The sequence below is a fragment of the Manihot esculenta genome, chromosome 8 (assembly GCF_001659605.2).
Source record: "Manihot esculenta cultivar AM560-2 chromosome 8, M.esculenta_v8, whole genome shotgun sequence".
In the NCBI taxonomy this organism is placed as follows: domain Eukaryota; kingdom Viridiplantae; phylum Streptophyta; class Magnoliopsida; order Malpighiales; family Euphorbiaceae; genus Manihot; species Manihot esculenta.
The window spans coordinates 32,253,580-32,324,695 of NC_035168.2; the positions used below are offsets into that span (position 1 = coordinate 32,253,580).

A 71,116-nucleotide genomic window follows, 5' to 3' on the forward strand; every position below is an offset into this window, starting at 1 on the left:
ATCAGAGTAATCCTGCGACTGCACATCTCCGACGGATGTAAACTACATGAAAAAAACGTGACTTAGTATAGGGTAACAATGAAATTTATGGTAATTAAGAAATAATTAACTATTACTTGTTATTAATGAGTGAAATGGTCTGTCGGAATGACTGTGTGGCGCCTACAGCAGTGGTCGATCCTGCTGATGCTGGTGCAGATGCTGGAGCAGATGATGGAGTAGATGCTGATCCAGATCCTGTTCCTCTATTTGATGCAGTATCAGAAGTGGATGCAGGTTGAGGATAATGTAAATGTGATACCGCAGGTCGTGGAGCTGGAGTATGACGGTGCAAACAATGACTGTGATGGTGAGGAGGTGGAAGGGGACGGGGAGGCAATGCATCAGTACATGGTGGAACTGGTGGACCTGGTCGATCCCTATGACATGGTTGTACACCAGATGCAAGTGGTACCCATATCTGAAGCTCTGTATCCTCAAGTCCCGTCGATGCCTGTGGTAACTGCGGCTCATGCTTTTGTCCGTCATCTGCATTCGCCTCCTCTTGGCTTGCACTAGAAGGTAGTCGAACTGGTCCTCTAGGCTGCTTAACCCATCCACGTCCCCTCATCTGTGTACAAATAAAAAATAATCAATGCCAATATTAATATAATGTGTAGATATTAAATTAAAAACATACAAACGTAGTAAGTTACTGAGAAGTGATGGAAATATACTACTATATAAAATATGCATTCTATATAAAATATGCATAATTGTATCATGTGTAGACATTACTGAATTTCAAAGTCAAATGTCAATGTTAATCTGATAACCTCATTAATTTTGGAAACAACTATAAGAGAATTTGAACTTGCCTGATATCAATTGCAGTATCTTCCACTAGAGGGGGAGGTGCCGGGGCAGTAGAACCAGGTTGGTAAGGCTGTTAATGAGAAATTTGAGCAATCAGTACATATATTCAGCCATGTATTGAGCAATCAAAAATTTAAAGTGTGCACCTGCTAGTGCACTTAGCAAGTGCACCAGCAGGTGCAATTTCAAGTGCACTTGTTAGTGCACTTGGCAAGTGCACCAGTAGGTGCAATTTCAAGTGCACTAGCAGGTGCAATTTCAAATGTGCACCTGCTGGTGCACTTGAAATGTGCACCTGCTGGTACACACATTAAAGTGCACCAGCAGGTGCACACATTAAATTGCACCTGCTGGTGCACTTGCTGGTGCACACATTAAATTTCACCTGCTGGTGCACTTGCCAAGTGCACCAGTAGGTGCAATTTCAAGTGCACCTTGGCAAGTGCACATGCAGATGCAATTCCAAGTGCGATTAGTGTAATCATGACAAATGGCTAATGCATATCTTTTAACATTTTGGGTGTCTAAAAAAGCAGAAGAAAGAATTACTATGAGCATATTCTAAAGTTGTAGTTGCCTTAAGGAATCAAATTCGATTCTGCAAAGATTAAGCACTATGAATTTCACTCCAACCACTTAATCAATCAACCATGAAATTAACTAACTATAACGACAGAAATGAACGTCCCAAAATAAAGAATAAAGTGATTCAGTTACTTTTTTTTAATATAATTACAAGCATTTTTTGTATCGGTCAAGGATAAAATATTCTCAATAAATATTTACTCTATTTATAAAAATTGAATATTCGACTTTATTTGAGAAAGAAGACTACTGAACCACTCATCACAAGCTTATTACTTTGCAATTATTTAAGAACATGTCTTGAAAATTAAACCTAGCTGAACTCATCAAGATAATTTTATTTTTTCCTAATTTAACTGTCAAGAGCTTACCACTATGACAAACTAACTTAGTAGATAAACAACTGAAGAAAAAGAACAATCAACCAATGATTAGTTTTGGCTTAATTAGTGTTATTCAAGTCCTCTCCATGGCTGTGAGATTACTAGTTCAAACCCAATTAGAGTCTAATCAACTTCTTTCTTAAAAAGAAAATCGTCATGCATTTGCAGGATCTTTCTGTTGGGAATGAAAATCCCACATTCATATTGCAACATCAAATTGACTAGTTATTTTAGCGTGTAAAACAATTTCAATCATTTATATAAACCCATATAAAGCGAATACACAGATGTATTTTCCTAAGATGAAATCTATGCTTGAAGGTAGTAAACATGCACATGCATGCTTCCTTCTTAGTTGGAGAAACAACACCACACATTCTTTTGCCCTAATTTACATATCCTCCCTGAAATAGAACTATCTGGTTTATTGAGAAAAAAAGAAGAAGAAGAAAAAGAAGAAGAAGAGGAATAGCAGTACCAGGTGAGAGCTGAACAACAGGATTTCTCGTTAAAACCAAATAGCAGTACCCGTGGACACTGTCCGTGGAGAAGGGAAAGACTGGTGAGAGAGACGTACGGGCTCAATTGTGGACAGTGATGCCGAGAAGGGGCGCACTTGTCGGCGGTGGACGGCGGCGGACCGTTGATCAAGGCGGACGAAGGATGCCGGCGGCAATGAATGAAACGGGAGGTTGGACGCAAGCTCAGATTTCAGAGTGAATTTGATTTGGCAAACACACGATTTAGGATTTCACTCGTGGATTGTATATTTGGCTCCACAATTCACTAACGGAATGCTTAGTCCGTTAGTGAAAAAACGAAATAAATAATAAATTCACTATTTTACCCACGGACTTCTAACGGGAAAAGATCTGTTAGTATTTTACTAACGAACCACTGACGGATGGTTTCATCCGTTAGTGGATAATATGATGCAAACACTCCGTCGGTGAATCCATTAGTTTCACTAACGGACTTCAATCCGTTGGTGAAGTCCGTTAGTGATCTCCTCAATTTTTGTAGTGTAATGCATATTCTGTTATAAAATTTTAATTGGACAATCAATCTTCATATTAATTGGGTAGTTATAATGTCTTGGTAGAGACCACTTATAACTTAAATGCTTTAATAAAGATAGGATCTACTGCCAATTAATGTGGGCTTATCAGATAGCATGCAAAGAATGTATTATTCGGTATTATTGATGGACTTGTATATTAATCTAATACTAATAATAAAATTAATATTTATTTTATTTTTATTACTATTATTAGACCATGTAAAACTGAAACACATTTTTTATTTTTTATTTTTTTTTTATTTTTTTTTTTTAATTCAAAAAAAAAAAGTGTAATTTTTTTTTTCTGAGAAAAAAAGAAATAGAGAAATCCTAGCCATTTTTTAGGAGCTAACACTCCATAGGTAAATATTTGCATGGATACCGACAGAGAGTTTTTGCAAAAAGTAACTCTTGAATTGCATTGAATATTTCAAAGAATGATTCTGAAAGGATTAGAATTTGAATATATATTTTTTTGAATTAAATGAATCACTTAATTCTACGAAGGTAATCTAAAGACTAAATTTTTATTCTGCTGTGTATTTTAATTTGTTATTATGTTTGGATTGACTAAAATAAAGGACGAAAATTAATCATTTTATTAAATTAAACCACTGAATATATAAATTGATTAATTGTCAGTTTAATTACCTACCTCTTTGCGTCAAAGTAAACAATTTTAAAGAATTAATGTTTTAGTTCATAAAAGAATTTAAATTTTAGTTATTTCTAGTTAAATAATAAAAAAAATTCAACCCACTACCCAACATATTTTTAATTTAATTCTATTTTTAAATCGTTAAAAACACTTTCTAAATATTAAATTGAGTAATTTTTATTTATGGTTACTAAATTTAAATTATTATTTTATTACCATCACTAAATTTTAATTTATTATAGAAAAATTATCAATATTTAAATATTTATTTGAAATAATTAAACTCAGTCATGACATATCCTAAATAGCTAAAAAAACAAGAAAAGCAAATCCTTTGCCCCGTTAGAGGTTGTCAATTACCTTCTCCTTTTTATTTATTCAATCTTCCTCTGGCCAATTAGAGTCTCCTCCGACCAGACCTTCGACTGCATTTCTGTCAAGGTTTGCCGTGAGTTGGATTTCGCTCCTCACCTTGACGATGACTCTGTTCTAGATTTTACTGCTACAATCCCTAATTTAGCCATTAAGTCCATGATTCTCAGCTAGTGTGATATTGATGGAGCTCAATACCCTTTCCCACCAACATACGGTTCCGTGGAAAAAGCCGTCCGTGTGAAGATGGCTGAATCAAAAACTTTGCATCCTGATATTAGAGTCTCCAAGAGGGAGTTGCTGAAGGATGTGGCGGAGACTCCTCCAGTTTTGTTCTCTCATGTGGTGACCGAATTGACCCACCAATTCAATTATTTCTACTCCAGCTCCTCTGAAGAATCCATTATTGTCAATAACGCGATAGCGCCTCTGTTTTCTGTGCTACTTCTTGTGACTCGTCCAGCAGGTTACATTTAGTCTTCTACCTCGTCTTTTAGAATTACTGAAGTCAAAAGCCAAGCGCAAAAAGCTGATTCCACCGATTCAAGCTCTAATTCCTCGCTCCCTAAAGAGGAAGAGATTGTGGCTAAGCTTAAAAGTCCTGAAGTAAACGAATAAGAAGAAGCGATTATTACACTTAGGAAGCTCACTAGAGTCCGAGTGGAAATGAGAATCCCTCTTTCTACTTCCTGATTATTCACAGCTCTCCTTTCCTTCATTGGTGAATCTTTCGCTAGAGAAAGTGAACAAAGTTAAAATTGCAAGGTCGGTATTTCTTTCTATGTTGATTGATATTTTAACAGTAGGTACTAGTGAACCGCAAGACCATGCAGCCAGTAAGCTTTTCAGTTTAGCTTTAGATGATGAGAATAAGATGGCAATCGGGGTTTTGGGCGCATTACAGCCATTGATGCATGCTTTGAGGTCCGAGAGTTAGAGAACTCGTGACGACTCAACTATGGTTTTATATCATCTGAGTTTAGTACAGAGCAACCAGATCAAGATGGTGAAACTAAGCGTTGTGCCTACACTACTTCGCATAGTTAATTAGTGGGTGAATTTGGTGAAACTAGTCTTTTTGCCTACTCTACTTCACATAGTTAAGTGGGTGAATTGGTGAGTCGGCTGCTGCTAATTTTGTGTAATTTAGCGGCTTACGATGAAGGGAGATCGGCAATATTGGACGGAAATGCAATGGCAATATTGGTGGGGATATTAAGCTAGAGAAGAGAGTGGGTAGACACACATCTCTCATCTCTGACGTGACGTGGTAAAGGAATTTTTCTTTTTTAATCATGTAGGATATGTCATGCTTGCGTTTCATCAGAGAACCGTCGAAAATTCATTCGAGTAATTATTTTAAATAAATATTTAAATTTTGATAAATTTTTTAAAATAAATTACTATTTCATCTGAAATTTAAAATTTTTTAAAATAAATTACTATTTGATCTGAAAAGCGCCGAAAACTCACTATTTTAAATAAATATTTAAACATTGATAATTTTTTAAAATAAATTAAAGTTATGATAATAAAACAGTGATTTAAATTTAATAACCATGAGTGAGAACTGCATTAAACACAAACCGATAAATTATTGTAAAAAAAAAAAATTTAATCACTGTTTTTATATAAATTATTTTGTATTCGAAATTTATTGATTCGATTAATCTGAATTCGAGCTGGACAGATCCATTAAAAAAGTAAAATATTTTTTTTTAATTTTAAAAGCGTTCATATTTAAAATTTAAACTCTAAATTTCTAATTAAAAAATATATGCATGCGTCCATTTCACCATTTAAAGTAAAAAATTCATCACTTTGCAGCAAACTTATACCATCAAAATGCATAAATTTGAAAAATAGGTTAGTTTGGAAAAATAGGTTAGTTTGACAAGGGATAAGACTAATCAGATGTTAATTTAAAAATTATGTTTATCAAATATTTCAAATATTAATATAAAATCGCATTTATCTAACGTCTTAAATTAATGATTAAAAATCTAAAATTTAAAATTTATTTCATATCACTCAAACGAAAAAAAAAATAGTAAGAAAAATATATAAAAATAGAGAGAATGGAAAGGAACAAATTAAAGTGGAGGAAACTCTATATGAACCCAAAAACGAAGAATAAAAAATTAAGGGGGTTAGTCTGGAAAGGTTCGCTCCAACATCTAGCCTGCGAAGTCAACTCCTAACAGTATTTTTTTTTTTTAATTATTGTCATTTATAAATATATATATTGTATTTTAATTGCATGAGAATACGTGAACCCTATTAATGCGGATCTACCATCATTTGAGAATGAGGATGTCTGTCGTTTTATACAACATGTCTGATCACCCACCATTTTTTTCTTTTTCTTTATTATATCTCTCCATCTACCCATCATATATTTAATTCTATTTACAGAAATAGAATAATTCAATCCATGTATATGTTCTATCTAATATCCATATATGCATATTCATGTTTGCCATGTGCATGTTCATGTCCATGCCCAAGCCATGGAGGAGATTTTCTACGAAAGTGCTTCATTGAGGATGAAGCAACATCAACAACACAATGTTTTCCAGGTTATCTGTGTTTGGGATGATGGGCTTCTGCTGAGATATATAATTAGTGAATAGTAGTATGCTTTGCTTAACTAAACCTTAGAGCTTTATTAAAATTCACATTTTTAAAATAAAATTAAAAATAATAAAAAATATTAAAAATTTCAACCGAACTAAATCAAATCAGTTCGATTCAGATTAATTTTTCACTTAATTTAATTTAATTTTATAAATATTTAAATTTAAATTTTTAATTTTTTAAATTTAATTTTAAGCTTAACCGAATAATAAGCATACCTAAAAAATTTTTCATGAAAGTGTTTGTCTCCAAGTATAATATTAGCAATTGGCTAAATCTATCCTATACATATATAAAAAGATTAAAGCCTCCCTAGTGAAAGTTAGCTACTCTTATTAACTGAAAATTCAAAAGATAAAATAACCACAAGTATCAAAGGTTAAAAATTTTAATTATTAAAAATATTTAAAAAAATTTTGTGAACATAATAATATTTTTCAATAATTATAATTAAAATTTTTATGTTTCTTATTTAAATAATAAAATGCGTGATAATATTGAGTTAACTTACTTGCTTATTGGGCATCCTTCTTAAATGGGCTTGAAGAAAGCAAATGGGTCCTGAACCTAAGAACGGCAGAACCAATAATCTCAGAGATTAATTTTCCGTGACAGGTTTCATGGAAGCCCAACCAAAGAGAACGTATGTATTATCATCCATGGGTTGGACCCAGGGAGGGTCTAACCTCACCAATAATATAATTCAAGCTGAGAAGAGTTTAAACTCCGGTTGGAATCACTCAGGCCAATAATCACTCAAGTCGTGAAATATTGAGTTTAAATACTAAATAGAAACTCATTGTTAAAAAGAATGAGGGTGAGTTTTTTTTTTATTTCAATTAAAAAATTACATAAAATAAATAAATGAAATTATATTACATTATTTAAGATACTGATAATATAAAAATAACAATAACTATTGAAATCATGACACGTATATGCAGGATATGGAAAGATTTCATGAATTATGTCAATTAGTTCGACCGGACAGTGGAAATACCGATTTATAGAATATGAAGGTCGGACCTCCAATATTAGGGATGGCAGGCGGGCGGGTTTTCATGGGTACCCGATCCGCCCAAACCCTATTAGGACGGATTTGAATTTTTACAAAACGGATTTGGGCGGATTCGGGTTTGAAAAATTTTACCCGTCTCGGATTCGGGTAGGGTTCAGGATTAGGTGATCGGATACCCGTTACCCGAACCCGATTAACTATACTAACAAAACTAACCCTAATCCCTAATTTATTTTTTCATTTTACTCTTTCCTCTCTTCGTCTATGTCTCTCTCTCTCCCTCGCTTCCCTTCCCATAGTTCTCAGTCACGCCTCTCCCCTACTTCACAGACGACTGCCGGCAGCCCAGTCGTCATCGGCGACGTCTCCTTTCTCTCCCCAGTCGACGATAAATCTTCTCTCTCCCCCGTCAGCAATATCTCCTTCTCTCTTCAGCGGCGACATCTCCAACTTTCCAATTGAAGACAACTCTTCCCTCTGCCCGGTCGGCGTCGGCGATATCTCCTTCTCTCTCCCCAGTCGGGTAAAATCTACTCTTTTCGATTTACGCTTCTCTCCCCGCACTTCACTGACGCTAGAGACAACCCTTCTCTCCTCAATCGGCGACATCTGCTTTGACTATAACTCTCTTCAGGTTTCAAGATCTTTTATGTGTATGTTCTTAAAGAATTTTATAATTTATGAACTATTAATCTGATTATTTGGATATGTTAAAAAATCTAATTATTTGCTATTTGATTAATGTAATACTGTTGATTTTTAAAATTTATGGACAATTAATTTAATTATTTGATGATAAATCATTATTTGCTGGGTTGCTGAGTTGCTGGTTCTTGTCATTGAACATTTCTCCTTCTACTGGGTTGTGCAACGGTTAGATAGTTTATTTGGTTTTGTCATTGAATTGAATTAAAAAAATTATTTGCTGAGTTGCTGAGTTACTAGTTTGTATCGGGTTCGGGTATTGTGCGGGTATTGTCAAACGGGTTTGGGACGGGTTCGGATAGTAAAATTAAAATATTAAACGGGTTTGGGACGGGTTCGGGAATTGTATATATAATCGGGTTCGGGTTTGGGTACTCTCAATTTTGCGGGTACCCTACCCGTTTACATCCCTATCCAATATCTGTGACCTTACAAATACCTAGTATGGGCGAGACAATCCCTTCACAATCCGGAGTCAACGAGCAGATCTCTTTGAAGCATGCGAGACATTGCTAGGATCATAATTGCACGTGTAATAGGTTTGATAAACATGACATGCGTGATGGACAGGGTATGGGCTAAATGGCTCAATATTTATTAGTTGACTACTCACCACTAATGAGCCGCCTAATATATATGTCACGACATGTCATTATCCAATGTGATAGGATGCCAACCAGAGTGTACCAAGATGATTGGTGTATAAATACCCCTGAAACAACCACATTAAAGGATAGATTTTTGACTTCACTAATACATGATACACATAGATCCTTCTCCTAACCTCAATCTCCATTAACCAGAATTCAGCCTTGTTTACCTCCAACCACCTATCCAGATTTATTAACTTTCTTGTGAAACCAAATCTTGTGTCCACATGCACACATCTCATTGAACGCACTGGATCTCAGATTATCAATTGGCGCCGTCTGTGGGGAATGAAGGAAGATTATCCAATCATCGGAGTTTTCCAAATAAAACTCGCTGAGATCTATATGGCCAACCAAGAAAATAGCCCTCTAACACTTTCGGAAACAAAAACCCAAACCTAGAAACTCCCTATCCTCACGGATTCCCCATAACATTATTCCCAATCCTCTCTGCACAAACAATGTCTAATACTCCCTCTACCAGTAACCCCACTCTAACAAACACCATTCTTCAAACTCCCATATCAAATCAAAACCTACAAGCCATGTCAATACAACTATAGCAAACTATGGTATAGATGAATAAGATCATGCAGCAGAGGGCCCTCATCCCACCAATAGTTATAAACCCGATACCTGCCATGACTTCTAGCCAAATACCCACACCTACATTGATCCCAGAAATAGAGAATCACGAGCAAGCAACCACAGTCCATATGACTAGAAGGAGAAGGGAGGACCAGCTTATCAGGGAGTCTGTGATATTCAGCTGCTTTGTCCCACATCGGTAAAGTATGGAAAATCAAAATTGTATATAATAGCTAGCACGAAACTACTAAATAATTTGGGTTAACCATTTTAGGCCAAGTGAAAAGTGGGTCCAAATGTTATTTGGGTCAGTTTGGGTCGGACTGTTTCAATTTGTGTCAGAGTCACCTTGGATCAGAAAAATTGTGCAGAGCTAGTGGGACTGCGGGGAAAGGGCTACCCGTGTAAGACGGGGTGGAGCCACCCGAGGTACTAGCGAACTACAATACCCAAAGGTTAGGTCCTGGCTTAGCAATTATATCCGATTCAGTTGCGACAAAAACGTTGCAAATTTAGCAGGGGAGAGTGTGATATTCAACTACTTTGTCCCACATCGGCAAAGTACGGAAAATCAAAATTGTATATAATAGCTAGCACGAAACTATTAAATAACTTGGATTAACCATTTTAGGCCAAGTGAAAAGTGGGTCCAAAAGTTATTTGGGTCAGTTTGAGCCGGGCTGTTTCAGAGCTTCTGGCTAAATCTAGAAGCTGCATAATGAGGAACCTAATAGAAGAAGATGCTGATATGAGTAGAAGCGCAGCACTGGAAAGATACAAAGTAGAAAGCGAAGAAGAAGGAATTAATTCGAAAACCCTAATAAATGTCAGAAAAACTAACTTGAAAGACAAAGGAATGGTTGAGAAGCTGGAAAGGCTAAAGGAGGAATTGTTGACCGAACTAAAAAATCAAACTAGAACACATGCAAGTCTGAGGACATCCTCCCCGTTTGTGGCCTGCATTCAAGAAGAAACTATCCCAAAAAGTTCCTAATTCCGACCAAAGGGTCATACAATGACACAGGGAACCCTAGGGTACCATATAATCAATTATAAGACTTTCATGGAGCTGCAAACTCACTCTGATGCCTTACTCTGTAAAGTGTTCCGAACTACCCCAATTGGGACAACCCTGACCTAGTTTAACAATCTGAAAGCGAAAAGCATCAAGATTTTTTATGACCTGACCAACTCATTCATGGGAAGATTCACAGTCAGTGTCCTAACCCAAAGAAAAACCAGATATCTAGAGACAATCAAACAAAAAAAAGATGAAACCCTGTGAGAGTACGTAGCACGCTTTAATATGGAAGCTCTTCAGATTCCAAACTTGGATGAGTCTAGAGCAGTAGAAGTAATGTAGAAAGGAACCATGTTAGTCTAATTCTTTGGGTCTTTAAGCAAGAAGTCGTCGATCACATTGGCAAATCTAATGCAACGGACTGAGAAATACATTAAGCAGAATAATAATCTAATGACCAATAGATTTACTAAAAAGTCACGAGAAAAGAATTTAACGAGAGGATGTCCGAAGGGCTGAAAGAGAGAACACATAAATTGAAAACCTAACAGAAATTTGGGAGCACTAGGCAAATATCACGACAAAGAAGTTAATCCGCGACCTAATTCTACAAACATTTTAAAATTGATTAAAATTTTCAATTTATTAACTAAATATAAAATTTTATTTGAATTAACTATCTAAATAAAATTTTTAAAATTGATGTCAGATTTTTTATCATAATAAAATTTAAATTAACTATCTAAATAAAATTTCTAAAATTGATATGTCAGATTTTTTTAAACTCATATGGTAACTAATATAATAGGAAGAAATATTAAAAAGTAAATGTAAAAATTTAAATATAAATTTTGAATTATTTTTATATAAATGGGAAAGGTTAGGAGAATTCAATTTCTGAGTAAATTTAATAATTATTAAATTTAAATTTTATCCTAAATTCATGCATTTGTGATATACATTTTAATAAATTATACATAAATATTAATATAAATATTTACTTTAATTATTATATTTTTTAATGTAAAATCGAGTTTATATTTATTTATTGTATTGAAATTAAAATAATTAAATAAAAAAAAGAAAAGGGTGATGGGCCGGATACTTATGAAATCGAAAATTATAAACCACCCAATAAAGAAATTACTTTTTGGATCGTTAGAAGTCCAAACGTGTGTACGCGTGAGAAATTTCAAAAATTTAGGGTTTTTCGGGGTCGGTGATCTCGGGCAGTGACAAAACCCGGCCCGATAGTTTTCTTCAGAAAGTCCACACCATCACCTCCCGCTTGTTCTCTACATTCGAAATAGATTATATAATACCCCCCAAAAACCCTCAGATTCAAAAACCTAAATACTCAAATCACCATTTCCTCTCTCTCCTTCTTAGCTTCGTGTCGCTCGACAATAACACAGTGAGAGGGCGCGGGAGAGGCAGAGAGAGAGAAACCCTAAGTTCATTTCCAGCGTGGTTTTGGTTTTCTTCGGGGTTTTATCAGATTCCTAGTGTAAGGTACTTGTCTGATACTAATCTCTGTATGTATCTTTTGATTTCATTTCACTAAGAGATCTGCTTCTTATTTTTCATTTTTCATTTCTTTTTGCGTTTGTGTGGTTTTGTGTTTGATGTTGTGGCGCTACAGTGGGCTTTGTGACTTTTTGGGGTTTTGGGTTTTGTTACTACTTGAAGGATCCTGTTCCTGACTCTTGTTTTTATGAACCGCCTCTTGTTGCTGTTGTTTTTTTTTTGGACTGTTCATGACTTGCTTGCTAGTATTTTTTTCGCTGCTAGTACTGTTTGTCTAAGAGAAGTGATTGCTTTGATTCAAATCCTTGGTTGTCATTATGATATGGATCATTTGTAGTTCATTTTGTAATCTGCTGAAGCGTGCTTTTACTGTTTATTTATTTTTGTAGAAATCGTAGCATTGCATTGTAGAGAATTTAGATGTTTAATTTCAACCAGGTGGAATTAGATTGTAAAAAATGTGTGCATATGCTATCGTAACTGGATATAATTTAAAGTCACTTTGTCATTAGTGGGGATTTATTTTTATCCATGTACTCGTTTGCTTCTTAGCTATTCTGTAGTTCTCCAACTTCTGGAATTTTTCTTTGCTCTGTTAGTTTTGTTCATCTGTGTTCCCTTTTATTATTAGTATTTATGTTTATTGAATTTTGTGTATTTCTTTTGTTACAGTGTTGAAAGAAATGGCTATGGAGATCACTCCAATTCTGTTGTCTGCCCAGTCCCCGGATGCAAAAGTTCGAAATGAGGCAGAAGCTAATCTTAGGCAGTTCCAAGAGCAGAATTTACCCCTTTTCCTTCTGTCTTTATCAGTTGAGCTTGCAAACAATGAAAAACCTAATGAATCTCGTCGATTGGCTGGTATTGTACTTAAGAACTCCTTGGATGCAAAAGATGCTGCGAGAAAGGAACATCTTGTCCAACAGTGGATGGCGATTGAATTTTCTATTAAGTCCCAAATCAAAGACTTGTTATTGAGAACCCTTGGATCATCTGTACAGGAGGCTAGACATACATCCGCACAAGTGATTGCTAAGGTTGCTTCCATTGAGGTTCCCCGAAAGCAATGGCCTGAGCTAATTGGATTATTGCTTCACAATATGACCCAACAAGATGGTCCTGGAGCATTAAAAGAGGCAACCCTGCAAACTCTTGGGTATGTTTGTGAGGAGATATCCAATCAAGACCTTGTGCAAGATGAAGTGAACAATGTTCTGACTGCGGTTGTCCAAGGCATGAACCTTGCCCAACATGGTCCTGAAGTCCGCCTTGCAGCAACAAGGGCTTTATACAATGCCCTGGAATTTGCACAAACCAACTTCCAAAATGAAATGGAGCGAAATTACATTATGAAGGTGGTCTGTGAGACAGCCTTGTCCAAAGAGGTAGAGATTAGACAGGCTGCTTTTGAGTGTCTTGTTTCAATAGCGTCAACATACTATGATGTGCTTGAACCTTATATGCAAACCCTCTTTCAACTCACATCAAATGCAGTAAAAGGAGATGAAGAGACAGTTGCCCTTCAAGCAATTGAGTTTTGGAGCTCCATCTGTGATGAAGAGATAGAGATTCAAGAATATGAGAGTCCTGAAAGTGGGGATTCTGAGCCTGTTCATTCCCAGTTCATAAAGAAGGCCCTTCCATCTCTTGTTCCTATGTTGCTGGAAACATTATTGAAGCAGGAAGAAGATCAAGATCAAGATGATAGCATCTGGAATATATCCATGGCAGGTGGGACCTGTCTAGGTCTTGTTGCTAGAACTGTTGGGGATGATGTTGTGCTCCTTGTAATGCCCTTTGTGGAGGCTAACATAGTAAAGCCTGATTGGCGTAGTCGTGAGGCAGCTACATTTGCATTCGGCTCAATTCTTGAAGGCCCAAGTATTGATAAGCTTACCCCACTGGTTAATGCAGGCTTGGATTTTCTGCTAAATGCTATGAAAGATGGAAATAACCATGTCAAAGACACAACTGCATGGACTCTCAGTCGTGTATTTGAGTTGTTGCACAGTCCTGCTAATGGGTTCTCAGTGATTTCTCCAGAGAAGCTCCACCGGATTGTGGCAGTTCTACTGGAAAGTATTAATGATGCTCCACATGTAGCTGAGAAGGTTTGTGGGGCAATCTATTACCTTGCCCAGGGATATGAGGATGCTGGAAGTGATTCCTCTCTCCTTACTCCTTGCCTTCCTGGCATCATTTCTCAACTTCTTAAAACTGCTGATCGTACAGATGGGGGTGACTCAAAGCTCAGGTCTTCTGCATATGAAACCTTGAATGAGGTTGTGAGGTCTTCAAATATTGTGGAAACATCTCATATTATTAAAGAACTGCTCCCAGTTATCATGAACAAGTTGGGGCAGACTCTAGAACTTCAGATTGTATCTTCAGATGACAGGGAGAAACAAGGAGATTTGCAGGCTTCCCTCTGTGGTGTTTTGCAAGTCATTATCCAGAAACTTAGCAGTGCTGATGAGACCAAGCCTATCATACTCCAGGCTGCAGATCCTATTATGATTCTGTTCCTCAGAGTGTTGGCTTGCCGGAGCTCTACTGTGCATGAGGAAGCAATGCTTGCAATTGGTGCTCTGGCTTATGCCTCAGGTCCAGAGTTTGGCAAGTACATGCCTGAGTTATATAAGTATCTGGAAATGGGATTGCAGAATTTTGAGGAGTATCAGGTCTGTGCCATCACAATTGGAGTGGTTGGTGACATTTGTCGTGCATTAGATGACAAGGTTTTACCTTACTGTGATGGGATCATGAGCCACCTTATCCGTGATCTCCAGAGTGCTGAACTTCACCGTTCTGTCAAGCCTCCCATATTCTCTTGTTTTGGGGACATTGCTCTTGCTATAGGGGAGCAATTCTTGAAGTACATTGAGTCTGCAATAACAATGATGCAGAGTGCTGCTCAAATCTGTGCCCAGATGGATACCAACGATGAGGAGTTTATCGATTATGGCAACCAGCTGAAGCGTAGCATCTTTGAAGCTTATTCCGGTATTCTCCAGGGATTCAAAAATTCCAAGCCAGAAGTGATGCTTCCACATGCTGGACATCTTTTGCAGTTTATAGAATTAGTTTTCAGAGAGTCTCAAAGGTATATTTTCCTATGTTCTGTGACCCTGCTGCCTTTATACTGTTCACTGATTTCTTGTAATTCATTAGTACTCTTCCTGATAAATGTCTGTTTCCTGCGTTTTGCAGGGACGAGAGTGTGACGAAAGCTGCAGTTGCAGTGATGGGTGATCTGGCAGACTCTCTTGGTTCCAACACTAAGATTTTGTTTAGAGACAACACATTCTATGTCGATTTTCTTGGCGAGTGTCTTCAGTCTGATGATGAACAGCTCAAGGAGACTGCAAATTGGACTCAGGTGATGATAGCAAAGGTTATTTCATGAATTGTAGGTTGCTAGATATCTGTGAGTAAAAATAGTTGAGTATGACAATTTCTTTGTGGTTAGTCAAATGGAACACTTCTTTTTTGCTCTTTTCCATTTTAGTCTGTGGTTAAAAAGTGTGAAGAGCCCAGAAAGAAAATGAGGTCATGCATCCCTGTGTCTTTAGTATTTGGGGAAGAGAATCATGATAATGGTTCTCTTTCAGTCCACTCTTGTGTGGGATGGGAGAGATTGTGCTTTATTGAACTCTGTCACTGATCGGTGGTTTATGAAGGCCATTTTATTTATTTATTTCTTTTGCCATCCACATATGTATGCATTTCGTGTTTTTTTTTTTTTTTTTTTTTTTTTTCGCCTACCTGGTGGAAGTTTTACTTAAATTTTGGCAATAAGAATTCATCGTGCTGTGGTTCTGCCATTTCTATACCTTATTTTTCTGTCCATATAGGGGACTTTCTTTTTTTTTTTTTATTTGGAGATGCTCATTATATCTCATTTATTCAGTGGTCTTATGCCCCTCGAAGGAGGCAATATCTGGTTACAAAATTGACAGGGGATTGTTCTTGCGTTTACTGCTCAGCTTGTTATTATATTCTCTTTTTCCTTTTCTATTTTCTTTCTACACTTCATAAATTTTATAACATGAAACGAGATTTTTATATATTTGTATATTCGGACAATAAATGATAATTTCTACCTTGTACTAATTTATTTTTCAAATGATTATTAGATCAAGCATTTGAATGCAAATCCGTGTATTTATCATGTACATTTTATTTAATTTTACATAAACCTTGATATGAATATTCAGTTTTTAATTGTTATTAAATTCATTTAATATAATATTGAGCTTTTATTAGGCTTGCTTTTTATTTTATTTGTCATTTTAAAATTTTATATAAAAAAATTTTTTTTCATTGCCTTTTAAAAAATGCCAATTGATGTGACAGCAGATATAGAATTTTTCTTGGCCGAAGCTAAAAATTCCATTGATAAAGAGGGCTTAATCCACTAACAAAGGTCCACAAACCAACAAACATGGGAGCCCAAGACCTAAGAAGCCCAGTTAAACATTGGCCTAGAAGCCTAACTCAACTCACCCTAACAGCAACTGGGCAAAGCTGCAGAGGAAGCGCCGCCTCTGCTCTGCCAGCAGATAACATGTGAAAGCATGCAAAACTCAAAGCACAACGATAACGCTGGAAGCTGCAAAGACGAAGGTCGTGGGAAGGCAAAAGGAGGCAAACAATAACATATATTAATTAATTGATCGTCCAAAATCCATGACTCAAATTTGTTATAAGAAATATAAAAATGTAAGCTTTAGGAAATTGTCAAAATAATTATATTGCATGTAGTAGATATAAGGGTAAAATTGAAAGAATATTAATACTGATTTTCTTTTTTTTAAAAAAAATGATTAATAATTTTAGACAAATTAAATTATTGAAAGCGATAAATGAAAATGCACAAAGAGAGTATATAATTTAAAATGTATTAGTGAAATTTGTGTATTGATTGAATGCATTTAAATAAAATTGTTCGTTTTTTAAAAGAGAGAAAAAAGAAAAGAAGGATTAAATTCATCATATAGTTGAAATTTCAATTATTTGATCATAATATCTTATACCAATATATTTTTTAAATTTAATTAGGGAAAAAAAAGAGGAAAGAAAGAAGGATTGTGAAACCCATTCAATTAGATATGAGAAGATTGCTTGCGGCCCATGGTCCGCCATAAAGCAGAGTTTTATAAAATTATAAAATTAAATAATATAAAAATTCAAAATAATTAATATTTTTTTGAAAAAAGCAGAGTTTTATAAAATATAAAAATATTTTAATTAAGTTATTTAAAATAGGACAAATTAGTAAATGAATTTAATAGGCATATTTCAATTTTCTTTAAGAAACTATGCGAACTTTTATTTTTTTTTTCCAGTTTGTATGAAACTCATCATCATCTCCATGAAGAAACTCTCACCAATGGAATTCCTTTCCACTCCAACACAATCTCATTATTGTCAGTTCTCACTCCATATGGAGTCTCTCCTTGTCTCACCATTTCTTTTGCTTCCATTAAGCTCCTGTTGTTCATCATCAACCCTTCAAACCCTAAACCTTTCATAAAATCACAACTCCCTTCCTTTACATCTCCCCAAGTTTGCATCAAAGTAACAAAAGAGACATAAGGTGAAATAAACAGACACTCCATTGATAATCTTGCTTCTGCAAGACGAACTGGTAAATTCAGTTCCATTGATTCCAACAAAGCTTCGTATCGTCCCATGCAACACTCAAAAAATGGTCCAAAGGCATTGCAATTTTTCATTGTCTGCCAATCACCACCATCACCGAGTGTCACTATGCCTTTATTGTTAGTGGCTGAATCGGCTATTACATCCTTAGCCACAGCTAAAAACTCCATGACCTGCCTGCTGCTTCTTCTCTTGCCCATGTGGGGAAGTGCCCACATACAATTAAAGGCCAACCATTCTCTTTTACCTCCATTTTTTGTTTTTCTCTTCATCTCCTTCGCCAGATCTTGTATCTCCATCTCCTCCACATGCAATCTTATGCCTATAGAGCCTGAGAAATCTTGAAGCTGCCTCCTTGTCTCGGTGAATTTTCTACCAGAATCGGAATCCTCTTCTCTCCACTTGATTGCTGTAAGCTTTAAAGTAATATGTTGGGGAAGAGACATGATCAACGAAGACCACTGAACCCCTTCCCCCATGTCAAAGTCTACTACGTGTAGAACTTGAAAGTGTTCAGGCTTAGCCTCGAGGATAGCTGAGTTAGCTGTGAAATGAGCAATCATACCATAAGGGAAAATTTGATAAAAAGCCATAAAAGCTGTGACAAAGTTCCTGCAAGATTCTTGTTTAATATAGTCTGCTTGCTTCTTATTGTCCGAAAATTGCTGAAACGCATAATACAAAACACGCTCCCTGATCTCACCAATGGGACTAACTTTCTCACTAATGCGTCGCATGATCACCTCTGCAAGCTCTGCCTGATTATTTTCCATTGCCTCTCCATAAGCCTTGGCTAGATGGTTCATGCTGACTTGAAAACTGATCTCGAACCCTTCATTTGGAATGGTTAGTGGTCGCTGGACGAGACGGTCCATGGATGTACAACCTGAGACAATCAATGGTCTATGGTTACAACATTCATCATTGTTTTTTCCTCCACTGCAGTCAGCAATCTTTAGCCATTCAAATATGTCCTGCATTTCCTTCCAAAATAGGTCAGATTCCTCCAAAGCAAATGGCAACTCGTCAAGCAGAAATTCCAAGTTCATATCATCCACAAATTGAGCATTGGAAGGAAAAGTTGGAGAGAGCTCAGATTGGTGTACACGAGCATTGATTCCTAGTGCATAATTTGGATATTGATCATCAAGAAATAACTCTACTTCATTGTTAGAATCATGAAGAAATGGAACGTGAAAAAGCTGAGATTCTAACATGTTTTGGAATTGTAATGGGCTTAGCCAGCTTAAGATGTTTGATAATAATTTGAGCAATGATCAAGAAATCAATGTGGGCATATATGAAGTATGAACGACGTAAAAGCCAAAAGAGAAGATATTTTGCATGCCAAAATGATTACCAACTTCTTTGAGATTCCTTGCTATCTTTTTCAAGGAAAGAATATTGGTTCAACTTGAAAACAATTTAAAGGAAATTTAACTAATTTCATCCTATTCTGTTTGACCATTTCAACCCATCTACTGTTGTTTATGGGAATAGTTCCATTCCAAGAGCCCTTGTCTCTTCTTTTCCCTAATAATTTAATATGAAAAAGAAAAGGTTATGTGGCAAAGGAGAATATGAATTTATATTTTCATGCAACACAATTGCAAAGTTCAAGACGACCACACACGTTGTTGACGCTTTGATCCATGCCTTGGCTGTTTCTTAGTTACAAAAGTTCGAATATTTTACATGCTAAGTTCAACCCACACCTCAAATGAATTAATATCAAATGATATTATATGATTTTTTGATCCGGTATTAATCTTTGAAACTGTGCGTCATCCTTAAAAAACTAATTAACAAATATTTATGTGATAAGTTTTCATAGATATATTTTTATTTATAAATATTTATGAGTATGATCGAGATATATAATTTTCTACAGCATCTAAATATTTTATAAATTTTATTTTTAATATCACCACAAAAAATATTCTAGAAATATTAATAATTTTTCTAACATGTGCAAATGTTCACGGGTAAGGTTTATTTAATTCGCACTGTTAATATAGTGAACATTTCAATTGTAATTTCTCATATAAATTAATGGGTAAAAAAATCTCTTTCTAGTTCAACTAGAGAGAAATTCTTTCTAAGTTTTGACTCTTTTCTGAGTTTTAGCTCTTTTCTTTGTGGCACGGTTCGCTTGTTTCTGTCATTTTTGTGCGACCGTCTCTTGTTCAGATGTTTCGTTTGCTGTCTGAAGAGTGAATTTTTCCATCTCACCTAAATTTTTCTTTCTTCTTTTTCAGAGCACATATGTGGTATAAGTAGAAGATTTTATTTTCATATGCTCTTTTTTGCTTGCTGTGGCTATTGTTTGTGTTTGCATGCAGAGTTCAACACTGTTTTGGCTCTATTCTATCCCCGATAGTTCCTGCATGTCTCAAGGCGAGAAGGTTCTTCCCTTTGGATGAGTTTTTTCCGCCTTTAGGAGTTTCTTTCTCTAGGAATCATCTGTTGGTGGTTCCCTTTAGTTCATCGATCTATTTTAGCTGGGGGAGGATTCTCTGCTATTTAGTCGTCAAATAACTATGGACTCTAATACCAGCTTGTCTGCTTCAGGCGGTGGATCTTTAAGACGCAAAAAACATCAAGGAGCTCTTTTTTAGTTTTCTCCCTCCCTTAGTTCATATGAATCTAAGGTTGTGCTTCAGAGTTTAACTACTAGGCTTTTTTGTTGAGTTAGATTTCTTCTACTCGTCCTTTGATCATCCTTGCTTCATCAATATGAATGTCTATCTATCAGCAATGACCTAATGAGTTTTCGACAATCTCTTTGGCGGCAGTAGTTCAAAAGTTTTCTCAACTTAGATTATAGTATTTTTTATTGTGGGCTTGATTAAAGATTTCGAGCTGCCTTGTTATGAGTTTGATTAAAAATATATTATAACTATGTCTCTTTATAAACTTCTCTTTCTAAATATATTTACGCTATGCTAATTAGGAAGGAAAGAAAAAAAAATAGAAAAAGAAAATTATTTTTATTTTTCAGTATTTTAATTTTTTTTTTTGTATTTGAAAAAGGAGAGAAAATATTTTATTTTTCATCTTTATATTTTATTACACTTTCTCTCTTATCCAAACAAAGCAAAGTGGTTATTCCACTTTATTTTTTACTTGTTATTTGCTTTCTTTCTTTCTTTTTTTTTTTAATATCGTTTCTTTGACGGAAGTAAATGAGTTTAAATAATAAAAAAAAAACTAAATTGGTTAAGGAATAATGAAATTTAATATCATTGGTCTATTGGATAATAGTTTAAAAATTTCCAGTTTGGCATTATGAGAATAAGCCTTACCTTCAAAGCTCCTAATGACTTTTTCTTTTAGGATAAAATATTATTAATTAGCAATTAATACGAAACACGTATGAGAATAAAAATATATTATAGAACGCATGCATGCATGCATGCACGACTTCACAAATCCTTTATCTCATCCACATTTGATTTTTATCGTTAGCCACCAAACTCCTATCTTCTCACCAACTATTTCAGATATCATTTCAAAATTTATTTATTTATAAATTCGTTATTTACATCCTCAATATACTTATTTAATTAAAACTATTTAATTTTTAATTTATAATTTTAAATAAAAATTTATTAGAATTATAAATAAATTTATTTACTGATAAGTTATTTAAAATTTAATTCAATAAAATCTTGACTCTTTATTAAATGAACCAACGGCTAAGAATTTCAATATAAATATTTCTCTTAATATATATATATAGTAAAAATTTTACATCATAATTATATGAATATAATTATCGTTAGTGATATATAAAAAATAATAAAAATAATGAAAAATATGAATTTTAGTAAAAAATTTTAAAAAATATTTATGTCTTCCTGATGCATTGGATAAAGTAATTTGTATTCGCAAGAAGCTTCAAAACGACAATAGCTTGATACAATCAATCATTTTCATCAAGTTCCCACAAACTCCTAGCTAGCTTTCGTGATTATTTCTCTTTAATTATATATTTTTTTTCTTTTCTTCGTCTCTAAGGTAACGTAATATTATATAATTTGAAATTAATGAAAATAATTTGATTAATTTTTCTTTTCTTAGTACTAACCCCTTATAGAATCAAGACATTTTCAAAAAATTAAAAATTATTTTTTTGATAATTTATATATTTGTAAAAAGAAAATTAATTATTTTTAATTGGAAATAATTTCAATTTTCAATACTATAATTTATAGCAGCAAAATAACAAACGACTCATTTTTTTAAATAAAAATTTTGAATTTAAACTCTAAATATGAAATATTTTTAAAATTTAGAAGGGAATATTTTAATTATATAATTGGAATTAGTTAAGCTGAGACTAGATGATTTAAAAAAACACAAATTAAATGAGGATAAAATGTTAGATATTAAATAAAGTTGGTGCAGTGAGGGTGACATACGTCTCTCACTATACACCAAAATCTCTTTTTCATGATAAATGCATGATAATTTAGTTAATTATGGGAGAAAAGATCCCAAATTTCGTGGGGTTGTAAAAGTAGGCAAGGAGAAGCCAGACAGAATAGTCTTCAGTCTTCATTTTATCATAAGTAGCAATCAGTAATGATAGGACTAACATTTCAAGATAATAACATATTTATTGCCATTACCTTAATTATAATAAATAATATATTCCGATTGAATATTTAAAATTCATCGGTAAATATGTTAATGCGGTTTAAACACGAATTTAAAAAAAATATATATATATATATATTTACGGATTTAATATGATATTAATTGCATTTATTAGAGAGATTTCAAATTTTAATATTTTAATTTCTAATTTCTATTTCTAAAAATATATATATATATACTCAATAGGAAAAAAATCTCATCTCTTTTTATTATAAAGATGAATATAGTATAGTATAATATGTATATGAAGAGATTCAAACTCTATCAATCAAATTAAGTAATATATATTTTTTATAAAAGAATAATAAATTTATATACTTATAATAATTATTTAGAAACTCCTATTGGACTCTATGGGTATCAAAATTTAAATTAAACTTACGTAGATTATCCAATCAATTATTTAGAAATACATAATGTTTATGCTTGCATGTATGTATCAAGCACTATGTTCTGAAATTCAAAGAAAATAGAGTTTACAGTGTGTACAAGTCTGGTATGAGGGATCACGTATTCCCTCTTTATTCTTTTTTCTCTTATTTTTTAGTGACGCATAACCAACACCCTGCTACAGTGTCACCTGTCTCTATCACACAGACCAGTACGTACGAACGTACTAGCATACCCATCTCTGTCAGACGGCCATTTAATTCCCCTCCAGAGCGCATGCTGATAAGGTCGCAAGATAGCTAGGTCTGCTCTCCTACCCTCTGTCATGTCATCGGACTAAGCTCTCCTCTGATGGGTTCAAGTCTAGGGTCAGTCCGGCCTGTTTTAGTCACGGGCTAGATGGTGCGATGATGGGTCGGCCTGCTCAATGGGTCTACTGGGCTTTGGGTCTGTTTCCTTCTCCAGGGCCCAGCCTTAGCCTGGATGTCAGAAGCCCGGCGATCATCAAGTATCCCTTTACCTCTCAGTAATTATTCTATGGTTAAAGAGGAGGTAAATTCCTAGGTCCTCATTATGACCGCGCAGCCCTAGAGAGGCTTCTGTAAAAAACGTCCCTTCTTTACCTTTACTATTTTCAAATTCAAATCCTCCATTTTTCTTCAGACTCTTCTTCTTGCTTTGTTTTCTGTACTCCGTCTTTCTCATCTTCTGCAAAATCTTTTCGAGGTACTTCTTCTGCTTCATAATGGCTGCCTCTAGAATATCAAATGTCGTAAATTTGAGGTCCACCATCACAACTGCCTCCCTCACCAATTTCTTTTCTCGCGATTATCTAGATACCTCCATTTATAGCATTAAGGTTTCCCTCCGCAACGAGAGGATCATTCTTCCTATTCCTCCGCCGCCGGGTTTGATTGACCCCAGCGGGATCGCAGCTTGATCTTCTATGTCAAGCAACGCGATTTTGATTTGACCTTTCCTTTTTCTCCTTTCTTCATCGAGGTTTTCCGTTATTTCGGAGTAACTCCCCACTTGCTCTCACCAAACTCCATACTTTTCATGTGTTCCTTTGAATATATTAGCCTATGTTGGGGTTTTACCCCTTCTGCTGTTTTATTTTTTACATTTTTCTGTTTAGTCCGAGTTAGCCAGGGGTTTTATTATTTTGCTCCTCGAGGAGGGTTGTCTATCTTCTCAGGGTACAAGGACTCTATTAAGGGTTGAGTTGAAGGTTTCATAGTGGTAGAGCTGAAGGAAGGCTCTGGAATAACCTGGGATGTGGATCTCTCTTGGAGGGATGTCCCCTCGGGTTGTAACGACCTTTTTAGGCTGCACCTAGTGGACCAGATCTGCCTTCTCCAACTGAACTTTGTCTCGCGAAAGTATGATGTAGAGAAGTGCATGTTCGTGTCCAGTCTTTAGGACTACCAGGAAGCCGATATTTGCTTATTGATGTTTTGTTTTTTTCTTCTGTCTTCTGCCTTTCCTTGTGTTTGTTTCTGACTTTGGTTATTTTTGTTTTTCCAGCTTCTTCTGTGCCGATGGAGAAGATTAAGCCTCCCAAGAATTTCACAATGTCCCGGGAGAACATGAAGGCCACCCTGGAGGCCTTCAAGGCTGGTCGATCAGTGGCAGACATGACCCGAGAGGTTTTTCATGCCATCTCTCCCCTCCCCTCTCCCCCCCCCCCCGGTGGCTGGCCGGACTGCTCCCCCTGCCCCTACTTCTTCTTAGGCGCTGGTGCCCTCGTCTAGGGGCTCTCGTTTTGCTGCCTCCAAGGCTTCTACCCAAGGCAGGACTCTAGGTTCTTCTAAGTGTCCAACGGCTCCGAGGTCCAAATATACTTCCACTCCGGCTTCCCAGGAGCCCATCACCATCGAGGAGTCCACGAAGGGTGGTTCCAAGGGGAGACTGAGGTCGCTCCTTCTGCAATATGATCTAAGCAGGCTGCTGGTGCTGGTGCTGGCGCTATTGTAATCGATGGTGACACTAGCAAGCGAGCCCAATCTTCCAAGGTCCCTGCTGAGGGCTAGGCCCCTAAGAAGGCATATGTGGCTGGGCCTCCCGAGGCTATTCTTCCTCCTCCTCCTAACAAAGGGAAGCAAGCCATAGGGCAGTTGTCTTCAGCCCCCGACAACGAGCTCCTCAACGCTATTGACATGACTCCTAGGTTCGCGATGACTTTTATGGCCGAGATGCTGCGCGAGAAGATGTTTGGCGGGGTATTTGATGTCTCTGATCTGCGCTTCCTCGCTCTCGCTAGCCATCTGGCCTACTCCACCAAGTAACAAGCGGCCTTCAGCTCACGGTCCCGGGAGGACCTAGGGGACAGTCTTTGAGAGATGCTCTTCATGGTGAGTTATTTTACTATCCTTAAGTCTGCTTTATTTCCATTGTATTCTTACTCTGTTTGTTGCCCCTTTTTTGTCAGGCGCTAGGCATTTACATGGAGATTGACGCTCGGGACTAGTCCCTCCAGAGCTCGATGGACCAATTGATTGATGAGGCCTGCTGTGAGGAAAACATCGTGGTGACTGGTGAGACTCATAGGCACATAATCGACCTCAAGAATCAACTCGAGGACCTCACCATATGCTTGGGAGAGATGCGGTAGGAGGTTGGCAGGGCTTCCGAGAGGGCCTTTGCGATAGAGTCTCGACGGGATGAGGCTTTGGCGCAGTTGTCCTCTTTAGCAGAGTCCTGCTGTCAGCGAGATGAGGCCCAGGCTCAATGAGGATGAAGCTCTGGCCTGTGTTATTGTCCTTCAGTAGGAGCTCAACAAGCATGCCGAAGATTTGAAAGGCATGGCCTTGGCAGTGGAGGAGTCTCGGGTTCAGCAACAGCAACTTCGCCAAGAGGTCACTGCTATGGAGGGGAGGTGTTCTACCCTGCTGAGGGATGCCCGAGCTGCAAAAGATGGGGTCCAGCTGGCCTGTGAGGAGAGCCTTCAAAAGTACAAGGACTCTGCTGAACTGAAGGTCAAGATTCAACAAGCCTGTGAAGCGCAACTTGAAGAGTACAAGGCCTCTGATGAGATAAAAGAGAAAATATATAATGAGGCATTTCGCTTTTGGATATAGTCAAGGCCTAAAGGCAGCCAGAGATGCCCCTTCCACTCTGTTAGCGACCCTTCGAGCTCCCGAAGTCTACTCTGATGGCGAGGAGCCTAAGGGAGCTCCTCCCCCACCAGCTGGACCTCAGGGGGAAGATACTGTAGATAAGCCTCTGAATGAACTTTACTCTCCTTTGAGATCTAGAGAAAATAGGGTTTACAGAGTGTGTCCAAGCTTGGTATGAGGGATCACGTATTCCCTATTTATTCTCTTTTCTCTTATCCTCTAGTGACACATAACCGCCACCCTAATACAGTGTCACCTGTGCCTGTCACACAGATCCGTATATACGGACGTAACAATGTATCCATCTGTGTCAGACGACCATTTAATTCCCTTCCGGCGCGCATGCTGACAGGGTCGCGAGGTAGCTGGACCTGCTTTCCTACCCCTTGTCATGTCACCGAGCTAGGCTCTCCTCTGATGGATTCAAGTCTAGGGTCAATCCGACCTACTTTAGTCACGGGTTGAATGGTGTGATGATAAGTCAGCCTGTTCAGTGGAGTTTATTAGGTTTTGAATCTATTTCCTTCTCTAGGATCCAAGCTCAGCCCGAATGTCAGAAGTCTGATGGTCAAAGAGTAATAATTACATATAATCAAAAGCTTAAATAACCATATTATCGAATTATTAATATATTGAAAGCAGATTAAATATATTTTAAAAACTAACATGGAATGGACAACCTCTTATAATTTTTTTTTAAAAAAAATCTAACATCAAAATTTTCAATTTTCGTAATTTATTTTATCAAAGCAGAAAAACTCTCAAATAAGTGGAGCTATTATTTCATTTTAGTATAAAATGAAAAGCTTTTTGATAAATGGAACAAGAAGAAAAAGGTTTAACATATAGTGTAATTTGACATGACATGCAGAGGAGGGTAAAGCTTTTACCAGACAAGAAAATGGTAAACCATGAAGTTTACAAGCTTTTATTAAATTGACAATAAATTTGATTTCTTCTACAAATAAGAAAATTTATTGATGACTACAAGGTGTAGTTTTTATACTTGTCACTCTGCAAATGGGCCATTTTGGAGTCAAAATACAAAAATGACCAATTGGAATGTTGGTCTTCTTCTTTATTCTGTTTTTTAATCAACTAAAAGGTAAACCCCATTTAAAAAAAATAATAATAATTCATGAAAAGGACTAAAATAATTCAGGTGATAAAGAATATATTCCTAAACAAATAATTAATAAAGACTTGAAGTTTCAATCAATTGATTGTAATTTCAGAAGAAAAATAACCGAAAATTAATTGTATAAACTCTTGCATTTTACCTAATAATCAAATCTCTCTGTTTCTCTTTCCCCTCTTAATCTTCTTCTCTGCCTCTGCCTTCTGTCTTCTTCTTAATCGATCTTCCATGTCAGGCCTGTGAGCCCAAGATAATTACATTTTGTTTTTATTTACTTAATTTAATAATGGGAAGGTAATTAAATCGAAAAGGTTGTGCAACTCAACTCTCTATGATTAAAATATTCATCAAGAAGCTGCCAAGAAGAGGTTGGAGAACAATCTGGGAACCTGGTTAGAATAAAACTCCTCAGAAAGCGATTGGCAGTTGTTATCTACACTGTTCATCAAAATTCCAATATAAATATCACTCCTCTGATCATTATCATCACCCAAACTCTCTCTCTCTCTCTCCCCCCAGCCCCTTCTGACAGCTTTTCTGATCAGATAAGGGTAAGAACATTATGGGTTCTCATGTCTTTCAGCCTTCATGGCCATTCTGCAGTATCATAAGCTCAAATCTTGATCAGGTTGAGTGCTTTGATGATTTCATGGACATTGATGCTTATGTTGATGCCTGTGAATTCTCTTCTAAATTTTCCACCCCAGATGATAATTCCTCTGATATTTCTTCATTCCCCTGTTTTTCTACCATCTTCCCAACTCAATTTGCCCAATCTCCTATGACTTCTGGTGATGATCAATCCCAAGCCACGTTATCAGTGGACGATTTCTTGCAGGATCCCAATTTTTGTGGAGATATGGAGTTTGTATTCAGCGAAAATGAGGGTAGTTTTCCTTCACAAGAAGTGGCTAGTGAAGGAAGCGGATGGAGTCCCAGCCATTCAGTGAAGACAAATGAAGCACCACCATCGTTGACCTTGCCAGGGGAAGAATCGGAGCTCGACAAGCAATTGAGTGTCCTTCACCTCCTGAAGGCTTATGGAGAAGCCATGGAGAACAGACAGAGTGATCTTGCTGATGTGATTATGAGATGTGTGAGTGACAAAGTGAGCTTGAATGATGGACCCTTGTTGCGTCTAGCATTCAACTTGTCCCAGGATGTGGAGAATCATGGAGATTATCTAGAAAAAGAGTCCTCCAAGAACTTTGATTCAGCTTTCAGGGTGTTCTACCAGATATTCCCATATGGGAGATTTGCTCACTTCACTGCTAATTCAGTGATTCTTGAAGCTCTGCCTGCTGATACAGAGACGATACATATAGTGGATTTTGACATGGGGGAAGCTGTTCAGTGGCCTCCAATGCTTGAGGCATTGGCAAGACTGAAAAAGGGAGTGAAGTTGACAGCAATAAAATGGGAAAATGAGAATTGCCATCGAGCTCCTTCAATATGGAGTTTTGAAGAGGCTAAAAAGAGATTAGTTGATCATGCAAGACAATTTGGTCTGAAGTTGAAGGTGGCAGAGATGGAAATTGAGGAATTAGCAAGTGAGATAAAGAGAATGAAGAAAAGAGGTGGTAGAAGAGAATGGTTAGCTTTTAATTGCACGGTGCAACTTCCACACATGGGGAGGATGAGAAGCAGAAAGGCAGTGGAAGAGTTTCTAACAGTAGCTAAAGAATCAATGGCTATTTCTGCCAACAGGGGAATCATAACTCTTGCAGATGGAGATTCTTGGGAAAATTTGAAGGATTGCTCAGGTTTTGGGTCATTTTTTGAAGGGAATATAGCCCATTACCAAGCCCTTCTTGACTCAATAGAATCAAATTTCCCAGTTCATCTTGCAGAAGCCAGAATGGCCTTGGAATGTCTCTTTGTGTCCCCATTTATCTCATCCAAGGTTTGGTTGGAAAAGTGGATGGAGATAAAAGCAAGCTGCAATGTTGAGATTGGGAGCAGCCTGGAAGGATGGAGAATCAGCAGAGAAAGCATGGAAGAAGCTGCAGAAATGGTGAAAGGAAATCAAAACTTGTACAGGTTGAGAACTGGAGGACAATGGAACAATGAGATGATTTTGGAGTGGAAGGGACATCCATTAGTGAGAGTCTGTGCATGGAGAAATTAAGAGGATATTCACATTGGAAAAACTTGTCTGAACACGATTCCATCATGGACCCCTTGAAAAATTGACACGGGACTCACTTTCATGTGTCTTCTGTCCCGAAGTCCATCTGAGAATTCCCCTATTGGGGATAGAATTCTTTCTTCGAGTAAATATGTTATTAATATTATTGTATAGATTAACTGCATCCCAGTTGTGCACAGAAACAGCAGTAGGGATTGTGGTAATTATACAAGACATTTTTTTTCAATTTTCTTGATGACAGAAAATTTATGAAATCATATCTCAGCTTCAGTTATTCGGCAGTGTCAAACTACAGGGGAAGGAAAAGCAAAATTGATCATTTCAAATAGTAGTATTCAGCCAGTAATGTGAAATAAGAGTATCAGATTTCAGCCTCTGAATCCAAAAAATCCCTTTTGGAAAGCTTTCCTTGACCTTGATATTATCTTCATTGTTCCCAAAGAAGTCAAGTTCTTAGCTTCACCTCTGTGGAAGACTGGATGGACTGCACTTGCCTTCCTCATTGAGCTGATATTTGCTGCAGGCAATTTGCAGACACTGGGTTTAACAATGCCTTTGTAAGCATTGCATACATAAGTTGTAAAATTGTTGTAATCCTGCACTAAAAACTAGTAGTATAAGTAACAAATCGGCAAGCACGAGCACGCAGAGGGAGCGAGAGAGACTCAGGTTGAAGGACTAACATTTCCAAGTGGTTGATAATTCACAACAACCCATGGCAGAAAAGATTGAGGAGGATCAAGATGTGCAGTTTCATAACCATGTTCAACTTCAAGCTGGAAATTAATTTTCAGTTGATATTAGAAATAATAACATGAGGCAAGAAGTAAAAAATATAACTGATGATGTATAATTATTGACACTGCAAAGAAGAATAGTGAGATGAGACAGCAGAAGTGTAAGATTGTTATACTGTTTTCACAGCCTTATCGTTCATGTTCCTGCTACCATTTTGGTTCAATAAAATAAACAAATGAAACTAACCTTTGTTCCAGTGCCATTGTTATAGCACTTCAAAACAGATTTTGCAGACAAGCCCAATGAGTCAAAACAAGTTTGCCAATTCTGGTGCCTTCCCTCAATGGCTAGGAACTCCATGCAGAATATCAAACCATAATATTTGTTCTGCATTAGATTTTACTGAATATTGTTAAAATGATCTGGCAAATAGCAATTACTGAGGTACTGATAGTAGCAGAACATAACATGCTCCTGAATTATGCGTCCATACTCGTATAATGTAGTATATATCACAAAATGAAAAAGAAAAAATATAGTTGCAGGGGTTGGATATATGATTTTCAGATATTGAAGAAAAAGGAAGCAGGTCCTACCACATCACGAAAGACATTGATGGCACAGGCTTGTATAGTATTTAACTCGCATTCATCAAGACCATTCTGCAAATTTTGAAATTACAATAAAAAAATATATCAAAATTGTTAAAAAATGCAGAAACTTATAATGGTGTCAGTGTATCACATTCATGATCATTTATCTCATGTAGTGGGATGGAATTTTTTGAACCCATTCTATGGAGGCGTAAAGCACCTCTAAAATCTTAAAAGATGCATAGGAAACAGAGATTTGCAAACAGGGTGTACACTTTTTGTTCTCCCTTTTCTTCTCTTTTCCCCCCTAGTTTTGAAAGAAACAACGTGAAGTGAAACAGTAGTCAAGAGAAAATAACAGAGGGCCCTGCTATTTAATGAGTTGACTCATTGTAGTGTCACAAGTTTTTTCATAAGAACCCAAATGAAGCTTCATTTCCCAGTATACCCAGATTGAAAATGTAGTCTCTTGAGGCTTTTGGGTCATTGAAGTTCACATAGCTAAACCTTGCAGGCCTGGTTCAGCAAGAACAACATATTCTATTGAAACCCTAAAATATTTTCTCAAGATTTGACATAACATGAACCATGTAAATTCTAATCGTTGCATTCTGAGTCTTAATCAAGTCAACCCAAGATGGTTGGCAAATAACAAGCTGGAAGAAAAAGAAAAAAGGGTGAAGAAGATGAAGCCTGACCTGACAAACTATGGTATTGTTAACTCTGTTCATATGAGCATTACCCCAAGGCACCATCCTGAGATTGATGATGTCAAAGAGGCCATCGTTGAATATACTCATGAGGTTCTTTACAATGAAATTTGCACAAGATGGACATAGAGTTTCATAGTAGACTGAGAGATTAACTTTTACAGAGGAAGAAACCTTCACATCCAAAGAATAAGAAGAAACAGTTGATGGAGAAATTAGAAAGATCAACAGGAGAGGAATGAAGAATAAGAGGAATAAAACTTTCCAACAAGGCATTTTTGTCAGTGTAATGCACAGTAAACCAGATGGCTTCTCTATAGACAGTGTATTTCTCTCTGTCTGTGTGTGCATATATATATATATATATATATATATATATATGTATATATGTGAGGCAACTCACAGGTACTGTAACGTTGCATCAGTAGGAAACCAACAAGTTTTGATTGCACTTTCAAGCGGACTTAAATTTGATCTTTAGAGACCCCATTGTTAGGAGGGGCAGGGGCAGCTGTGAACGCAAGGCTAGTATTAAATTAATCTTAAAACGGATACGGTTAGATACCTAACAAAGCCAAAAAGAAAAGTCGTGACTTGTAACGGTTGGACATGTAAATTTCATTGTCAAGAATACCCTTAAATGCATTCTATAATTCCCCAAAAGAAAAATAAAACAAGTGACAGCCGATTTGATGTTGATCAACTTTCTTGTAAATGTTTCGTTCTACAGTTTGCATCTTTTCAAATAATTACAGGGGGCCTAACAAGGACCAGAGATGGTGCTAATTGCTAAACCTTTGGATTTGGCTCAATTGTCTTCAAGATTCTAGAAGTTCAACTAGTTTACTGCAGTAAGTTTAATTTCCAAAGTCACAGTGACCTCTTGTAAATTGCTAGTTACAAGTTAATGCATACTGACTACCAAGTCCAATAATAATTGCAAAACAGATGAAGCGCCTTCTTTGGAATGTGTCAACAAAAGATGCTGAGAAAGGAGACTAAAATCTGAACTGACAAATTACCTAATTTTGCAGGCTAGTTTGTTTTATCTGCTCATAAGTAAAGCCTCTAACTCTTCACCAGACTACTTTCTTCAGAGAGCGTAACCGAAGTCTGAAACTTTGAATATCTAAAACAAGGACCAAACTAATGTTTTTAAGATTGCAACTTGCCTCCAAACCCAACCCGTGAACCATATATAATTCATTTCAATTCCAAATGAAAAAGATTTAAATAGTACAGAATATAACAGAACTGCCATCTCAATGACAAACATCCTAGCTATTTTTATCACCAGAACTTGTTTTACACTACAATAGTACATAGCTTCTGCTCTAGAATATGTACTAATTCTGATATGTGGAAAGTTCAATTCCTACAGTTCAAAACAAGACAAGCCAATCTGAATACTATGAATCAGCAGGAGCAGCTAGCATATGCACGCTACAGGACTAGCTTCGATGCAGTGAATTGCATAAATCATGGGTTGATCACAGGGCTTTTATTAATTGCTCGTGACGAGGATATAAAGTTGCCTGTTTTGTTAGCCGAGCAGACTGGACTAGTGGGAATTTCTTTCTGAAATGAATTGCTCTCTGTAGGCAAAGATTTGCATGTCTCTGGTACTTGAGTCCCTTGGTAAGCATTGCATACATAGCTCACAAAATTCTTGAAGTCCTGTGCCACCAAAAACACATTGTTGAAACTCGAATGGGAAAGGGGAATGGAGACTTAAAATGTGGACAAACCTCTTGGATAGGTTGATTATTTACAAGCACCCATGGCACAAATCTATGAGGCGGATTGAGTTGGGCAGTTTCAGCAGCAAATTTTTGTTCAAGCTGCATGTTATCATGAAATTCATCAAGCTCCAGAAAAGTTTGCCAATAGAGAAAATTGCATATTCTATTCAAGAAAACAAAACGCACTTAGAATACTTGAATAAATGCAAAAAAGCAAGGAGCCTAACCACATTCCCATATCCACTTGTGTAGCAATCAATGGGTTCCTTACCAAACCTAGCTGTTTCAAAGCAATTAACCCACTCATTGAGTCTGTTCTGCAGGGCAAGACTCTCCATGCAGTATATAAAACTGAAATGCCTCTCCTGCAATATCAAGAAATAGAAAATAAGAGTGAGCACCCATCTGCTACTTTTGAAAAATATATAAGATGACATTTTTTGTAGTGCATTACTAAAACACTACAAGGTGTTTTGTACAGGATTAAACTTTAATCTTATGCATAAAGCATTGCTTTAAAATATGTCAAAACTCAGAATTAGTCAGCTAAGGATAGTGTAACTGATTAAAGAACAGCAATTTTTTCACTAGAAATACAAAAGGAGGCTTACCACATCAGGATAGATAGTTATGGCGCAGGCTTCAATGGCATTTAGGAAGCATTCATTTGGCCCATGCTGCAACATGTTATGTTAAAATACTTAGGGGATATTAGCCAGCATGATAAGAGGACTGTCCTATTTGCAAAATTTTAGAGATTAATTATCCATGTAAAGGATCATTGTGGACTATAAAATTATGTACTTGTACTTTAAACACACAGAAGCATATCTTTGTACTTAAACACAGAAGTATACAGTCTATTCATCTCTTTTCAAATTAAAAGAAAAATTTTAACCCAATCAAGAAGTGATTCAAACTAAAATTAGAGAATAACAATTAATCTCAGTGATGTAGGGCTACTTGTTGACAGATGAATTAATATACTATAAGCTTGCAGTACCTTGGGGTAGGAGCTGTCAGTGTAACATGATGCTGTATAAAAATTTAAAGGACACCATGGTTCCAAGGAGACACACAAATCTATAAGAATTGAACTCTCTCATTGGCATTTAATCATATATATTATAATTCACTACCAGCAACCAGCTAAACTACAGTAGAAGTAGAACAACAACAACATGTCCAACACATTTCCCAGCATAACTAAGCCCAACAAATTGTTTATGTTTTAAAAATCTGACAAGTAAATTGGTCGAAATAAGATCAAGCAAGCATACAGATTCAAAAAAAAGAGAAAAAAAAAAAACTGCAGAAGTATTGTAACCTGACAAACGAAGGTGCCATCAGACTGGATAAAAGCATTGCCCCAGGGGATCATTCTAAGATCGACGATGGAAGTAAGTCCTCCATCAAACACCTTCACTAAATGATTCACAATGAAATCTGCACAATATGGGCAAAGAGTTTCATAGTACAAAGAAAGCGTCACCTTTTGACTGATGGAAGGAGATGATATGCAAACAAGAAGAAAGAAAGCAAAGAGTGGGCAAAGGGAAGCCATTTTTGAGCTGCAAAAGTAAAATGAAGCTCTTAAAGATGGGTTTGAAGAATCATTTCGTGGTGGCTGCTTGGCAATCCCACCATTTAAAAGCACAGCGAGAAGAGGAAGACAACTCTGTTGCTCACACAGTGGGCCTCTCCATCAACGTGGTCTTTCATTTGCTTTTTTCAACTTTTTCTTCTTTTCCTTTTGCACTCTCTCGGAGATTGGTTGCATTCTATGCTTTGATTTCCATGCTACTTATTCTTTTTATTAAATTATTTTTTTAATTTAGGCCTCCCTTTATTTTATAAAAATAAAAAATAAAAAAATATCCTACATTTTTATGTTTATCAGATCAAGTAAAAGTAGTTAATGAAAACATTTTAGTAATCAAGGAAAAATTAAATCATTTATAAAAATTAAATCATTCCCAAAGAAAATAACTTAAATGTTATTTTATTAATACAATTATACTTCTTACACATAAATCTTATTATATAAACTATTATTTAATATTACAATTAAATAATAAAAATATATTATTTTTTAAAATATAAACCAAAGCTAAATTAAAATTTAAATCAAATATATATCTGCATCCAGATTTTCATTAAAAAATTGTTGTGGCACTTTTGAATTTTAAAAATATTTTATACCTATACGACGAGTATCTAATCCACTAAAAATTTCTAATAATTATAAATTATAATTGTCAAATCTAAAAAAATAAGATAATCCTATATTATTTTTATTTTGTAAGAACATATGTGCAAGAATATGAATGACATTCTCACGATCTATTAGATTGATAGACTTATTTACCATATTGATCGACCTGTCGACTTGATGAACTTGTCTGATAATCAACCTATTGACTAGATTGACTGACCAGTCGACTTGACGATATATCAAGTTGATGACCTGTCGACGACCTTATGACCGAATACTTGGTGGTTGCCCTAATGACAATGTAATGACTTGTTGAGCACACGACTAGATGACCGACCTATGACTGACTTTATAATTAAGTAAAATAAAACTGTGAAAATAAAAAGGGATTTGAGTTGAGTAGATTTAATCGAAAGTAAAAGTAAACTTAATTAGAGTAAGAAAATATCTAATTTCGAGAATATCTCGATATTAATTCTTTAAATTGATCATAGACGCAAGAATGTCCGTTCTCAAATTTTGGCCAGTTAGTTATAGCCGTTGACACAGTCTAACAGTCTAATATCCACTTAGATAAAAGACTGAAAAGAACATGCTCACTACTTAGTCCCTACTCAACAAATAAACTACGTGTTCAGTTCAATAAGATTTAATTTGATAACAACATTAAAAATTAAAAAAATTTAACTTTGACCAAAAAGCTCACTCAATGCGGCGGTAAAATCTGAATACATTATTCCACAATAAAGTATTGTCTGTCATAAATATCAAACTCACAAGTAATTATAGGCTTAATGAATCCGAATAATTATATACTATTCATTCAATTAAACAATTGATCAGACTATATCAACTAAATAAATAATAATCTCAAGAATAAAAGGAATAATATAAAAACCAGAAATGAGGAGAAAAGATTAAGCTTGATTTCATCTCACAATCCTCGTGAATTACACCTTGAAAATTTTCTAACTATATAAAGGAGTTTAGCTACTGAAATTTATGATACAACTCCCAAAATAAAAACTCTCAAAGTCCGAATAAACTCCGAATGCCCAATATAAAGAACCTTCCTTTTTCTTAAATGGATAATCCTAAACTAAAGAAAAAGAAAAGAAAATATCTCTTAGAAAGAAAAAGTGATGATCCCTAATTTCTTGATCTTCTTAAAAGCATTCCTTTCTAAATGGGTCTTCTAATTATATCCGAAAATCCCATAATATTTCATAAGTCATTTTGCACGAGGCCTGCTCTATCAAAGGTCTGCTTTGCACGAGGTTTTGCTTTGCATGAGGTCTCACCTTGCATGAGGTAAGTCTGACAACTCCATGTCTGATTTTTGTCTAAATCTTTCAATTAAAAACTTTTCTTTTCAAAAAATATAAAATCTATCAATATCGCAACAAAAAAAAATATACATAATTCAACATAATTAACTTTAATTTTATAAAGAAGAATGCACACTAAGGCAAAATATACACCTATCACACCACATGAACTATTTAAAATTATAATTAAGATATTCTTACAATTTTAATATAAAATAGTATAAATTATAAACGCATTAGTACATATTCATAAAACTCAAACCATTGCCTAACTTTGTCACTAATAGTTAATAATTTTAATAATAATAATAATAATAAGGAAGATTTACAATTTAATCTCTGGATATTGTCATTATTAACAAGTCAGTCTCTGCATTTTCAAAAACCTATTAAAATGTCCTTATCTTTTCTTTTCGTCAATAAAATAGTCATTCTGTCTATTTCTGCCATTAAAAATATAGCAAAAGACCAAATTGTTGGGAAATCCTGAGATTATTGCAACCCAGTTGCGCAGCGGAAAAATAAAATCTCTGTTGATTTCATTTTTTCCCAGAATTCGAATGCTTCGTTTAATTCACAAGAAAGATTTGAGACTAACCTGTTAATCTCGTTGAGAAGATACAATGTTGGACTGATGGTGCTGCCTTTTCAAACGAACATCCTCTATGGTATCCACACGAACATCTTCTATCCTTCTAGAGTGCTAGCTCTCTCAAAGATGGATAGATTATGTGCTCCACAATCTGCAGCTATTAGACTGAGTTTTCTCAAAATGTCGTCGTCAACCCCCATAATTCGTAGTAGAAGTATTTATATATTTCAGTCTTTTGTTTTCCACCAACTCTTTTCCTAAAAGAGTTGTGCTCAGAACCCACTATCACAATCTCGCAGATACTGAAATATCTTATGTGATAGAGTCCTTTATTTGTAATACTTACAGATAGACTGCAGATCTTTTAAATATTATTATCTCATAATAATAAATAATTAATAATAATAACACTTTATTATTATTAACTATATTAATAATTAATATCAATAATAATAATAACACTTTATTATTATTATTAATTATATTAATGATTAATAATAATAATAGTTTATTATTATTAATTATATTAATGGGCTTTGGGCTTTTAGCCCATTAATATGACATAGCACATCAACAATGTTTTTTTGTGTGTGACCCTATAGGCTCACATTAATTGGTAATAGGCCCAGTCCCACAAGGCCCATAAGTCATAAGTGGCCTCTAGCGAGACATTATGACTACCCAACTAATATGAGGATCAATAATCCAATAAAACCTAATAAATAGAACATGAATTAATCCTTTTGTCACACGATATCTAGTTTGAACATAAGTCATGGTCAATGTCAAACTTATACTGTTCAAACTTATGATTTCTCGATCTCTAAGTGGACTGATAAATTCAAATATTGATCACACTATCAATTTATTTGAGCACGTCCATGCATTTCTCAGTCTCACTTATCGAGGGACCCAGAAGATGTCTCTCTCATAGAGATGGACAAATTCTATCTTGATTGTTCATTATCCTCTACATAATTTCTATTATGCTCAATCATAACCTTCATGATTGTCCGATTAAAGACAACGTTTGGTTATGTCAAAACATAATAGTCCTTATATTGGAAATTATGACAATCTCAAGTCAAAGGATTAAGACATAACTACTTTGGAATTCACTTATGACAATGACCTATGTAGTGATCTCAATGCAGGTCCATCCAATACTTTATTCTCTAACAAGTATTTATGATTATTGAATTATATCAACATATACATAATCATCTCATGATTATCAATCAATAATCATCTCATGATTATCAATCAATAATCATACCAGTTATATTTTATTATTATTAACATAATAATATGTAATCAGGAATGATAATCATTATTATGTAACATGCAAACAAATAATAATGATAAAAATCTCTTTTATTAATAACCAAAACGACATACAAAAAGGTCCAAGATAATGGCCTAGGGCATATACACTAACACAAATTATCCCATTCTTTTCCTCCTCCTCCTCCTTCTTCTTCTTCTTCTTTTTCTTCTTCTTCTTCTTCTTTGGTTCTTCTTCTTCTTCTTCTTCTTCTTTGATTATTCTTCGATTTTTCATTTTATTCTTCTTCTTTAAGGAGGTTCTTCTTCTTCTTCTTTGATTATTCTTCGATTTTTCTTTTTATTCTTCTTCTTTAAAGAGGAGGAGGAGGAGGAAGAGATTCTTCTTCTTCTTTTTCTTCATCATCATCATCTTCTTCTTTTTTCTTCTTTTTCTTCTTCTTCTCCTTCATCATCATCTTCTTCTTCTTTTACTTTTTCTTCTTTTTTAAGGAGGAGGAGTAGGAGGAGGAGAGACTATTTCGTTGATGGAAAGAAATGATAAGCACGTTTTAATATATATAAGAAAAGATAAGTACATTTTAATAGTTATGAGAAAAGATAAATATATTTTAATAGATTTCTGAAAATGTAGGGACTAACTTGTTAATAATAGTAATATCCAAAGACTAAATAAAGAGTTTTATTTGAGGGCAAAATTGGATTTTAAAATTTTTATCTCTCATCCTTTATCTATTTTTAACGGAAAAGAGTATGAAATAATTATTTTATTAGCGGAGAGAAAATAAAAATATTTTAATAGGTTTTTGAAAATATAGGGACTGACTTATTAATAATGATAATATCCAATGACTAAATTATAAATCTCTCTAATAATAATTATATACAGTGGACAAATTTTAAAATTAAAAATTACTTTTGATATTTACTGCACTACAAAAATCCTATATGTGAATTTAAATTAATCTAAAAATACCATAAAAGATGAAAACATCTTAATTTTATATTTAAATATCATTTTCAAAATTTAAACATAAAGTTTAAAATATACAATGTGGTAATTTCATTTCCCGGGTAATGAATGACAGCATATATTTACCTTAATAGGAATATTCTTTTGCTGACCCAACTGCTATTTACCTAAATGTTTGGGTGTTATAAGCAATTTCCTTTGGGTCATTACCATAAATTAAAATAGATAACTCTTTTGTTTTTATTATTATTTTTTAAATAGATAGTGTTTACATTAATTGGGATGATTATGATGATTTCAAAACTAAAAACTTAGAGAAAAAATAAAAGAGAAAATGAATTCTCATGTTTTCGCATCAGACTCTCCTATTTTTAAATAAAGGTTTTATTTTTGTTATAATTTTTTTGTTTTTGTTGAATTTACTTTTGGGTGATGTATTTGGTATGTTGATTTTGCAGGAGTTACATTCATTTGTTTTATGGTGGTGTTGTTGATCTTTGTTGGTTGTTTTAAAAATCGATGAAATATTTTGATGTCCCGAGATCCAGAAAATAATGTTTACAAATAGTTGAGTTAGTTTTATCCTGAGAATCCAACCTTTTCCACTCTTATCCTTTGTTTTTTGCTTGCCAATGATGTCTAGTGACTACAGGGACAACTGTCGCTGTCGTCCAGCTCGGTCCGTACGATGGTGTCAGTTCCACTTACTTATGTCAGGCGGCTATTTAATTCACCTCAAGACGCGTACAAGAAGGGTTGCGAAAAGACTGGATCTGCAAGAAGGTCGGCGGACGTCTTCATGTTCGTCTCTGGCTATCATGGCTCCGGTCCGGCTCGGAGGAGAGGAGACTCCGCAGTTATCGTATTTGATACTAAAATTTTATGTGATTCAATTAAAAAAATTAATTTTAATGGTGGGTCAGATCTCGCTGCTGTGAACCTTGCTGTAGATTGATTATTTTGTGGTGCTCGAAATGTTTGTGATTGTCTTCTTTGATGATCCGTCCCAATCTGTGAAGGGATGAGATTAGGATGTAAGTTCTAAAGTGATGGATTTTGAATTGAGATTTCGAGCAAGGGTGGCTTGAGTAGAGATGCAGAAATTTCTATATGTTTTCTCATGGTGGGTCGGGTTGTTTGTATGGGAGAGATTTTAGTAATAATTGCCGGACAAGGATTTACATTTTTTTTTTTAATTTAGACTTTCAATTAGACTAGCTGCAAGTTATTTATAATAAGCTAAATACTACAAAATATTTTATTTATTTGATTTTAATGGGTAAAAGAATTTAATTTAACACACACACAAATTAATTATATTAAAAAAATATTAATTACAATTTAAAATATTATAAATAGGATGAGCATTGAATCGGTTCGATTTAATTAAATCAAATTGAATAAATTAAAAATTAAAATTTTAGTATTTATAAAAATTGAATCGATTTTAATTAAAAATCAAATAGAATCAAACTGATATGATTCAGTTCAGTTCGATTTGATCGATTTGTATTTTTCATAAATTTTTTTATTTTTATATTTTATTTTTAATATTTTAAAATTTAATTAAAATATTTTAATTTTAATATGATCTAATTTTTTTATATTATTAAAAATAATATATTATTATTACTAATTAATTTGATTTAATTTTTTAAATTTTTTTATTAAAATCGAATCAAATCAAATCGAATTAAAATAATTAAAATTTTTAAAATTAAAAATTAAATTAAGTTAAAATAAATAAAAAATTAAATTAAAATTTTTAATTAATTTAATTTGATTAATTTTTTTAATTTATACAATACTCTGTCATAGATTAATGGGTTGAAAAGGAATGGGCGGTCAAACCAGCAGTTTCAGCTTCAACTGCACAAAAGTATAATGACATCAAGCCTCCGGTTATCTGTTAAAAATAATTTATTTTTAAAAAAATATTTTCTGAAAAATATTTTAAAAGAACAACCTTTTTAATGTTGTTTAATTTTAATTTTAAAAATAAAATATATTAATAAATTTATGTATACAAATATTTATAAAATTTTCAAAATGTAAAAAATGAATTATTTTTTATTAAAAAATATTTTTTATTAATTAATGTATTTAAGTATTTCAAATATTAAAAAATATAAAAAATTATTTTTTAAAAAATTATTTTTTATAAAATAAATGGGGACTTAAATTTATTTTCATTATCCACTGCTCATCCAACTTACTCTCCGAAGCTGAATAAAAATCAAGTCGACATTGAATAAAAATCAAGAGTGTATTTAATTACAGAAAATATTTTTGTATTTTAAAAATAAAAATTATTTTTTAAAAAGTTGAAAAATGTATTCATTTTTTAATTTTTTTCTCTAATTGAAAAATAAAATACAAATTGTTTTTTTATATTTTCTTTATTATATAAAAAAATAAAAAATACAGAAATAGTTTTTTTATATTTTCTTTATTATATTAAAAAATTAAAAATAAAATTCTTCAAAGTGAAAAATATATAACTTCGTGTACAGTTAAACTTTATATAAATAAAATACAATTTTTAATAATCATATTTATATATTTAAATATATAGAAAAAATTATTTTAAATTAATATAAGATATATTAAATTTTCTTTTTACTTTAAATTAATATAAAAATTAAGGTGAAAGTATTATAAAAAAATAAATATTATTTTCTAAAATAAAAGATAATAATAATTTAAACATATTTTTTAGTTCTTTTAATAAAAAATAAATTTTAATATTATATGAATATATTTTTCTAATTTTACATAAAAAAATAAAAATAAAAAATATTTTTTTATAACCAAACGCATCCTTTCATTTATCGTTATTAGACACTTTATCTGCTACATAAGTTTGTAGCTTCATATTTACAAGTATTCCATTGTTTTTATCCATCTTCCATCTACATATAAAATTTCATAAATTTATTATTTCAATTCATGTAGAAAAATTATTATTTAACTCTTACAATATGAAAAAATTATTTATTTATTTTTTAATTTTAAAAAAATATATTAAAATATCTCTATAATTTTAAAAAATTTATTAAAAGATACCTTCATTAACGATAATTATTAAAAAATGTAAAGAAAAACCAAGAGGTTATTGCTATTACTTTAATCAAAACAGCTGCCTGCTTTGTATTACATTGATATTTATACACCCTACATAGTACAATGCCAATTTATTATCTCTAACAAGCTAAAGCTCCCAATGAAGAAGAGTCCTACAACTTCAATACCAAAGAACATACTCAAACCAAGAACAAGATAAAAGTAAAATCTTCATCATGCAGCATCACCCTCATGGAGAAGCTTCTGATCAAAATGCCAGACTCCTACAAGCCATAAACAGTTATACTTTAGTACCAAATAATGATGAAGATGATGAAGACGATGAAGATACTAAATTATGGATAGAACAGAGCAGAATGAAGAAGAAAGTAGAGAAAAGATTATGAACAGTTTGCATACCGTGGCCTTTCCCCACCATCCTTAATTGAGTCACATATTCTGATATTTTCTTAATGGATTCAACCTATCAGAAAATTCAAATTAGTTCATACATATAAAGTTTCATCAATGACATTATGATGCTTCTTCCCCAGGTGGGTTTCCAATTTTATTCTCAGCTTTGGATAGAAAAAGTATGAAAAGGTGTTAAAATGACAAATTTCTGTAGTTTTTTTTCTACAGAAAAAAAATAAAACCCATGCTTAAATACTCCCATGAATCCAGAAAAAAGAATATCTTTGAGCTCACCTGTTCTTCTAAAAACTCACTTTCAACGAAGTCTGCCATTTGTGGATCATTATTTCGAGAAGCAACCTGTATTGACAAAGATACGGCATGGTTAATGACAAAAACTTGAAAACCACATAAAAGTTTGATATTCATTTCGAAAATGCCAGATGCTTTATCATAGAAGAAATGAACTTAAAGGAAACTTTGAAGGTAAAGAAGCATTACACTGTGCAAGTTCAACAGCTTCTCATTTGTCAGCTTCTCCAAAGACAATGCTAACTCCATAGCTGAATCACAGAACCAAAGACAACATAAGTTAATTTGAATAACAAGAAATACTGATCATTACAGAATACAGATAAGGAGTTTCCACATCTACATAATATATGTCAGATTAAGGATAGCAAATTTCTTGGAACATGAGATGAAAAAGAGAAACATATGGTGAAAAAAATTCGGATAAATGCATTTTATTTGATTTAACAAATCCACAGTCCATACAGCATCTAGATGCATCCATACAAATAGCATATAGTCCATATACAATTACTATGAATTATCTGCACCCTGAAAAAATTGTACTCTAATAAAATCATACTTGTATATCAAAGCAAGACTGGAAAAAAACAAGGATAACTAGATACAGACACAATTTGGGATAGAGCACAGAAAAACAATTTTCAATATCAGCAATGCCAAAAACTATGTGGATATATAAAGTAAAAGAACTTTATTTGCCAATTAACAGGAAACACATAAACCAGCACAGATCCTGCAATAATTGTAATAGGCCATCCACCTTCACTCTAAAATACAATGGTGTCGAACAGATTTTACCATATAAAGCATCTCCTTTCTCTGCGTGATCAAACTCTGACAGAGGCATCAGTATAGAGTGTAGTTTTACTCTCCCTCCGCGGATGTTCTATCATAATTGGAGAATGATTAGACATTAATCAGATACCCACAATTTCTTTATTAAAAAAAATGAGATTTTGATTGTGATTGTGAATCTGTGATGAGGGAATATTCAAGGAGAGGCTTAAAATTTTGTAAAGTACCTGATACTCCATTAGCTTTTCGGCATGTTCTCTTTCTTCTTCGCTGGATTCCTTGAAAAATCTGGTTTCATAATGAATCATACCTCAGTTCATCATAGAATTAGAAAAATAAATGAACCAGACGAGAAGGAAATTTACTTGGCTAGGCCTTTCAAGGCAACGTTATCCCTGTCAAAATATGCAAACATGGCGTGGTATACGTAGGAAGCATTGTACTCCACACTGCAAAAAGGGGGAAAAACAATAAACAACCACAAAAATAAAAATCTGGGGTTTGGATCAAATTAAATTTCCTCGATTTCAAGATACTGACTTGATCTGCTCGTTTAATGCAGCTTCACACTCATCCTCATAGAACTGACGAGCGATAGAAACTTGAGGAGCAATAGGAACCATATAAGCTTCCTTCTTGACCTCTTCAAATGGCTGGAACACCACACCCGTCAGCACACCGCTCTCCGCCGAGGCAGAAACGGCGAAACTGTTTCTTCCCCTTCTTGGAGATAAAGTCAAAACTGGAGGAGAAGAAGAACAAGAAGACGAAGAAGAAGAAAGGCCATTGATGGGGCTAAAAGCAGCATCTCCCTGTCTGGTAGACACAGGAAAAGCTGAAACAGCTCTCAGAAACATTGTTGCTTGCATTTCTAAAAGAGAACAGAGAGAAATTATGGCTCAAAAGCTGAGAATTTATGGCAAAAATGGAGATGAAGATGAAGAATGGTGTGGTGGAAGAGAAATGCAGAGGATATAAATAGACTGAGCAAAATACTAGGAAGAGTTCCAGGCTGGATGGGGTTTATTTTTAACCGTTGGATTAACTATGAAATGGAGGGTAAGATACGAACCACGTGTAGGGGCGTGTGGCGAGCTCGTGTCTATCTTGTATGAATGGGATCTCGATCCACTAGCCAATATCCATACACCTTGGCCTTTCAATTCCGATGTCTAGAAAGATGTCTTTCTTGAAAAAGTATCGGCACTCGCCTCATCGTCTGATTAAAATCATTACTCGCGATATTATATTGACACTTGTTATTTTGTAATTTGGTCTGCGTAATTACTGAATTGCCCACGCGGTGTGTTGTTCACAGTAAGTGCGCGAGTGTAGGTAACTTTATGACAGCCTGGCAGTCAGTTGTCGTTTACCAAAATTTCGCAGAGACATTTTCGTCTTTTAGTGAGAGATAAATCAACGTTGGAAATTATGAGTTACGTATTTATTTATTTTTTTTCTTGTAAATTTAATAAGTAATTAATTGGACAATATTTTAACAATTTAAATAAATTCTAGTATTTATTAAAAAATATAAATTTTAGTGTCAATTTTCTAAACATTTAAATTTTAAGTTGCAATAATGTGAATTGAAAACTTAGAATTGGATAAAATTAAAATTTTTTAAATTTATTTAAATATATTTATTATCGGGATACATACTGATTTAAAAGTTGCTATCAAACTTTCTCAATCCCGAAGAAAAAAAAAAGCATAAGCATGGCATACGTTATATGCCATAATAACCTTTATATTGTAACTATATATATATATATATATATATTACTTATGCATATCAGCTTAGTTAAATATATTTTTTAAATTGTTTAAATATTTGAAATTCTTAAATATATTTTAAAATTATTAAAAAATTACAAATAAAAGTATTTTAAACAAAATAATTAATTATTTTATTTAGACTTTAATATTAATAGTAGAAAGTAAGTTTTCTTATTCTTTTAACATTACAATAAAATAATGACAAAATTTTATTTTTAAAAACTTCAAATATAAATTATAATTTCTTTAATTATAATTATTAGAGGTGGGAAAGAAAATATTGTTATTGGTATTATTAATTGGTTAATATAACAATCGCTTAGAATGAGTTATGAGTTATCATCATAAGATAGAGTTATGTGATAAGAGTTTAATATGCTGATATACGGTCCCATTCGTGGAAAGGAAGACTCGAGTACCATAACACTCGGTCTTTCATCAAGACTCGCCCTTTCTTAAAGAGATCAAGTCTCGCCCTTTCTTAAAGAGATCAAGTCTTCACATAAGGTTACCGTTAGCAAGTATAGTCTAGTAGATATCTGTTACACCTATAATCATGAAATCGCCGATCAATTAGCCGATGGGATCTCCATCAATTAGCCGACATCAACCTGATTTTTAGAAAATACTATAATTAATTACATCTTTTTACAATATAAAAACTAATAATCACAGTGAAAAATATATGCAATTCTGACACAACTACTCTTTAGTTCTATGTAATTCATTACATTCGCCATTTCTCTTCAGTTTATTGACTTGAGCATCAGAGTGGCTATCATAAGCGCTAACTACCTCACATTCTATTTCTTATAGGATTGACCAATCACATACAGCTCTATTTTGGCCACATCATTTGGTTCCGCTGCCGAAAAATCCATTGAATTCTCTCTATTCATTTGGATTAAAACTGGTCTCTTATTCCCTTTCTCTTAAAAAGAAACCTCCCTTTTCTCTCTTTCAAATGGCCAGTAATTCACAAGCTGCTGTTAAGATTGCTACCAATAAGGGCGATATCATTTTTTCCACTCCTGGCAGTGGACAAAACACACTCTCTATGGTTAAGGAAGCAGCACACAATAATCTAAACAATGAGCAAATGCTCCAATACATCAAAAGGTTGCATACTATTATCGAGCAATACAAAGCTTGGGGGGAGGTATCATTCATGGCTCCCAAAGGAAGGAAAGAAGCCCTAGTTAATACCTTCAAGAACTCGGACATAGGTGATCCAGACACTGTCCGAAGGGAAGGCTAAGTTTAAGGAAGAGAAATCATCAAACGAAGCTCTGAAGGATGTTGACTGGAAACTAGTATAGGTTGTCTAAAGGTACCAAAAGGAGCAGGAGGAGAACTATATCCTGGACAATGTCTCGCCCCTATCAGAAGAGGCCTTAGCAAAAACTTTCCTAACCAAGTTTAAGCTGCTAAGTTTGGACAAATATGACAAAACAACAGATCCTAAAAGTCATTTGACAATCTTTAGGATGACCATGCAGTTTCAGGATATCAACAACTTCATATTGTGTCGAGTGTTTCCGTCAACACTAATAGGCTTGGCTCAGAAATGGTACCAATATCTGAGCCCAAGTTTAATTTAGAGTTTTACACAATTTGCTATGTTATTTAAGTCCAAGTTTATTACTTATATACACCCTAAAAAACTCTCCTCTGACTTGCGAAAGATCCGTCAAGGAGAGGGTGAGTCTTTAAGTAGCTTTATCTCACGGTTTAATACAGAAGCAATACATGTGGTAAAATTAAATTATGAGATAGCATATGAAGCATTAAAGAAAGGAACATGCAATGTCAAGTTCATAGATTCCCTAATCAAGAACCCAGTCGCTACGTACCAATAGCTAATGGAAAAAATCTAGAAGTACATTAGGCTGGATGATGAAATCCAAGCGTTGAGAGAGGACAAAAGGACGGATCAAAAATAAAAGCAAAAGCAAAACCTAAAGAGGCGAGGATATGAATGAGACTACAAAAGTTATCCAGTCTCCCGAGGAAGGGATGACTTATGTAAGTATAAGAATTATACTCCATTGAATGACTCACAAATACATAGTCTAATGTGGATCAGAAAAAATGACAAGAAGGTCAAGTGGCCTCCCAAACTCAACCCTAAGAGAGCCAAAAGGCGAGATAGGACCAAATACTGTTGTTTTTATGAAGACCATAGACATACAATGGAGAAGTGTCCGTAGCTAAAAGACGAGATCAAGAGGTTAATAAGAGACGATACATTTTGAAAGTTTTCTAGAAAGAATAGAGAAGAGAGAAGGCCCGAACCTGAGGTAAAACTCCTAAAAGTACCCCTAATCATGAACATGTATGGGTTATTCATGTAATTGCAGAAGGACCTAGTGATGGTAGAAGAAAATAAACGAATTGTAAAAGATGTCCCAAATGTTCAACAGAAGAGTCAGGGCATATGTCTCTAATATAGGAAATTTAGCCCTTAAAAGAACATATATAACAAGTGGTAATTTCGAGTCTGGTAAGTTGGGCGAAAATTGGAAAGGACTATTTAGGATCTTGAAGATTATTTATCCAGGGTCTTATAAGCTAGCCAAATTAAATGGTCGAGCATTCTCTACTCCTGGAATATTTGTAATTTGAAAAATTTTTATCAATAACAGTTAACGATGTACTTTTTTTATGTGTTGTGTTATTCAATGACAAGGAATGATAGGGTTGTCTTCTTTAAAAAGATTAAAGAGCATTCATTAAAGGCCACAAGGCAAATTTCGCCAGGCCATAATTCGAGTATTAGTTTCGCTAAATAAGACATCTTATGCCAGGCCACAAGGCAGATTCCACCAGACCACAATCAGGGTGTTAATCCCGCTAAACAAGACATCTTATGTCAAAACACAAAGTGAGTTCCGTCAAGCCATAATTCAGTGTTAGTTTCGCTAAATAAGACATCTTATGCCAAGCCACAAGAAGGGTTCCGTCAGACCACGGTCCAGGTGTTAGTCTCACTAAACAAGGCATCTTATGCCAGGCCACAAGGCGAATTCCATCAGGCCATAATCCAGGTGTTAGTTCCGCTAAACAAGATATCTTATGCCAGGCTAGAAGGTGGGTTTTTCCAGGACACAATCCGGTGTTAGTCTCGCTAAATAAGGCATTTTATACCTAGCCACAAGGTAGGTTCCGCTAGACCATAATCCGGGTGTTAGTTCCGCTAAATAAGACATCTTATGCTAGGCCACAAGGCGGGTTTTATCAGGACATAATCGGGTGTTAATCCTCCTAAACAAGACATCTTATACCAAGCCACAAGGCGGATTCTGTCAGGCCATAGTCCGAGTGTTAGACTCGCTAAACAAGGCATCTTCTGCCCAAGCCATAAGGTGGGTATCCACTAGACTCAATGATTGGGTGTTAGTCCCATATAAAAATTTCTAAGGCATTTTATGCCCAAGCCACAAGACGGGTATCTGTTGAGCTCAACAACTGGGTATTAGTTTCATATAAAAATTTCTAAGATATTTTATGTCCAAGCCACAAGGCGGATATCCGCCAGGTTCAACGATAAGGTGTTAGTCCCAAATAAAAATTTCTAAGGTATTTTATGCCCAAGTCACAAGATGGGTATCCGCCAAGCTCAACGACTGGGTGTCAGTCCCATATAAAAATTTCTAAGGCATTTTCAGACCAGGCCACAAGGCGGGAATCCGCCAGTCCACGCAAGTGGATGTTAGCCCTATTTGCCAAAAAAATCCCCTAGGTATTTTATGCTCAAGCCGCAGGGCGGGTATCCGCTAGACCACATGTCCAGGTGTTGGTCCTATTTTGAAAATAAGGCAATTTATTTATTGGCCATTAGTTATACTAGTGACCGGGTGTTAAGATTGGGTGTTGACCCCTTAGTAATTTTTTTATCAATTATTCAAGTTTGGTTTGATAATAAATGAAAGAGGGTTACGGATGAGTACCGATCATACAAGCACTCAATAAAAATAATAAAAAGATATAAGAGAAAATATCTTTTATTAAAATCTCAGAAGGTTACAAAGGATGAGGGATGACTTCAGGTTCCTCTTTTCGAGTTTCTATTACATTAATATTTCCTACATCTATTATATTTTTTGCAGAGACTAGGTCGATATCTCCAATCCTCTCCTCCTCTTACTTGTCATCGCCCTCGCCCTCCTTCTCCTTTAAAAAGATGTCATCTATCCAAGTAAATTTCTCAGAAAGAAACTGCTTCACCAACTCCTTTTTTATCAATCTTGGCCCTCGACGAACATCTCTCCTCCCCGGGCCACCGTCTCTTGAAGCTCAACCTCTAATTCAGCAATTCTATTAGAGGTGATCCGGTTTTCCTCAACCCGAGACTGCAGCTCTTGGACTTGGCGCTGAAGCATGGACACTTGATCCTCAATACTTATAGTCCAATTCTCAAGGGCAAGCTTGAAAGCGTCAGCCTCACCTAGGTCTGCCTGAAGCTTATCTACTGACTCTAGTGTTTCTTTTATGGTACCCTCTACTTTATCAACCTGAGTCTTCAACCTCGAGCATTCCTCTACAAGAAGTCTTTTTTTCATCTTTTGAGCCCCAAACTCTCACCTCAGAGCCTTGTTTCGCTCTTTGGCCATATACACACAGAGGACACTCTCCATGGGAGTGCATGATATTATCAAAAAGATCGTTCTTCTTGACCTTGTTCAGGCGATGACGGTCCCCGGGCCTTAAAGTATTCTTGGACATTAGGACTGACAGGTTGGGTTTCTCAAGAAGAGAGGTCGTTCGGGTTAGCGCTAGCACCAGGTGTTGGATGCTACGAGGCAACAAGACTCAAACCTCGCATTTACTGGAATGGGCTCAGTAAGGACAGGGATTGCTGTAGAGACGCCCCTTGTAGAAGGCTCGGGAACATGGACTACTGTAGAGGCACCCCTTGTAAAGGACTTAGGCTAAGAAGGGGCCAACTCTTCTATTATAGGAGGGGGTAGAGGAGGAGAAAACATGATTATCTCACCCGCCCGATGAGCCTATTTGGGAGCTAGACCAGATACTCCAGCAATAGCTTTGCCCTTATAGGAGGCACGAGCCGCCTCGACAAACTTGTTCTTTTTTCTAGCCATATCTACATAGAGCAAAAGGTGAGTAAGTAAGTCATTTTGAAGAACCAAAGAATTCGAAAAGAAAAATACCCTACTCGATAGCCAGGGAGGTGCTTTCCCTAAAGTTGGGTGTAAGGACCCTGATCCTGGCTTGCTTGAAGAAGACTCTGCCAAGATAAGATAGCGTTCCTCACCGCCTTGGCGATGTCCATTTTCTGGGATGTTGCCATCCTTTGGAGAAAGTCTAAAACCTCTTCTTCACTCCTCCATGCTCAAATCACATCCTTCCTCAACTCCACCCACATGTTCCAGCTTGTTCGCAGGCATCCAAAACCCCCGAACGTCCAATGACAGAGGATAAAAAACATGTTCTTCCATCGCTTTAGAGAAGAAGGTATCCAGTAAAACAATGTCTGACATTTCCTCCCATTGAAAAATCCTCATTTCTTCGAGTGCCCAGCTGATACAGTTAAGAGAAGAAAGCCACGCTCGGTTGAATATTGTTTTTAAATCAAAAAAAGCAAAAGGCCACTAAGATTCTCCAGCTATTGGGATGTAGTTGGGTGACTAAAAGTTTATCGAATTGAAGAACCTCAACAAAAATGGGTCCATGGAGAATCGAAGACTCGCATTTAGTTGCTCTTTATAGACTATGATGGTATCCTTCGCAGCAATATGGTCATCTGTGCGGACGCTTGAGGATGGAGCAAAGACGCAGAAGGTTTCTCGAGAAATTTGGTATTTTTCATGAAGGCGATCCATATCTTGCTCTGTTAGTATAGAAGAGATGTCACTGATTAGGCTACCTTCGCTTTCATGAGTCATCCTTAGTGGAACGATTGGAGTTAGGGCATGGACTCGGCCGTCGGAAGGGGAGCTTGAGGCAAAAATTTCACCGGGAGTAAGAGAAGAAGAGAAAGTATTCCTATTTATTTTAAAAAGAAAAAGCAAATAGGAATTACTGTGAAAGCAAGGAAGTATGAATGAAAAAAGAGGAGTGATCGAGTCTTTTCTAAAGTAAAGATGTTAGTTGTGAGCAAAAGTGATGTTTGGAGAAGAAGAAGGGTTCTTATTTGGCAATTTCAACGGCAGACTTTAAATGCATCTCGAGAAACAAGGCAATCATCATAGATGGACAGGAGCAGGCGAAGCGACGTGAATAGGGAAAGGCTAATCAAAATTAGCCATGTGCCCCAGATCGTTAAGATAACTGTCACCTTCGAATCTGAAGAATCAAAGACCAACAGGGGGACCTCTGATGTAATACAAAAATTGCCTAAAATGAGCCATGAGTTGTCATCATAAGACAGGGCCATACGGCAAGAGGCTGACAAGCCGATACGTGGTCCCATCCGTGAAAAGGAAGACCCGTATACTGTAGCATCTAGTCCTTCATCAAGACTCACCCTCTCCTAAAAAAGTTGAGTCTTCATATAAAGTTACCGTTAGTAGGTACAGTCAAGCAGATCCCTATTATGCTTGTAATCACAGAATCACCAATCAATTAGCCAGTAGAATCTCTCATCAATTAACTGGTGGAATCTCCCATCAATTAGCCAGTACTAGCTGAATTTTCAGGAAATACTATAATTGACTCTGTTTTCTTACAATATAAAAGCTAACAATCACAGAGAAAAATGTACGCAATTCTTATACAACTACTCTTGAGTTCTAAGCAATTCCTTACATTTGCCATTTCTTTTCATTTTACTGATTTGAGGGTTGGAGTGGCTGCCATACATGATAATATGCATATTTATGTAGTTTTAATATTCTAAAACACTTAGATATTGAGTTTGATTTTGTTTAAAACATATTACTTCGTTTAAATTTTATTATCTTGATAGGTTAAACAAAGATTGGAGAATAACAAGAGAAAAATCCAATTTAGACTTTACATTCTGAAATCAAATATAGACACAATCAAATTTATAGAAGAATAAAAAGCAGAGTCATACTTAAATTCTAATTCCCAGACGAACTGTGTTATGGACTACGTTATGGGCATAACCTTAGCTACTTGTATTTAGATTAGATTAGGACTCTCAACACTATAAAAAGAGGACATTATGATGTATCTCATCTCTCATCTCCTATTCTTAATTAGTTTAGGAGGTTGAAAATACTCTTCTCATTGTGGTGTTTCAACTATGACCATGTGTGGCTAATTTTCTTCTTTCAGTTAAAGAATAATTAAAGTTTCAGTTCAATTGGTTGTGAGATTTATGTGATTTTATTGTTTCTTTAATTATTCTTAATATTTACATTATTTATGTAACTAGTGTTTATTATTATTTTATTGATTATTGTAATAAGTGCCCATTTTACAGTTATTAGAATAATATATTACTATTCAGATTGATTAAATCTGTAATTGTTTAGTTTAATATGAAACAAGTGGTGAATTAGATTGTGTAAAACCCTCATGAGTAATAATATAATCTAATTTAAATGAATTGACCGTCTCGCATTTGTTAGTTAAAATCAGGCTCTTCTAAATCTTAATATTGTAATTGGATTAAATTCTACAAGTGTCTCTTATAATTGTCCAAAAGTTACAGTTAGTTAACGAGCATCTCTTAGTTAGTTTAAAATTGATTTATCAATATTTAATTTTAAAATATTTTTTGAGTGATCAACCAATAAAACTGAAACTAAAATTATTTTTTTAACTGAATATTTTTCATTTTAATTCTTTCTCTTAAATTTAATTACTTTTTTAATTAATTTTATTTATTTTCACTTATTTACATTCAAAACCTCTTTATTTTATTTTATTTTTTTATATACCTTGTTCGTTCAATAGAATTAATTCACTTAACAGTTTTTGTGGGATCGATTCTATTTACCATTATCACAAGTTTTATTCAAAGCATAAATTTATTTTTAATAATTTCGACGCTCATAAATAGATACCAACCATTTCATATTCTCTTTATTGTAGAATTAACTAATTACAATACGATTATAATTTGGTCACATTATTATCCTTTGTTTCACTTTTATAAAATGGGGAGAATTTATTATGCTAACCAAAAACCACTAATTTTGAAAATTAAAAATCCATTATTATTATTGTTATTATTATTATTATTATTATTAGAATGACGTTTTAAATGAAAAGTCGAAAATTAATTTATCGATTGTTAAATGGAACTGAAATTTTTTAAAAAAAAACTTTAAATAATTTTTCATCATTTCTATTTTATAATAAAGTTTTATTCTTATTATTTTCTAAATAGAAAATAATATGTTTATAATCAATGATTATTTTAAATTTGAGGATAATTATTTATATTTTCCATAACTAAAAAATTATAACCTATATTATATATATAGAAAGAAGAGGAATAATAAGTAATACTCTTAGACTTTTTAATGATTTATAATTATATTTAAATTTAAAAATGGACAATATTTTTATTATTTAAATTAATTTTAAGAGCTAATTAAAAATTTTAAAATATATAAAGTTATTTATATTTAAAAACTTTAAATATTGTTTTGTATTTGAATTCAAAATCTATTATATATATATTTTTTTCTAAATACATATATAAAAATTATATTATTAATTGTAAAAGAAAGTTTCAGAAATTGAAATTTTACTTTGATAAAATTTTAAAAAATAAAATTGTGTTAAACATGTTTCTAATTTTTCTCTTTGAATCTATATTTTATTATAATTTTTTTTATTATATATATATTACAAATTTTTATATGATTTTGTCATATGACATAAAAGACTTTAGTAGTTGGAGTTTAAAAATGTTTTTAAATAAATTAAAATTTAATATGATAATAATTAATTAGTGATATCATACCACAATCGTTAAACATAAATTATGAGTTGTCACTATAAAATAGAGTCACGTGATAAGAGTCTAATAAACCAATATGGGTTTTATCCGTGAAAAGAAAGATGTGGACACTGTAGCACTTAGTTCTTCGTCAAGGCCCACCCTCTCTTAAATAGGTTGAGTCTTCACAGTATCGTTAGCAGATACAATTCAGCAAATTCTCAGTACGCCTATAATCACAGGATCCCTGACTAATTAGCAAATAAGATTTCCTATCAATTAGTCAGTGGGATTTCCTATCAATTAACTGCCACCAGCCGAATTTTTAGAAAATATTATAATTAATTCTATTTTCTTACAGTATAAAATCTAATGATCGTAGAGATCAAGGTATGCATTCTAATAATCGTAGAGATCAAGATACGCATTCTAATAATCGTAGAGATCAAGATACGCATTCTAATAATCCTAGAGATCAAGATACGTGTAATACCCGGCTAGACTCCGGTATCGGAATTCCTACCGTCCGGTGGAATCTCGAATGTCGGAAACCTCTAGAAGGGTAAGACCATGTTTTATGAAATGTTTTTAAGGTATTTTATGTTTCTAAGTAAAAAGAAAATTGAGTTTTTGAATGAAAAAGACCAAAGGAGACTTTGCCAGGTTCGGCCGCCGAAAGTTAAGTTCGGCCGCCGAACATGGTAAGGTTTTGGGAGCGCTTTAGGCCTCCGAAAGCCTTGTTTGAGTGAGTCAAGGTTCGGCCGCCGAACCTCATGTTCGGCCGCCGAACATGCATGAGATGTGGGGGCACGTTAGGCCGCCGAAAGGTGACAGAACCAGCCCTATAAAGGACCCCGTGACCGAAACAGGCGAGGTTTTCTCTCCCATTTCGGCCGACGGTAAGCTTTAGCCCTCCTATGGTCATTTTAAGTGTTTTCCCTCAAATCTTTCAGATTTTAACAAGTTACATCTTGTCTTTGAAGAGTTTTGAAGTTTGAGCAAGTTTGGAAGCTTGGAAATCAAAGAGTGGATTTCTCCCTACCTCCAAGCTAGGATCGTTCTTCCTCTCGATCTTCAAGAGGTAAGCTTAGATCCAACCTCTCTTGCATGTTTTAAGTAAGTTTTGAGTAGATTTATGGGGTAGAAATGCATGAGTAGGCTTGTGGAAGTTTATGTTATGTTTATGGGTTTGATGTGCATGTTCTTGAACAATGTAGCTTGCTTGTGTGTTGTAGTTGGGGTTTAAGTTAGTTTGAGGCCCCTAGGAGCTTGCATGCTTGTGTATGAGTGTTGTAGAAGAGTTTTATGCATGACTAGGAAGTTTGGGGAACTTGGAGGCAAGAGGAGCCAAGTTTCTGCCCTTGGCAGAAACCAGGTTCGGCAGCCGAAGGGAGTTTCGGCCGCCGAACATGGCTGTGAGGCAGCTTTAGGCTGCCGAAGCTTGCCCCCGAAAGTTGGAGTTTCGGCTCTGTCCGAGACTTTCGGCTGCCGAAGGTGCCGCCGAACATGCATGAGTTTCGTCTCTGTCTGGGAGTTTCGGCCGCCGAAGGTGCCGCCGAACCTGCCTGACTTTCGGCTCTGGAGGGACTTCCGGCCGCCGAAGGTGCCGCCGAAAGTGCCCTTCCCAGCCTTTTCTTGCATGTTTTCTAGGGATGTTTTGAGGTGTTTTTAGGAGGTTTTGGGGGTATGTTTAGAGTTATGTTCTTGTTGTTTGGTGCCTCATTTGAGTCCACCTGTGTAGGTTCGGACCCGAGGAACCGAGACCCCCGGTTGTGAGATAGTCGTTCAGAGTCCGTTGATAAAGCTTCAGTCACCAGGTGAGTGGAACAACTCCTTAAGCTTTAAAGTAAAGTAAATGAATAAATGAATGAATCTGATAGCATACTCATGCATCATTAATGCCATGAAATATTCCAGGATGTTTGCATTAGAAATTCACGAATATGTTGCATAGCATAATTTGATGTTGATGTGGATGGTTGTTGGATGATCCATAGTCCTCTGATGTTATGTTATGATGATATGTTATGGAAGACCAGCGAGGCCCATTCTACGCCCCTGGTACTATGTAAGAGAAATTCCAGTGAGGCCCATTCTACGCCCCTGGCACTTTGGAATGTTATGTTATGTTATGTAAGAAAAAGTCCAGTGAGGCCCATTCTACGCCCCTGGCATTTGGAGATGTTGGGGACTAATGGTGACAATACCATCCTTTATGTGATTAGCTGTGATGTGTTGCATTTCATGAAAGCATGAAAAGAAAAAGAAAAAGTTAAATAATTTGATGATAAGAAATAAAATAAAAATGAATAATAATAATAATAATAATAAAATGAATAATAATATACCTAAAAATGGAGGAACTAAAGCAAATGTTTTTAATTTCTGCTCACTGAGCTTTATAGCTCACCCCTCTCCCCTAACCCCAGTCTTGCAGGTGCAGAGTAGATAGAGGAGTCAAGAAGAGTAAGAGAAGTGTATGTAATAGCCTAGTGGTGGACATGGTTTAATTGTAATGTAAAGTATTGTATGTAATGTAATGAAAGATTAGAAATGTGCTTGACTAGTGTTGTTTTAATCCCTTGTATACATGATTTTCGTTATGAGATGTAATGTTTTTATGTCGTTCATGTAACCCAAGCCTGCCATATGTTATGTACCCCATTGGAGTATTTGTTGAGAACTCCAAATGGGGGGTTTATGTTATGATGTGCATGCACAGGTTAGGCTTGGTAAAGAAAAGTTTTAATTTTTATGTACATTGTTAATCATGTATGGGATTAAACAGGTTTACAGGATGTATGTTTGGCTTGCTACGGGTCCTGGCGGCCTTAAGCCGACCTGGATCCTAGCGCCGGTAGCGGTCCGGTTTTCGGGTCGTTACAGAATGGTATCAGAGCCCTAGGTTTATATGGTCGGACCTAGAGTGTCGGGCTCATAGATGTTATAGATGGTCAAGCACAATAGGAATCATGTCCACTAGGATAGGATGTAGAGTCCTGTCTTGCATGAAAGTATGATATACCATGTTATGTGATATGTATGTGATGAGGGTTCATGTGTTCCCACATGAACCATTTGATGCTAATGTTTTGTTTTCTGTGCTGTTTTTCAGTAAACAGAATGCGAGGAACTCGTCGATCAGCTAGATTGACTAGAGTACCACCGGAGGATGAGGGCACGAGTGCCCGTCCTCCAGCATTGCCAAGGGCAATGTCAAGCAGGTCCAACAGGGACAGAGCAGTGAGGGACCCTAGAAGGTCCTTGGATCTGGGTAGAAGCAGATCAGTAAGGGGTACGGTTCAGGAAAGAATGTCAGTTGATGGAGAAGAAGAGATGGATGTGGAGCAGAGGAGGGATGGTAGCCTTGGTGTAAACATGCCAGAAGAGGGCATGGGTGAGTCTCAGGGAGGCACTCAGGCCTCGGGGTTTGTTCCACCACCCCAGTACCCACCTTTTTCACCATACCCCGGGTATTCGATGGGAGGTACATCGGATTACCCCAGTTTTAATCCTTACCCTTCTCACATGCCATACCCACCTTTCTACCCACAGTATCCACAGTACCCTATGTACCCACCTCCATCCTTCCATCCAGGCACAGCAAACCCCATCCCAGGGGATGCCGCACCTCCATCACCAGCAGAAACCGCAGTTACAGAAACCCAAAGACCTCAACCTACCTCATCTGGAGGGAGCAAGGCCAAGATGACCGACTATATGAAGTTGGGTGCTCCCCAGTTTGATACCGGTGATGATCCGTTTGTGTACCTGGAGAAGGTCAAAACAATTACAGATGAGATAGGTGCTGATGACAGCAGAGCCATTCAGATGGCTGGTTTCACCCTGAAATGCAAAAAGGCCCGTGAGTGGTTCAAGGGCTATGTGAAACCGAGGGTGGACAATCTTTCATGGGAGGAGTTTGCGAATGAGTTCGCAGGATGGGCTTTCCCTGACAGTTCAAGGGAGCTGAAGATGATTGAGTTTCAACAGCTGAAGCAGACAGATGGAATGGGTGTCGATGAGTACACCGACAAGTTCTTAGAGTTGTTGCCGTTTGCTGGGCAACATCTGGACACAGATCCGAAGAAGTCAAGGAGGTATATCATGAGGCTCCATTCCAGGTATTCTTCCTTGATTCAGTCAGCTGATAGAGAAAGTTTCCATGCCATTGTAGACATGGCCAGGAGAATGGAGGCTAGTGCAATCATCGAGGGGACAGTTAAACAGTCAGTGACACAGCCTTCAGGTTCTAAGACCCCAGGTGGGGGGAGGATAGACCCTTCATCCTTGAGCTCAGCTAGTAAGAAGTGGGGCAGTACCACTAAGAAACCAAAGAAGAATAAGTTCTGGAGCAAGATCAAGTCAGGTCTGGGACTAGGAAGTGGCTCAAGCTCTGGTGCTGATAATGCAGTGTGTGCAAGGTGTGGTAAGCTACATAGAGGGGTATGCCGTTTTGGGACGACAGCCTGCTACAGGTGTGGGCAGGAGGGACACATGTCCATGGAGTGTCCTAGAGCAGTTCCTATGGCACGACCCCAGCAGACAACTTCAGGTAGTGTGGCACAGCCAGCAGCTTCAGCCGCAACACAGGCTAGTGGCAGAGGCCGAGGGAGAGGGTCAGCCTCTTCTTCATCAGTTTACAGAGGGGAAGGTCCGTCAGCTCCAGCACGGATCTTCACAATGACACAGCAGGAGGCAAACGCATCCAACACCGTGGTGTCAGGTAATATCATCATTGGTTGTTCAGATGCTTATGCCTTAATGGACCCGGGTGCATCCCATTCTTTTGTTTCTCCGAGAGCGGTCGAGAGGTTGGGTTTGATGGTCTCTGGGTTAGAGTGTCCCCTATGGGTCAGTGGACCCAAGTGTGACCCGTCAGTGGCAGAGTCAGTCTGCCAGTACAGTCCAGTTTTCATAGAGGGAAGATGCCTATCCGCCGACCTAGTGGTTCTAGACTTGACAGATTTTGACGTCATTCTAGGGATGGATTGGCTATCTACCCATGGTGCTACCTTAGATTGCAGAGACAAGGTAGTTAAGTTCAGATGTCAGGATGGGTCAGAGGTTGTCTTTAGAGGAGACAAGGGGAGTACACCTAGAGGTTTGATATCAGCCCTACAGGCTCGTAGGCTGCTCAGGAGGGGTTGTCAGGGTTATCTAGCTCATGTGAGAGAGCTAGACAGAGATGTCAGAGAGCCCGCCTCGGTGCCTGTGGTTAGAGAGTTCTTAGATGTTTTCCCAGACGAACTGCCAGGTTTACCACCTCCGAGGGAGATAGAGTTTGAGATAGAATTGATGCCAGGAACCAGACCGATCTCTATCCCTCCCTACAGGATGGCGCCAGCAGAGCTGAAGGAGCTTAAGGAACAGTTACAAGAGTTGGTAGATAAGGGTTTCATCCGACCGAGTACTTCACCTTGGGGTGCTCCAGTGTTGTTCGTGAAAAAGAAGGATGGATCCCTCAGACTTTGTATCGACTACAGACAGTTGAACAAGGTCACTACCAAGAATAAGTACCCGTTGCCTAGGATCGATGATCTATTCGACCAGCTAGCAGGAGCAGGTTGTTTCTCCAAAATAGATCTGAGATCTGGGTATCATCAGCTGAGGATCAGAGATGAAGACGTGCCGAAGACAGCATTCAGGACCAGATATGGGCATTTTGAGTTCCTAGTGATGCCGTTCGGGTTAACAAACGCCCCTGCAGCATTCATGGATCTCATGAACAGGGTATTTAGCCAATACCTGGATCACTTCGTTATTGTCTTCATAGATGATATCTTAGTGTATTCCAGGAATGCAGAAGAGCATGCCCATCATCTGCGGTTGGTCTTGCAGACTTTGAGAGAACATGGCTTATATGCCAAGTTCTCTAAATGTGAGTTCTGGCTGAGGAGCATTTCGTTCTTGGGGCATGTAGTGTCAGAGAATGGTATTGAGGTGGACCCCAAGAAGACAGAAACTGTGGCTAACTGGCCTAGACCCACTTCAGTGACAGAGATTAGAAGTTTCTTGGGTTTGGCTGGTTACTACAGGAGGTTCGTTCAGGACTTCTCAAAGATAGCAGCTCCTCTGACCAGGTTAACCAGGAAGAATCAAAAGTTTCTGTGGACCGACCAGTGCGAAGAGAGTTTTGAAGAGCTTAAGAAGAGGTTGACTTCAGCACCAGTTTTAGCTCTGCCATCTTGTGATGAGGACTTTACAGTCTTTTGTGATGCGTCCCGTGTGGGACTGGGTTGTGTACTGATGCAGAATGAGAGGGTGATTGCTTATGCTTCTAGGCAGCTGAAGAAGCATGAGTTGAATTACCCCACACATGACCTTGAGATGGCAGCAGTAATCTTTGCACTCAAGATGTGGAGGCACTACCTCTATGGGGTAAAATGTGAGATCTTTACAGATCATAAGAGCCTGCAGTACATCCTGAGTCAAAGAGATTTGAACTTGAGACAGAGGAGATGGGTGGAGCTGTTGAGTGACTATGATTGCAAGATTCAGTATCATCCGGGTAAGGCGAATGTCGTGGCGGACGCCCTAAGCCGGAAGTCACTAGGCAGTCTATCCCACATCACAGCAGAATGAAGACCAGTAGTAAAGGAGTTCTACAAGCTAATCGAAGAAGGGCTACAGTTAGAGTTGTCGGGTACAGGTGCCTTGTTGGCTCAGATGAAAGTGACACCCGTGTTCCTTGAGCAAGTCGCTCAGAAACAGCATGAGGACCCCGAGTTAGTGAAGATTGCCAGGACTGTTCAGTCAGGCAATGATAGTGAGTTCAGATTCGACAGTAAGGGGATCCTCCGCTATGGGAGTCGATTATGTGTACCAGATGACATAGGGCTAAAAGGAGACATTATGAGAGAGGCTCATAATGCAAGATACAGCATTCACCCCGGAGCCACCAAGATGTATCAAGATTTGAAGAAAGTTTATTAGTGGCCAGCAATGAAGAAAGAAGTGGCACAGTTCGTGTCAGCCTGCGAAGTGTGTCAGAGGGTGAAGCTGGAACATCAGAAGCCGGCTGGAATGCTTAACCCGCTACCTATTCCAGAATGGAAATGGGAAAACATAGCTATGGACTTCGTAGTAGGGTTACCGGCGGCGTCCAACAGAGTGGACTCCATATGGGTGATTGTGGACAGACTCACCAAATCTGCTCACTTCATTCCTGTCAGGAGTGGCTATTCTGTGGACAAGTTGGCACAGGTGTATGTGGATGAGATCGTCAGGCTGCATGGGGTTCCTGTTTCTATAGTGTCAGATAGAGGGCCCCAGTTCACCTCCAGGTTTTGGAGGAGTCTGCAGAATGCCATGGGTACTAGATTGGATTTCAGCACTGCCTTCCACCCCCAGACTGATGGACAGTCAGAAAGGACCATCCAGACTATCGAGGATATGCTCAGAATGTGTGTGCTGGACTTTGGCGGTTCTTGGAGGCAGCATCTACCTTTGGTGGAGTTTGCCTACAATAACAGCCATCATGCTAGCATCGGGATGGCTCCATATGAAGCTTTGTACGGAAGGAAGTGCAGATCACCTGTTTGCTGGGAGGAAGTTGGAGAGAAGGCCTTGGCAAGGCCTGAGCTAGTGGAGATTACCAGCAGGGTGGTACCCATAATCAGAGAAAGAATCAAGACTGCCGCAAGCAGACAGAAGAGTTATGCAGACATCCGCAGAAGGCAGTTAGAGTTTCAGGAGGGGGATCTGGTATTGCTTAAGGTGTCTCCAATGAAGGGAGTGGTTCGCTTCGGGAAGAAAGGTAAACTAGCCCCACGATACATCGGACCCTTTGAAATCTTGCAAAAGATTGGGAATGTGTCGTACAAGCTGGATTTACCTGCTTCAATGGCAAGAATCCATCCGGTTTTCCATGTTTCGATGTTGAGGAAGTTTGTGTCAGATCCGAGCAAGGTTCTTAGTGAGCCTGATGTGGAGGTCCAAGAGGATCTCACCTATGTTGAACAGCCGGTACGGATCATAGACACCCAGATTAGAAAGTTAAGAAACAAGGAAATCCCGATGGTGAAAGTCCTATGGGACCACCACAACTTGGAAGAGTGCACGTGGGAGACACGGGAGTCCATGCTCCAGCAATATCCTCATCTCTTTTAAGGTAAGTGCGAAGTGTTTTATGTGCTTAGTATGTATGTTATGTGTTGTTTGGTGAACATTCGAGGACGAATGTTCTTAAGGGGGGGAGAATGTAATACCCGGCTAGACTCCGGTATCGGAATTCCTACCGTCCGGTGGAATCTCGAATGTCGGAAACCTCTAGAAGGGTAAGACCATGTTTTATGAAATGTTTTTAAGGTATTTTATGTTTCTAAGTAAAAAGAAAATTGAGTTTTTGAATGAAAAAGACCAAAGGAGACTTTGCCAGGTTCGGCCGCCGAAAGTTAAGTTCGGCCGCCGAACATGGTAAGGTTTTAGGAGCGCTTTAGGCCTCCGAAAGCCTTGTTTGAGTGAGTCAAGGTTCGGCCGCCGAACCTCATGTTCGGCCGCCGAACATGCATGAGATGTGGGGGCACGTTAGGCCGCCGAAAGGTGACAGAACCAGCCCTATAAAGGACCCCGTGACCGAAACAGGCGAGGTTTTCTCTCCCATTTCGGCCGACGGTAAGCTTTAGCCCTCCTATGGTCATTTTAAGTGTTTTCCCTCAAATCTTTCAGATTTTAACAAGTTACATCTTGTCTTTGAAGAGTTTTGAAGTTTGAGCAAGTTTGGAAGCTTGGAAATCAAAGAGTGGATTTCTCCCTACCTCCAAGCTAGGATCGTTCTTCCTCTCGATCTTCAAGAGGTAAGCTTAGATCCAACCTCTCTTGCATGTTTTAAGTAAGTTTTGAGTAGATTTATGGGGTAGAAATGCATGAGTAGGCTTGTGGAAGTTTATGTTATGTTTATGGGTTTGATATGCATGTTCTTGAACAATGTAGCTTGCTTGTGTGTTGTAGTTGGGGTTTAAGTTAGTTTGAGGCCCCTAGGAGCTTGCATGCTTGTGTATGAGTGTTGTAGAAGAGTTTTATGCATGACTAGGAAGTTTGGGGAACTTGGAGGCAAGAGGAGCCAAGTTTCTGCCCTTGGCAGAAACCAGGTTCGGCAGCCGAAGGGAGTTTCGGCCGCCGAACATGGCTGTGAGGCAGCTTTAGGCTGCCGAAGCTTGCCCCCGAAAGTTGGAGTTTCGGCTCTGTCCGAGACTTTCGGCCGCCGAAGGTGCCGCCGAACATGCATGAGTTTCGTCTCTGTCTGGGAGTTTCGGCCGCCGAAGGTGCCGCCGAACCTGCCTGACTTTCGGCTCTGGAGGGACTTCCGGCCGCCGAAGGTGCCGCCGAAAGTGCCCTTCCCAGCCTTTTCTTGCATGTTTTCTAGGGATGTTTTGAGGTGTTTTTAGGAGGTTTTGGGGGTATGTTTAGAGTTATGTTCTTGTTGTTTGGTGCCTCATTTGAGTCCACCTGTGTAGGTTCGGACCCGAGGAACCGAGACCCCCGGTTGTGAGATAGTCGTTCAGAGTCCGTTGATAAAGCTTCAGTCACCAGGTGAGTGGAACAACTCCTTAAGCTTTAAAGTAAAGTAAATGAATAAATGAATGAATCTGATAGCATACTCATGCATCATTAATGCCATGAAATATTCCAGGATGTTTGCATTAGAAATTCACGAATATGTTGCATAGCATAATTTGATGTTGATGTGGATGGTTGTTGGATGATCCATAGTCCTCTGATGTTATGTTATGATGATATGTTATGGAAGACCAGCGAGGCCCATTCTACGCCCCTGGTACTATGTAAGAGAAAGTCCAGTGAGGCCCATTCTACGCCCCTGGCACTTTGGAATGTTATGTTATGTTATGTAAGAAAAAGTCCAATGAGGCCCATTCTACGCCCCTGGCATTTGGAGATGTTGGGGACTAATGGTGACAATACCATCCTTTATGTGATTAGCTGTGATGTGTTGCATTTCATGAAAGCATGAAAAGAAAAAGAAAAAGTTAAATAATTTGATGATAAGAAATAAAATAAAAATGAATAATAATAATAATAATAATAAAATGAATAATAATATACCTAAAAATGGAGGAACTAAAGCAAATGTTTTTAATTTCTGCTCACTGAGCTTTATAGCTCACCCCTCTCCCCTAACCCCAGTCTTGCAGGTGCAGAGTAGATAGAGGAGTCAAGAAGAGTAAGAGAAGTGTATGTAATAGCCTAGTGGTGGACATGGTTTAATTGTAATGTAAAGTATTGTATGTAATGTAATGAAAGATTAGAAATGTGCTTGACTAGTGTTGTTTTAATCCCTTGTATACATGATTTTCGTTATGAGATGTAATGTTTTTATGTCGTTCATGTAACCCAAGCCTGCCATATGTTATGTACCCCATTGGAGTATTTGTTGAGAACTCCAAATGGGGGGTTTATGTTATGATGTGCATGCACAGGTTAGGCTTGGTAAAGAAAAGTTTTAATTTTTATGTACATTGTTAATCATGTATGGGATTAAACAGGTTTACAGGATGTATGTTTGGCTTGCTACGGGTCCTGGCGGCCTTAAGCCGACCTGGATCCTAGCACCGGTAGCGGTCCGGTTTTCGGGTCGTTACAATACGTATTTTTACATAACTACTCTTAAAATTCTAAGCAATTCCTTACTCTTGCCATTTTTTTCAGTTTATTGACTTGAGGTCGGAATATTTACCATAGACACTGACCACTTCACATTCTCTTTTTTGCAGATAGACCAATATCAGCAACAGTTTCATTTCGACCTCATCAATTAGTTATTAACAAAACTATGATTTGAATGCTAAAGTTTCATTAAATAATATAAAATAATAATGTTCAACTGCATTTCTCTCTCAGAATTTAGATTGGCTATAATTAGAAGTGTTGAATGAGGAGGAACTTCAAAATTTTACATTTCATGAAATTAAAATTGTAAAGTTCTTAAAAAATTTGTAAGGTGAAAGAAATATGTTGTGACATTTTTACACCAATTTGAAATCACAATGTTTCAATTAATTCACAATCTTATAGTTTAGTTAGTCAAATTTATGAAAAATGTTCAAAAACTTTCTCTTCTTGACATCTCATAAATAAATACCATTCTTTAATGTGTAATCTAGATTTGATTTGTTGTTTATTGGGGTTTGCTTCTATTGCTGGAAGACTCTTTTGCATGGTTGGATGTGGTATTTTCGGGTTGATCCTACTTCATCAGTGATCTACGCATCCGAAGCTATGGGAGAACGAGAGGTCAAGTTCTGTCTATTCCCCTTCTGGTGCTCTTTTTGACTGGTCCATCAAAAACTCTGTTTACAAGTTCTCTTGATTCAGAGAGTTTTGTTTTCAGTCAATGGTTGTTTCGTGCTCTCTAGATAACTCTGGTCCTTTTGGTGGTCGTGTGTTCGGTGGATACCCAGATGTAGGGCTGAGCATTGTTCGGTTAGAACTGAAATAACCGATCGAACCGATTTAATTTAATAATTTGGTTTGATTTTAAAATAAAATCGATTCGGTTCAGTTTTAATTTTTGAAAATTTTGGGTTGATCGGTTCGGTTCGGTTTTGGAAACAAAATAATTAGGTCGAACCGAACCGACCGAATTAGCTTTAAACGCTGCGTTTTACGATAGGGTTATTATATCACTTTGGCAATTGGCACTTCCCAAGTTCCCACCTACCTCCCTCTCTCTCAAACCTCAGTCTCAGACGGCCACGAGACAACTCCTCACCATTCTCGTCCCTTCTCCGTTCTCGTCCCTTCTCCGTTCTCGTCCTTCAGTTCAGTCTCGCAGCCACGGCCATCCACCCACCCAGTCGCCAGTCCCGCAGCCACCCACCCACCCAGTCGCCAGTCCCGCAGCCACCCACCCACCCACTCGCCAAAGCCGACCAGAGTCTCTTCTCTCCATCCTTCGCGTCTTCAGTCCCGCAGCCACGGCCACCCGCCCACCCAGTCGCCAGTCCCGCAGCCACCCACCCACCCACTCGCCAAAGCCAGACAGAGTCTCTTCTCTCCATCCTTCGCGTTTTCAGTCTCGCAGCCACGGCCACCCACCCAGTCGCCAGTCCCGCAGCCACCCACCCACCTACTCGCCAAAGCCATAGTCTCTTCTCTCTATCTTTCGCGTCTCTCTCACGGCCATCGCTTGCGGCTCGCGTCTCTCTCTCATGGCTGTCGCTCCCGGCTTGAATCTCTCCCTGATGGTCGTCGCTCGCATCTCTCCCTTACACAATCGTGGTAAATTACTTACTGTTATATTTTGATGCTATTTGAATTATTTTATAATTTAACTATTATATTTGATTAAGTATATTAGGTTAGAAGTTGTTGATTAATTTGGATTTTATGATTAATTGATTGGATTTTGTGATTAATTGATTGGATTTTATGATTAATTGATTGGATTAGATTCAAATCAATTCTTATTAGGCCCAAATTATAGTATAATTCAATGAAATTAGAGAAAAGGTCAAAAACCAATTTCAAACCGAATTGGTTGGATTAGATTCAAATCAATTCTTATTAGGCCCAAATTATAGTATAATTCAATGAAATTAGAGAAAAGATCAAAAACTGATTTCGAACCGAATCGAACCGAACTAATTCAGTTCGGTTTGATTCGGTTTTTTATCTTATTTGGTTCGGTTCGGTCTACAATTTGAAAAAATTCAGTTAAATCGATTTTGGCCGATTTGATTTAGTACCGAACCAAACCGACCGATGCACACCCCTACCCAGATGATGAGTTATTTCCGTGGTACGAGTATTATGTTCCTAGTTTGACTAGGCTAGGTTTGGTTTGATGAAGTGGTTGGACTTTTTTATTTTAGTTTGATTTCTTGGGTGGGTTAAATAGGATTATCTGAGCTTTCTGGACTTATTTACCCTTATGTACATCTGCCCGATGGACCTTGTTAATACATCTCATGCATATTAAAAAAAAAATCCAGCTTTCAAATTTAACTTTAATAAATCAAATTTATTAGTACATAGTTTAAAAATATTGAAAAGTATAAGCATGCAGAATAGGAGACGTTTACGAACAAACGATTGAAAAATGAAACTTTTTTTTTAAATTTAATTTAAAAAATTATTTTTAAAATATTAAAGAATAATTAAAAAAATACATATATCCCGAGGGATTTGCTATGTAACTAGTGAAAGAAATTCCCTTTGATCACCCTTCCACATCTCTTTGATCAAATTAAGATAGTTCAGCCCGCGATAGAAAATCAGGGCGCTACTGGGAGGCAATCCACCAAAATTGATTTGCCCAAATCACTGGACAAATCAACTGACTGCACTACAGAACAGGTGATTTGGCCAAGTGATTTGTCCATATCGATGGGCAAATCAGCAGAACTGAACTACAGCAGAAGGGATTCGACCAAGGCAAATCGTAAGACTGCACCAAAGAAGTGATTTGACCACGGTGATTTGCCTAAATTACTGGGCAAATCACCAAAGCCAGAAGTTAGAGACACTGTATTTATTATCAGGGAAGATCGCTTTCCCCAAATCACTTTAAATTGTTTTTTTAATTTTTTTTTTCACTCACACTACACCTGCTCGTTTTCTTCTCTTTCCTTCCTCCTTAAGTTTTCTTTCAGGACAATACAGACCAACATGGTGCGCATGAAGATGGTGGCTACCTCCGGTCCGTGCCAGTGGCGACAGCTAGATCTACCCAAACTAATACGCATGCCAACAAATAGCGACAAAGAGCCAATCGTCAATCCACCACCCATTACGGACATCACCACCAATACTAGGTCAATAGCTGAAGCATCTCTTCGCACTTCGTCATCGCTGGTCACCAACACTTATTGCCGTTGGCCACAAGTGTCGTCCATAGCAACACCTTCCAAAACTCAGACAGTCGAGAAAGGGACTCCCCTAGCCACACCAATGCCATCAGAACCCTCTTCAGAAGGTCATGGACAGAAGCGCCAAACACCCACAGTCTCACCATAGCGACCCAGCACTAAGCTCCGCATGGATGCCTCAACTAGCGGGCCAGCCGCTACTTCTGAGAGAAACAACAACCAAGGTGATCTGTCTAAATCCTCGGCCATGGATCATGCAGCAAAGGCTCTGGCCTTCAACAAACAAAAAGAAAGCACCAGGTTTGAGTATATCTCTTCCCTTTCCTATCACCCGAGTAAATTTCTGCACTCTGAAACACTCGATGCATTGGGAATTTGAATAGAAATAGACTCTCTTGTTGATAGCATCGGTTGGGGCACATTCTTTCATCTATGCATGCCAGCATTCACAGAACTCATTCAAGATTTCTTCTGCACCTTCTTTTTTGATAAAACTGCCATGGCCACCATGCACACACCTGAAACAGTCAGTTTCAGATTGATAGGACAATGATTTCTCACGTCCATGCATGAATTCAATTATGCATTGGGTTTTGATTGCCAAAATACTATATGTGATTATCCTGCTAAATTCAATGCTAATACTATGTATGATGAATTATGTGACAACCCCCCTGATTCTTACTCCCCCACCAGATCCAAAGACCTGTATTTATGCAATCCTTGCTTAAAATACTTGCATAGGTTTCTAGCCTATACTTTCTCTTGACGAAAAGATGCACCAAATATACTCACCAAAACTGAACTCTACATTCTTTGGAATATGGTAATTAAGCAAAAAGTTAATTCTGGATTCTGGATTGCCACACATATTTCTGGCATATTGACTTATCATCGCCCTTTAATTCTTGGGCATGTCATCACCTTACTTGCAGTTAATTTGAAAATTCTGCATCCTGAACATACTGACCTCACTCTAACCGGCGAGTCGACTCCATTGGATTTATGTGCCTTAGACAACATGGGGTTACTTCGCAAGATTGGTGGTGTTTTCTCTCTTGCACCTGCAGGACCAGTGATACCACGCCACGAGCGTGTCTTCTAAAAAAATGCAGCACGTCAAGAAGAAGCTTCCCAGGCAGTAGCACCACCTATAGCAGATACAGCACCACAACCTGCTGGTGCACCACAAAACCCCTCAATAGAGACCCGCCTGGACCAAATTGAAGAAAGAATTCTGCACATGGAAGGGATGCTGCAACTACTGGTGACTCACCTTCTACCTAGAGATTATCAGCACTCTTGATTTGGCCACTGATTTGCTCAGATCACATACCCCAGGAAGTCCTTGTCCCTTTATTTAAATATTTTGCATTGAGGACAATGGCTAGGCTAGGTGTGGGGGTATTATTGCACTACTTTTGATTGACTCACTATATATAGTTTTAGTTTTTAAAACATACATGTTTCTTTTCACTTTTCACTTTTCACACATATTTATTTTCTATTTCCTCTTTTGAACTTACACATATTCTCCTAAACTCGTTTTCTCCTATATGCACAAAAATTGTTAACTTTTTGCTTTACTCAGTATGATAGCAAGGTTAAATGAGCCTCCTTTCTCATGACCCCATTGATTTACCAACTCTTTAAACTTGAATTGAATCACTTGTAATGAGTTGCGTTCATTTTAGGAGTTTCTTTTTGAATTAAATGTTTAAGCTCGTCGTGGTCAAGAGAGAATAATAAACCTGAAAATGGGTGTAATTGAAAATGACTCATGCAACAATTGATATTTTGATTTGCCCAAATCATTGTGAAAAGTAAAGAAAAAATCAACAAAGTTAAAAGGTACAAAGCACAAACCCAAAAACATGTTCCAATGGTCAAAGACTATGAACATAGCTAGTAGCCACTTAAACAAGTGACCAACTGAGTAACCAGGGGTGGGTATCACAAATATGCACCTTCACGTAAAAAGATTGATGACTTTTTCAAGCAAGAATAAAAGTGCATAAAGCTGAAGAAAGTGCTTAAAAGAAGGGCAGATCACTCCCAAGGTTGCATAGTCAAACTAAACAAAAAAGTTGTGCATGAATAAATAAACTTTCTCTCTCTTGAGGAATACAACTCTCAACCATGATGGGTGAAAGGAAAGGAGGAAAGGAGGAGTAACTTTAGTGCATGTACATTACACTGCAATGCTTCAAATTAGGAGTCTAGGGTGGGAAATTAAGTGGTAAATAGGATCCAGAAGAAAAGGAGGGCTTGATTGACTGAGTTGTTTATTGCTTAAGGATAAGTAAGCAGCTAGGTGTTGGGGTATTTGATCAAACATAATTTAGACACATTTTTACTATTATTATTAATGCTAAATTATACATTTTCTAGCTAATTTTGTGCTTTTGATAATATTTTGCAAAGAATGATGAAAAATGGCCTAAAATGCATGAAAAGTTGATTTGGGCGAAGCAATTTGGGCAAAAATGACCAAGGAGGCTACACAAGTAGATGGAAGCAAGAAGCTAAAACTCAAGATTTTGATGTGCCAGAAGCGATTTTCCAAATCACTAGGCAAATCGATTATCACAAAACTGAAAAGGGAAGAACGGCACAGACTCACGATGAGGGCAAGCGATTTGCCCAAATCACTGGGCAAATCGATCATCGCAGGCAGAAAAGTG

At 36.5% G+C, this 71,116-nt stretch overlaps 6 protein-coding genes and 1 pseudogene across 8 annotated transcripts; 3 read left to right on the forward strand and 4 right to left on the reverse strand.

Moving 5' to 3' along the window:
* Positions 1–2,420: 2,420 nt before the first annotated feature.
* Positions 2,421–5,214, forward strand: LOC110621540 (annotated as a pseudogene).
* A 6,576-nt stretch (positions 5,215–11,790) lies between these two features.
* On the forward strand, positions 11,791–15,756 carry LOC110620999 (importin subunit beta-1). Its single transcript, XM_021764984.2, has 3 exons — positions 11,791–12,044; positions 12,732–15,162; positions 15,270–15,756. The coding sequence occupies exons 2-3, from the start codon at positions 12,743–12,745 to the stop codon at positions 15,463–15,465; spliced, it is 2,616 nt and encodes an 871-aa protein (XP_021620676.1). The 5' UTR covers positions 11,791–12,044; positions 12,732–12,742; the 3' UTR covers positions 15,466–15,756.
* Positions 15,757–17,389: 1,633 nt separating this feature from the next.
* LOC110621541 (protein NODULATION SIGNALING PATHWAY 2) lies at positions 17,390–18,979 on the reverse strand. The gene has a single exon (XM_021765815.2). It carries the CDS (start codon positions 18,938–18,940, stop codon positions 17,426–17,428), a length of 1,515 nt encoding a protein of 504 aa, XP_021621507.1. The 5' UTR covers positions 18,941–18,979; the 3' UTR covers positions 17,390–17,425.
* Positions 18,980–27,188: 8,209 nt separating this feature from the next.
* On the forward strand, positions 27,189–29,452 carry LOC110620475 (protein NODULATION SIGNALING PATHWAY 2). Its single transcript, XM_021764227.2, has one exon. The coding sequence runs from the start codon at positions 27,595–27,597 to the stop codon at positions 29,158–29,160; it is 1,566 nt and encodes a 521-aa protein (XP_021619919.1). The 5' UTR covers positions 27,189–27,594; the 3' UTR covers positions 29,161–29,452.
* On the reverse strand, positions 29,376–31,556 carry LOC110620476 (gamma-interferon-responsive lysosomal thiol protein). 2 transcript variants are annotated; one of them, XM_043958726.1, is made up of 5 exons: positions 31,211–31,556; positions 30,516–30,581; positions 30,166–30,306; positions 29,865–29,957; positions 29,376–29,782 (listed from the first exon to the last, which is right to left on the reverse strand). In XM_043958726.1, the coding sequence occupies exons 1-5, from the start codon at positions 31,496–31,498 to the stop codon at positions 29,681–29,683; spliced, it is 690 nt and encodes a 229-aa protein (XP_043814661.1). In that variant the 5' UTR covers positions 31,499–31,556; the 3' UTR covers positions 29,376–29,680. The 2 variants fall into 2 exon arrangements, with proteins under 2 accessions (XP_043814661.1, XP_021619920.2); XM_021764228.2 differs by having other exon boundaries at positions 29,376–29,777; positions 31,211–31,554.
* Positions 31,557–32,410: 854 nt separating this feature from the next.
* LOC110621343 (gamma-interferon-responsive lysosomal thiol protein) lies at positions 32,411–34,734 on the reverse strand. 2 transcript variants are annotated; one of them, XM_021765598.2, is made up of 5 exons: positions 34,292–34,733; positions 33,576–33,641; positions 33,192–33,329; positions 32,971–33,063; positions 32,411–32,899 (listed from the first exon to the last, which is right to left on the reverse strand). In XM_021765598.2, exons 1-5 carry the CDS (start codon positions 34,526–34,528, stop codon positions 32,702–32,704), a joined length of 732 nt encoding a protein of 243 aa, XP_021621290.1. In that variant the 5' UTR covers positions 34,529–34,733; the 3' UTR covers positions 32,411–32,701. The 2 variants fall into 2 exon arrangements, with proteins under 2 accessions (XP_021621290.1, XP_021621289.1); XM_021765597.2 differs by lacking the exon at positions 33,576–33,641 and having other exon boundaries at positions 34,292–34,734.
* A 7,716-nt stretch (positions 34,735–42,450) lies between these two features.
* On the reverse strand, positions 42,451–44,909 carry LOC110619936 (ferritin-4, chloroplastic). The gene is made up of 8 exons (XM_021763458.2): positions 44,484–44,909; positions 44,309–44,392; positions 44,171–44,231; positions 43,947–44,034; positions 43,335–43,396; positions 43,128–43,193; positions 42,840–42,903; positions 42,451–42,703 (listed from the first exon to the last, which is right to left on the reverse strand). The coding sequence occupies exons 1-8, from the start codon at positions 44,810–44,812 to the stop codon at positions 42,654–42,656; spliced, it is 804 nt and encodes a 267-aa protein (XP_021619150.1). The 5' UTR covers positions 44,813–44,909; the 3' UTR covers positions 42,451–42,653.
* Between the last annotated feature and the right edge of the window lie 26,207 nt (positions 44,910–71,116).

Bases quoted from the DNA above. Each gene is read 5' to 3' on its own strand.
- LOC110620999 (XM_021764984.2), top strand. From the start codon at position 12,743: ATGGCTATGGAGATCACTCCAATTCTGTTGTCTGCCCAGTCCCCGGAT. The intron at 15,163-15,269 runs GTATATTTTCCT...TGCGTTTTGCAG, and splicing joins GTTTTCAGAGAGTCTCAAAG to GGACGAGAGTGTGACGAAAG.
- LOC110621541 (XM_021765815.2), bottom strand. From the start codon at position 18,940: ATGTTAGAATCTCAGCTTTTTCACGTTCCATTTCTTCATGATTCTAAC.
- LOC110620475 (XM_021764227.2), top strand. From the start codon at position 27,595: ATGGGTTCTCATGTCTTTCAGCCTTCATGGCCATTCTGCAGTATCATA.
- LOC110620476 (XM_021764228.2), bottom strand. From the start codon at position 31,498: ATGCCTTGTTGGAAAGTTTTATTCCTCTTATTCTTCATTCCTCTCCTG. The intron at 30,582-31,210 runs GTCAGGCTTCAT...CAAAATTTGCAG, and splicing joins ACAATACCATAGTTTGTCAG to AATGGTCTTGATGAATGCGA. The intron at 29,958-30,165 runs GTTAGTTTCATT...ATTAATTTCCAG, and splicing joins ACAATGGCACTGGAACAAAG to CTTGAAGTTGAACATGGTTA.
- LOC110621343 (XM_021765598.2), bottom strand. From the start codon at position 34,528: ATGGCTTCCCTTTGCCCACTCTTTGCTTTCTTTCTTCTTGTTTGCATA. The intron at 33,330-33,575 runs GTAAGCCTCCTT...TTGATATTGCAG, and splicing joins TAACTATCTATCCTGATGTG to GAGAGGCATTTCAGTTTTAT. The intron at 32,900-32,970 runs GTTTGTCCACAT...TTGGTGGCACAG, and splicing joins ATAATCAACCTATCCAAGAG to GACTTCAAGAATTTTGTGAG.
- LOC110619936 (XM_021763458.2), bottom strand. From the start codon at position 44,812: ATGCAAGCAACAATGTTTCTGAGAGCTGTTTCAGCTTTTCCTGTGTCT. The intron at 44,232-44,308 runs GTAAATTTCCTT...TTATGAAACCAG, and splicing joins GCCTTGAAAGGCCTAGCCAA to ATTTTTCAAGGAATCCAGCG. The intron at 42,704-42,839 runs GTATGCAAACTG...TATGGCTTGTAG, and splicing joins GATGGTGGGGAAAGGCCACG to GAGTCTGGCATTTTGATCAG.